This window comes from Rhinichthys klamathensis, unplaced genomic scaffold (genome assembly GCF_029890125.1).
Source record: "Rhinichthys klamathensis goyatoka isolate OS25496 unplaced genomic scaffold, OSU_Roscu_1.1 h1tg000506l_1, whole genome shotgun sequence".
Classification (NCBI taxonomy): domain Eukaryota; kingdom Metazoa; phylum Chordata; class Actinopteri; order Cypriniformes; family Leuciscidae; genus Rhinichthys; species Rhinichthys klamathensis.
In genome coordinates, this window is record NW_026606987.1 from 54,128 (window position 1) to 126,216 (window position 72,089).

At 39.9% G+C, this 72,089-nt stretch overlaps 2 protein-coding genes and 1 long non-coding RNA gene across 3 annotated transcripts; 1 reads left to right on the plus strand and 2 right to left on the minus strand.

Annotated features, from left to right (window-relative positions):
* Window positions 1–20,961: 20,961 nt before the first annotated feature.
* nr2f1a (nuclear receptor subfamily 2, group F, member 1a) lies at window positions 20,962–28,117 on the minus strand. The gene is made up of 3 exons (XM_056238071.1): window positions 26,706–28,117; window positions 24,902–25,429; window positions 20,962–22,182 (listed from the first exon to the last, which is right to left on the minus strand). Exons 1-3 carry the CDS (start codon window positions 27,136–27,138, stop codon window positions 21,908–21,910), a joined length of 1,236 nt encoding a protein of 411 aa, XP_056094046.1. The 5' UTR covers window positions 27,139–28,117; the 3' UTR covers window positions 20,962–21,907.
* A 4,070-nt stretch (window positions 28,118–32,187) lies between these two features.
* On the plus strand, window positions 32,188–37,900 carry LOC130072809 (uncharacterized). The gene is made up of 2 exons (XR_008804175.1): window positions 32,188–32,304; window positions 37,181–37,900. It is a non-coding gene; the product is annotated as an uncharacterized LOC130072809 (long non-coding RNA).
* A 9,557-nt stretch (window positions 37,901–47,457) lies between these two features.
* Window positions 47,458–48,959, minus strand: LOC130072808 (uncharacterized). The gene is made up of 2 exons (XM_056238073.1): window positions 48,269–48,959; window positions 47,458–48,174 (listed from the first exon to the last, which is right to left on the minus strand). The coding sequence occupies exons 1-2, from the start codon at window positions 48,857–48,859 to the stop codon at window positions 48,160–48,162; spliced, it is 606 nt and encodes a 201-aa protein (XP_056094048.1). The 5' UTR covers window positions 48,860–48,959; the 3' UTR covers window positions 47,458–48,159.
* Window positions 48,960–72,089: the final 23,130 nt, after the last annotated feature.

The window sequence follows — 72,089 nt, forward strand, 5'->3', positions numbered from 1 at the left end:
CTTTAATATATACATTATAAAAATAAAATAAATTTAGATAAAATAAAATAAATTTAATTAAAAAAAAATATATATATATATATAATAAAATGTGAAAAAAATTATTATTATGTTATCATAGGATATATATTAAAGCTTTTTATGTAATTAAGTAAAAGTTAATTGTATGTATTGCCATCATTTCCATGTATTGTAATTGCAGCGTAAAAGTTTTGTCATTGCTTTAATAGTCTTTTTCCCAATTGCATGTTAATGGATTTTGAATAGTAGCATGCCTTTATTTGTAAGACATGAAAGGAATTATAAGCCCTATCCATCTTACTTTTAAGAACAGAAAATCTCCCAGACGAGCTGAAATGCCTGTGAAAGAAAAAGAAGAAAACTAAAGGAAAACCAGAACAAGAGACTTTTCCTACTTCTATGCGGTAGACATTGCTCTCTTTATTGAAAGATGACATTTAATCAATGGCCATCTCTTTAAATGGCATTCATTTAATTTGTGGGCTAGCCAGGCACTCTTCCCCATTCTTTGTGTGTCTGTGCGAGCGGATGACGTAACCGTGACACGCCGCGGCACACATACACTATTGATTACACTCAACACATCTTGGCAATTAAGAGATGGCAAGGTAGAGTAATAAAGGGTCATTAGTGAGGCATGCTTGTGAACCCTCATCAAAGGTGATGTCGCCGGCAGGGGCGGAGCTCCCGCAGGGTCGCCACGGGGGCTCGTTGCATTTGCATATCTGCTCGGAGACGCACTGTGGCTGACCCCGTGGCTGGGATCAGTATGAGTCGCTCTCGTCGATCAGGGGTTCATCACAGGTTCAAGGTAACAAAAAGTGAACCCTTCGTCATTAATTGGTCCTGGAAAAGAAAAAAAAAACAAAGGAGGAGAGACAAATAAAAGGTTAGTTGGGAAAGGTGAGGGAGCCTGGAGTGGAGGGAAAGTAAAGGCTGTGTGCTCCAAATTGGGTATGAATTATAAATAAGAGCAGTGGAGGCAATGTCTTCTCCTCTAGAGTGGTGTTGTGCCAGGACCTACACCACTAAAGAGATTGTTTGGGCAGCAGGTATCGACTCGCTGATCGTCAGCTTGGTAAACTTGACCTGAGGCACTGATCATTGGCTGAGCTAGAAAGACTCAACGTTCTGATACACACACACACACACACACACCTCTTGCCCATCTCACCACAGCTATCTTCATCAATACTTCCCAGACTAGGGTCAATGTAATAAACATGGAGGTCAATATCATGGCCATCTGAGTACACTTTTTGGCATGGGCCTTAAAGTTGGTCTTTAATTGGATCCCTCCGGGCAAGTTCATGCACCAGTTGCAATGTGGAGGGAAAAGAATGAAAAATCATGATTGAGGGGGGAAAAGCACATCAGTTTGATCCTCTTTGTTCCACACAAACTGACGCAGACGTACATCAAGGCAGTCGAAATCTTAAAGCTACGTACATTGCGAATTGTTCAAAATGGAATTAATCTAGCCGAAGTTCTATTCATGCTTTCTCACAAATAGCACAATAAATAAACAGACTAAATGTACTTCTTTCGCCCCGCCAGACGCTATACCTGTCTGAAAGTGCTGCATTATGAGGACTGTGAAAGGCTCTTGCGGGACTTTGAAAGGTCTGATGAGGACTTAAGGTGTTCATGTCACTTCACCTGGATCCAATGACCCAAACATGGGAATTCTTTAACCCGCTGCCACTGAGGGAAAACTGAGCCGTTTTGTGGATTAACTGATAGGTGTATCGAACTCAAGAGAGAGAAAATGTAATCTTCCATGGATAGTAGCCATTCCATCCATTGTCCTTAAGTGCACAGTATCTTAATAGATGGAAAACGTTGTGTCGGAACACATAGCACACGACACCGAGTCCAAAGATTTTGCTTGGCAACAGACGTACTAAACTATTTAGAGTATGAACGGTCCTCACATATCACTCTCATAATCTAAGTGCCCTAGAGACCTCAGTAGGAAGTGTTAAAGGTTTACTTCGGCCAAAAATTCTGTCATCAATTACTCACCCCTATGTCGTTCCAAACCTTATGCAGAACATAGAAGATATTTCGAAAATGTCTTATTGTCCATACACTATCAGGAAAAGGTGTACACAAATTACACCTTTAGGGGTACAACAGCTTGTCACTGAGGCAGACCTTTAAAATCACAACTTTTTGACCCCCTAAAAGGTTCACAGTAGTAAGGGTACTAATATGCTCATTTTAGGGGTACAAAGTTGTCCCTCGAGGTTACTGCCCCAAGTTGTACAATTTTTGCACATTTGTTTCTGACAGTGTACAAAGAAGGGTTAGGGTTAGATTTCAGAATATTTTCTTTTATGTGAATATCTTCACTGTGATTATAAACACTGTTATCTCTGTATGTTTTTTCACATCCACCCTGTGGTTCTGTGTTTTGTAGGTACCGAGAAGCACGAGTTAACATCATGGAAGAGCTTCCAGTCCATCTTCAAGTTCTTCAGCAATGCTCTCAAGGACCAAGAGGATGATTCCTCCTCCAGCCCGGTCACCACACGCAGCTCCCACCGTATAAAACACGACGACTTATAGAGGGCTCACAGATCCCAGAGCCCAGCTTTGTCAACCTCTTAGTTGCTTTTCTCCTCTGTTCTTTTTATGAAAGATATTCCTCCTTGAAGTCCTCCTCCCAGTGTATTGTAACTCTGAGGAGCGCAGGGTCAGCCTGTATACATCAGAATAGCGTTTTGCATTACTTCTGGATGAGTGCAACTGTCAAAGCAATATGGCTTCACTGCTTGTGCCTCCTGTGGGCCGCTGTGTGGATTTGGTGGTGGCCCATCGGTGGCCAGATTAAGGCTGACAGGCGGCGCCGCACACCGCCTCTTGATGCACCTCTAATTATCCTGACATTGTCCTGAACTGAGCTAATGCCTGGGAAGCACCTGCACACACACACGTCTGGCAGGTCCTAGTGCCTGCCTGCGAAGTCTTTGTATCTCTCTTTGATTTCCCCCCACGTTGTTTCTTTTTGACCGGGGTCTTTCTCGCTTTTAAAATACTGGAGCGCTTAGGAATTTTGTATATCAGATGCTAAAGGCTCTTACGGGTTGTTTGTTCCATACATATAACTTTAACTGGGAAAAAGCAACTTGCAGACTCACGCATCCATTCGATGGCTATCTTGAGACTAGATTAAGAATGAACACAATGAAGTAAGCCATTGACAGCATGACAGATTTAAAGAATCCTCCTCTGTTTTTAAATCCCTTAAAACCTAATGCGAGCATGAGTTTTAGGAATATCTCCCATTAACGGAGCCGATATGTCATGGGAATATCTTATGCGCCAGGATCAGGGAGATTTAATGTTTTCCAAAGTACAAAAGCCATTCCTTGAGGTGTTTGCCAATTTAACCTGCCCTTTTTTTGCAGAGACAATGACTATTCGGACTGTTTTAACACCTCATTGTCATCCTCTGCTAAATACGTGATGTTACTGTCTCAGCCAAGACAAGAAACATTGTCTCCTGGACAATGTGGTATTAGCAGAGGCTTAAAGATAATGTCGCTCAGGCATGTCAACAGATCACTCTGTTTTAGCTTGAAAATGAATCTCTCAGTAAGGCCTCTGGTCTCATCATTTTTAGAAATAGAATTTGTAATTGGTTATTATAGATTGCTCAAGGTATAAGCATTGTAAATAGTGCTTTATGCATATTTCATATATTATTTTTTATCCAAAATAGAGATGTAACTACAATGGAAGAAATGCAAGACCCCAGATGCTTTCATGGTTTGAAACTATTTTTACAATGAATTCAACTTTTAATATACCTGCAAATATTCATTAGATGCCACTGATCAACTGCAAGTTGCTTACTGTTTCGTTAAAATTGCTTTACTCCGATCCCAATATTGTTGCCTTAGGAAAACACACATAAAGTTTATCTTTTATTCTATTTTATTTTGCAAGCGTAGACTGACAAGCCATATGTGAATGTCACTCGCGCTAAGTGCAGCCTTAAACCAAATCGAAAACCTAATTGGTTTGCAAATTAGGACTCATTTTAAACAATAATATTTTAGTCGACGAGATTCTAAGTTTTTTTTTAAACATTTTAGTCACTCTGAAGAGTTGTGTTGTTTGCTCCACAAGTGTAATTGTTTGAAATTGTATAAATACGTTTTATTAACTTTCGATGGGAATGCATTCAATGAAAACATGATGTTACAATACTTTAACTTCACTTTTCATAAATCGTTCAAATATGTTAGTCTTTCGTCTTTGAATTGATGGCAGTTTTGTGCCCTGATTACTCGTTCACTTCATTTCCATATAATTTGAGTGTACTAAATGATCTTCATACTTGCTGTAATTAAATAAATTTCTTTATAAAAATTATGCGTAACGATCTTTGATTTTAATTGTTGCAATAATTGTCTTGGTTTTTATCTATTTATTTGTACTTCATAAAACAAGCATGTAAAATAACATGCACCTTTGCGAGCAGCTTGATCATGATAGACATATCTCACCTTGCACTTAAAGACACCGATGCACAGGGTACTCTTATTTACAACGTAATGATCGTAAAGGCATCACTTTCAACCCAAGAAGTTGTCGGGTTAAAGTTCAACCTGACGGGGGAAAGATCCTTCGAGCCCGATAAAGCCTGTTGCTCCAGCGGCTCTCCTCTCAGCTCTGTTCCCAGGGAAGGTGAGCCTGCTCGGAGAATGACTCGCTCTTCTCACGTATCAGCTGCGGAACTCTATCACGAAAGCTGATATCTGTGTCTAGATCGAGCCGAGGCCTTTACAATGAGACCAATGTTAACCAAAATAAGTGTCAGTCAAAGACAGAGAAGTATCGGATGAAGCCATGTCTATAGCACCTAGTTTTTTGTGTTTTAACTGCTTCTTTTTTTTTAGACCTTAACTCATGAAACCCGCGGAAATTAAATCACAGATTAACGAAAAATAAGGATGATAATGAGGAGAAGTCATTAGAAATTAAATTCGCGGTTCGTTTCAAAGAAATGAGATATATAAAAACACTTTATACATTTTGCTGTATAGAAAAAATATTTAAAGACTATTACAAGTGAAGTAACTAAATAACTTTATGTACTTTTTACAAATGTAAAAAATACGTGATTTTTTAAAAATATATATATAATGGCTTTTGTCCACTTTGTTTTATATTTTTCTTAACAAAATGTCTTATTGCATGTTTTGTTGCGCCACATTGACTTTGGGTAAAAAGTTTTCACATCATAATAGATTAAAAACAAAATTTAAAGTTTTTTATAAGGAATAATAAAGTTAACATTTATTTTGTAACTAGCTTTTTGGTGAGGCAATTTTATTACAATTAGGACAGTTGTACCAAATAAACTTCTCCCCACAAAAAATTAATAAAAAAGTGTTGTAATTCAGAAATAAAAACACTGAAGTGTATTCAATACACAGAAGTGTTTTCAAGTCATATGTTATATGAATTTATTTTTTAAGTAGCATATTTGAGTAATTTAAGCGCCGCGTCATTTTTGGATATACAATAGTTACAGTAATAATAAATAGAAACAAAAAAAGTCATGTTAACTTCTGAATAAGCAGATGCTGTGCTCATAGCTGAAGTGATAAATTCAAGCCATGTAGATAGAATTTCTATAACATAACACAATAACATACAAATAGAATTAGCAAAAAAATCCACATGTAGCCTAACTGTTCTCTTACTTTTTTTTCCAAACTAATTTTGTGATGTTTCCTAATTGTTTTAACACCGTTGAAATTTGTAAAGCCTAAAGTGTGTCAGCTGTCGGTGGGATTTGTGCAAACGAATGAGCTATGACTCTAAAACTTATATCTCACCTTAGAATTGTCATACTTTGAACACTATGTAATGTGTTCATTTCATTCTCAACACTTTGTCATCACACTCCCTTCCACAAGAGTGACACTTGACTGCAAAAATAACGTTGTGTGTTTGAAGTCTATGACGTCCTTGATTGATATTTCAATTTCATCCGCGTTTTGTCACACACGCTCTCGTCTCCTCCCATTCTCTCATGCGCCGCCAAATATGAACTATTGTCAAAAAGCCGAGCACTTGCTGAAGCTGGACTGTCACTCCTCCGGGCCCTTGTCTTCGGGAGTACTTCACCAGATCGCTGTCAGATCTCTATTTGCATAATTATATGCTCGGTTCTGAAGGGAAATCTAGCCCCCAAATTTTACGGGTCAGCAAACTGCAACAATCGATGCTGGATTGTGTCCTGGAGAAACAAAAAAGACAGCGTTGAGAAACCTCAAATAATACAACTCGCTCTAAAATTCTCACTCTTTTTACCACTTCAAAATAATCTATCTATCTATCTATCTATCTATCTATCTATCTATCTATCTATCTATCTATCTATCTATCTATCTATCTATCTATCTATCTATCTATCTATCTATCTATAATATGTCTACCTCCCTCACTGTCCATTTTTGATTGATTGTTATTAGTTCATATAACACATACCCCACACACCCTTTCTCACCCACCCACACGCGCGCGCGCACCTTGGCGCTCGCTAGAGCTCCGGTAATGTGTCATGAGAGTGGGAGATGGTTTGGGGTGATCACGCCACACAGAACTGGACAGCTGCTGCTGGCAGAGGCTTGGCTTTTAATGATTTCTTTCAGGTTTCTGTCCCCCCCTTTCTGTCTTGGATTCTGATATTTTTAGACAAAGTGTGTGTGAAATTGAGTGGAGCACGTTGCACAAAATGGATCACACGCCTCTTTCTGAACGGGAAAAGGGAAGGCAACTTTCATTAAGTTATGTGAGGATGTCATAGTATGCAAGAGCAGACAAAAAACACAGAGATTGAATTTGTCCTGTGTTGCTATGCAGTGTTTTTGGAAACACTTGCTCGAATTATTGCGTTTTGAGAGTAATTGTTGTAGTCTCACACCCTGGGTTCTCAGGTGCTTCATTTAACACGCCGACAGATCCGTTGGGAAAATAATAATAAATACAATAAAAGAGGGATATTTTTCTGGATAAATATTGCACTGCTCTTTCTTGGACAATGATAAACGGACTTTGGAATTCAACAATATGAGCAGGCGCCCGCATAAACTGATTTCAGCGCAGGTCAGAGAATATAATGTTCTGAATTCAGTTTATGTGATGAAAGGGAATGGCGATAAGGCATCAAAACAATTATTAGCTCTGAATCAACTTTTATGTAAAGATAAATTCCCGTCAAATATATTATGTGTCATAAAACAGGACAACGAATGAAAGAACACGGTCCATCTAAATCAAAAAAAAAAAAAAAAAAAACTTGTTTTTTTCCCTGTAGGGCAACGCCTGTTGGCATAAAGCTAATATTTCACAAAATTGTAGGATTTAATATATTATACTAACGTCAGCATAAAACTGTTACAAAACAGGACAAATTAAAAATTAAAAATAAACATGATACGAAAACAGTTTTTAAAATATATTTATTCTCAGATGTCAGTTAGCCTATAACGCAATGTCTTTGTCAAATTAATTTAATCGTTGTTGTATTATTATTATTATTTTATCGTCGTTTATAAATGCAAAACAGATGTTTTGACCTGATCTTTAATGGGTTTGTGTATATAGTTGACAAATAATTGTAAATTAGTCTAATAGTATTTGTAGCCTATTATAATAGTAATATATTAGTATTAATATTGGTATTAGCATTTATAATGCCCATTTTGCCCATTTAACAGTTGCTGGCTGCAGCAGGTTTGAAACATAAGAGGGTTAGTTAACTGCAGTGAGGCCTATATACTTTGTACGCATCTCTATAAGTCTTGTATAGTCCCACACTTGTCTAAAAACATTTCTCGCCACTCAGTTCTTAATGGGGGGCTTTAAGAGCAAGGGCCAGAAGACCTGGACTTAAATCACTTGGTTAAGGTCACATAAGTAACCGGAGCGCTCGGAGCGTTACAACCTGTCATTTTACAGCTAGAGATGGAATTCCCACATAGGGTGCCAAGCGGGTCACCGTGATATCCAGCGACCCAGGGTTAGGACACGATAAAACCTGATCCTCTCTAAACAACAAGAGGCCTTTTCAATGAAACCAGACAACAGTGCCTTAAAACTCTTATTATGCGCCACTCTCCACTTGATTCTGTGTGATGTGAGGTTGGAGGAACGGCTGAAGGCCTCTTCAGTCAGGGCTTGAGAGTCCGTTGCGCGCGGTTTTGTCTCGTCAGAAGCTTATAGGTATTCAATCACGCGTTATAGATGAGTCTCATCAAGCTTAACGGGTTCCTTGGAGGCTAAACACATTGGTGCACGGTGCTGGTTGCTCCCACCTGAATAACCGGCGCGTTATTGCACAGCGCATCCTCATTAAGAAACGCCCCAAAAGATGAGGCTCTAAATTAAGTTATTGCCATCCAATGAACCCAAATTAGCGAGGCCACAGAGGTGCCCGTCTGACGGACTGCCGTTAAAAACAGCCTGACAGGCTACAAGGTAGACAGAGGAGAGTGTATGAGTGTGAAGGTGTGATATATATATATCGCACATATATGGGGTGATAAAATGGATGAATGGGTTTCCATTAATTGGCTGCAGATTCGTGGCTGCACACTCACGTTTAGGCCGTCTCTACCTCTCCTAAAGTCTGTGCCGTCTCTCACGCTTTTAGAGTGTGCTTTTCATACAAAATAGACTGCCCCTCTCTCTCTCTCTCTCTCTCTCTCTCTCTCTCTCTCTCTCTCTCTCTCTCTCTCTCTCTCTCTCTCTCTCTCTCTCTCTCTCTCTCTCTCTCTCTCTCTCTCTCTCTCTCTCTCTCTCTCTCTCTCTCTCTCTCTCTCTCTCTATCTCTATCTCCCTGACAACCGTCACTGCTTCAAACCACTGTGTCCTTCCATTCGACTACCTGTTCTTTTATGTCTCTGTCGGAATCAGCATGAAAAACGCCACCCATATTCAAGGATTTCTGATAGCATAACTTTTGATGGGAATGATGTGTACGTTGACGAGGTCTGTTATACCTGGGCGAAGTGAAGGCGGGTAAAATGTGTGCCCAGATAGTCTTTTAAGTCAGCTCGAGAACAATAGGTCTTTATTATTGTTTTAGGCGACTCCCTTAAAGCGAATCTGTCAGGGAATGAGAAACTGACGAGGTTTCCAGTGTGCAAGTACAAACAGAGCTTCCTTTTCTCTTTATCTTAGACGTCAAAATGTGAGACAGTGAAGGAAAGTAACATTCCAAAAAGATAAAATAAGAACGAGAGTTAAAAATACGTTCAAATGGATCATCTTTAGTGTTCTGGAGTGGACCTGAAAGTCGGAATGAGAGGCAAGGAAGCCTAAACTGAACTAAAATAAACTGAATAAATAAGAAAACGGATGTTGTAAATGACCAGATCGTTATAGTTATTATTATTATTATTATTATTTAGCTTGAAATTAATTTTAGGTCCATGCTATGATTAAAACAAATGCTAAAAGCATAAGCTTAGTTAATTGCTATTCATAGCAACAATTTTAACAATATTAATTTTAAGAGAATTAGAAATACAGACACCAAAGCACCAAAGTATCCCTTTAGAAGAAAAAAATGCATTATATATCATACAAAAATATGAATTAAATTCACAAAGTACATAAACGAATTGTGAATTTTTTAATTCATGCATTGATTTGGTTTGCTATTTGGTTATTTTGTTTTTTTTCCTAAAGGCTTATAGAATAACTTCATAAATCAACGAAACAAATGTTTTGTTTTTTTCTCGATGTTCAAACAACCTTGCATATGCGCTGTCACAAATTGTTTATACACTTTTTTATTGTTCGTTTTATTTTATTTTACGTGTAAAACACTAATATATTTCATAATAAAAAATAAAACAAGCATAGTTAAGAGAACCTTTTGATATACTTGTATTAAAATCTAGCATATTGTCACAATTCATACCGTCGATTTTTTTTAGGTAAAAAAAAGAAAAGAAACTTGCTCGTTTGGTCATGCGCGTTATTCGTAACGATATTCAGATGAGCATCACCTGTTATCTAGTGTGTTATCTCACCCTTTCTTCCCCGTCCATTAGCGGTCATGATCGCTCCATCACCGTGACAGAGGTGTGTATTTGCGCTTGGAGCACTGACTGTCAGGGTGGCTTGTTAAAGGTTGTAAACCAGTGGCAGTCTCTTGATAGAGGCGATGGCATCGATTTGAAACTTGTCCTGTCTAATTTGATAAGAGCACCCAGGCACCTCTGAATAGGACCATGGACAGCGCTCGCTGTTGACCCTGAACTCGCCCCTGCCTTTTCCGTAGGGGGGACGTTCACTTCCAGTTGTGCAAGTGATGTAGGTGAGTGTGTGTGTGTATGTGTGGATGAGGTAGAAGCTGAAGTTGAAACCTGCAACTGCGTTTTATCATAGCTCCTTTTGGCTGTGCATAAGATAAAGAAACCTCTAAACGTGTCATATTCTCCTCACTACCTCTTCAGATACACACACATTCACTCACTCATCTCACCGTCCATGCGAACACAAACCTAAAGTCAAACATAGGAACTACGCTGCGATGTAATCTGACATTCGATAAGCAAGCGAATTCATACAGGAACAAAGCTGAATGGGGAGTCACGGAGAACTCTCAAGTAACGCCAAAGAGGCTGCGAGACTGTTCAGACGGAAGGGGGGGGGGGGGGGTTTGCTAGTGGGGAGAGACTGTTTGATGGATCTCTACAGCTTTGAGACAGCTTGTTAATTAAAACCCCAAGAGATGAGCCTCTGGAGCCACCGTCCATATTAGAACATTGCTAACTATCCTGACAGCGAGTAATGTCACAAGCATGAGGAAGACTTTGTACCCGTTTCTCAGTCAGATTTCGCTTTTATCTCGTGCCGGTGGAGCTATAGAATTATGGTTCAAATCTCTTTTATTTACCATGGAACAATTGCTTTTAAGAATGTTACGTTCCCCTATAAACAGCAGTAACATTAAGCCTATAATTATACTACCTCTTGATTAGCCTGCTTTTTAAAAGACGTTAATGAGTAGTAATATAGGCTAGTTGGGTCTTTTTAATGCAGATAAGACTTAAGATAATTATCTAAAAAAAATTCAAATGTTTCTATTTATTTATTTATTTTTAACATTTTTTTTTAGAAGATTAATTGATGCCAGTTTTCATGTTGTTGTTTTTTAAATACAACAAATTATCTAATTTTTTATTTTAACTTTAAACAACTTAATGTGGTCTACAATGTATTTTAAGAAGTTCAATTTCAGCAACAAACAAAAACACAACATAAACATACAGGCTACAGTAATATGTTTTGATCATATTTTTTTTTCATAAACGCTCTAATTCTGTGAGGTTTGAGTGGCCCAGGAGGGACTCAGCATACAGGAAAACTGTGGTGAGATAGGCTACCACACTGGTTTTTATTACAGTTAATAGACACAAGCTATGTCACCTCCATTACTGGATAAAATATAGCATAAACATAAAAATACAATATACGGATATAATGCAAATATAAAATTCTACCAACGTAAAATGAACAGTGTGGCTTATCATAAAATGTCAAATAAATAAATAAACTGATTACCAAAGTGAATAACATGTAAGCAAACATATTAATAACATAAATGATGTCCTAAACAGCGGCATTTACACGTGATATAAAACAAAACAGAAAACTGAACCAATATATTTCTATTATATTATCCTTGTCATGTGAAATATAAAGAGGGGTAAAATAATCTCTTTTTTATTTTGATATTGTATGTGTAATTTTGGTGAATCCTGTCGGACTGGTGCTTCTCATCGTCCGCTGAGCAATCTGGCATAACATTTAAACGACATCTTTAAATGTTCTTCAAATCGTGGGCACATTCATCAACGTCAAATATGGACAATCCACTATTTAGAGAAAGTGTAAGTGCTGCAATATATCTTCTTAACAGAAGGGGTTTTGCGTGAAAATATGAATAAATCCACTTATATCTGTCTGTTAAAATGTAATAATATAAAATTATAGGTGCGTTTTTTTGTGTGAAGAAAATCTACCGAGACTTAAAGGGTTTAAAACACATTTTAGAACCCTATTCGAAATGATATCATCTTGTTTTAAATTTATTGACTCTGCAGTCCATTGAAATATTGCTGAGTGAGTTGGATACAACTTAAAATGTATTGAAATCATAGATGCGTAGATTATTCAAAAAAGGGATAGCTAAAAAATAATGAATTTGTGGTGCGCTTTTTATGAATTACAGAAACAGACATTTTGATAAATGTATTTATTAAAATGTTTTAATAATTCTATAAAGATTTTCATAGTCTATAGCAATTAAATGGTCAAATCCCAAAGCAGCATAATTTACCATATGTGATATAACATCATAAAATACAGTAAAACCACAAAATACTCGAAAACAGCCTGCACAACTCTAATTGCATTTACAAATTAACCGCATATAATCATAGAATATATTTATAATTATCATTTTAGTGCACATTCAAATATATGTTTTCCGAATACAAAGTGTGAAGGACAAGAAGAGGAAAAGGAGCTTTAAAACTGAGTATGGATGAACAATGGAAAACGGGGAAAGAATAAACTGAGGACCGTTTGTTCCTCTAACTGAGGGTCCCAGAACACAGAGCGCCATCTAGCAAATAAAGGGAGAAACAAACAGCTCTGACAGAACCCTTTGCAAGGCATGAGAACGCCAGAGCACCAACAAAGCCGCCATCCTCAGACCTCACAGGAATCCGAATACACACCAGAGAGAAATATAAAAACGATATCAAACAATCCTTGGTCGAACTATTGTCCAGGTATCTTCTTGCAATAATAAAGCTAATTATTGGTTATAATGTTCATTTTGGAACAGAAAAAGCTGTGTATTATGTTCAGTTATTACCATAAGAACAGGATTTGATTCGCTTTAGAATATGGTGACTTTGAACCCTGCATTATATTTTAAAAGTTGATCTAACAAGCGAACTCTGATATCCTTCATGGTGAACCTGTCTGAATGAACGAAAGCACTGAGGATTATTGTGCCGTAGTGGAGGCTTGTATTCTGATCCCAACGTGTTGCCATTCTGTGCATCTTTACATTAAGTGGAAGTTTCACAAAGTTAGCTGCAAGGAGAAAAGGTTAAGTAAGAGTTATCCAAAAGTAGCCTATAACCTGGAAAGTTCACGTCTCTTTTGGAATGGGAACTTAAACACTCAGTGTTCAAAGCGAATACTTCAGGACTGCCAATAAATAAATAAATATCTACAGAGACTACCATCTGAAGCTCACCTGCAAGGTTTTCAGGTCATGCTTTGAAAACGTTTTCATTATTAAGATTCTAGTCATTCATTTCCCTATCAGTGATATAAGACTTTTTATTTCCTTGGTTACTAATACTCTGGCTACATCGACAATTTTTTTCTCTGCACAATTGCATGGTTTCCCATGCAACCATCAATTTATAATTTGCCTCTTTTTATATAGGGTATATATTTCATGTAAATATGAAGCAAATATTATATAGGCCTATATAAAAGGGAACATTTATGCAAAATGTTCTTTATGAATTTAAGACATGCGGGCCTCGTCATCCAGCTTGAAATGATTGAAAGGTCCACATGCGGATTGGCCGTAGCTCGTCCAATGAGCCGTTTGACAACAGGCCTCATACAACATTTCCACATTTAGCCACGCACAATCTCTCTTGCCATATGCTATTTGTTTAATAGGTAATAGTTGAGTTTCCCGTTTTATAATCAAATATAGGACGAATCTGCGTAACCAGAGGCACAAAATGCACAGCTGCGCTGAAATAAAAACATAAATGGAGATACACTGTCGAATTGTTTGCAAATGTCATTTGTAGATTTTAGTAGGCCTTTGTCTTTAAAGTGTGGGATTTTGGTAGTGATCATTTCAACTCCCCGTGCATGATTACGGTGGTAAAAACTAAAGCAAACTTGGAAGAATTACCCTCTTAAAGGCTATAGCTTCCTCTCCTCCGATTTTGCCGTTGAGAGGTATAAGACAGAAGACGTGATGGGGTGTATTTGAAGTATGACGAGCTTTGTGGTTGACTCCTTTTCATTGCCTGGCTACAAACACGCCTGCTCTCAAATAAGCCTCTCCAGACCCCTCCACCTCCCTCCACCGAGCACTGAATGGTCAGCTGACCTCAGGGTCTTCGTCCTCTCTGTCCAGTTTTGACCGAATAAGCCACCTTCCCCCAGCCCTGCCACAACCAAATAGGATCCCTGCTATTCTTTATTGATATCATCAACGAATGCAAATGAATTTGGACGGGGGCAGGGGTTTGAATTTCAGGGATAAATACCGCACAGAGATAGCTCTACAGCGGATGGGATATTTGGGAGTGCCGTTGGTAACGGTTCAGACCTTCTTGCGTTCTGATTAAACATAAGAAAAGGAAAGAAAAGCTTGGGCAACACATTTCGCCTCCAATAGACGGAACACCACCTCACATTCAGATTAATACCATAAATTGGTTGATTGTGGAGCCAGGTCTTTCTAAAAGAACGGACGAGCCCACCTTCTCTCTCTCTCTCCCTTCCTCGAATCCTCAGACGACCCCCACCTTTAGACATACACAGACAATCACACGTGAGCGCGCGCACACATATTTGAGCGCACGAAAAAACTGCCTTTGTGGCTTAGCCTATGGATGTTGAGAGATTTTCTTATCCATAAAGAAAACGAATCCTTACATCAGGCCTTAAAATAAGTATCTTCACTACAAATAAAGGCCTTTTAAATATTTACGTCTTGTAAAATGTCAAAAACCTCAAAAACATATTGGCCTAACTGTTTTTTCTATTATATATATATAGGCTATATGCTATATACATATATATAGGCTATATGCTATATATATATAACATCAGTGGTTACCCCCACTTTAGCCCCCCCCCCCCCCCCCCCCATATATATATATATATATATATATATATATATATATATATATATATATATATATATATATATATATACACACACACTCTTAAAATACCCTTCTGTGTGTTCACGTTACTTTTGAAGCAGTTTAGCCACTACAGAAACGTTTTCGCGTCTTGTTGGAAGTGGGGGAATGCGTATGTATTTATCAAACGCACAAATTGCGACAACTATAGGCAAGACAGGCAGCATAAAGGAGGAAAGGCGTGGGATCAGAGAGCCGTGGCAGGGACCAACACTGGAGCAAGAGAGATAATGCCTCTGTCAAGACCCGGTCTATATAACTGGGATGAAAAATATCCCTCGACAAAACGCTTCAGTCATTTATTATGAAAGAAAATAGAACTCATGCTGAGAAATTAGGCAAATAAAAACGAAATTAGGGCAATATTAACCACAACATAATTCACCAAGCCTGTCAGGCCGCCTGCTATGAATTAGTGACTAAAATGCTTGTTTATTTGTTTTATGTTGTGTTTATAAAAAATTAAATGTATAGATAGGCTAGATAGCTAGATAGCTAGATAGATAGATAGATAGATAGATAGATAGATAGATAGATAGATAGACATTTAAGCCACAAGACGTGCATGGTGTCTTGTTTTAGCTGTTTCTGAGGATAACTTAGATAATTTAGATATATGTATACGAGATATTTTGCATATTTGTTCATGATCTCAATAATTACATATTTTTTGTGTATGTGTATATATGGACATGTGAATATTATGTATGCTATATCGAATAGTTGAAGCTGTCTGTATATGAAAAGTGGGTCATTGTTAATTTAGTCCAAGTATTAAACGCAACTGCAACAAAATGCTGCTGAGTAAAATTGGGAGTGTCGCTGGCTGCGGTAGCACAGGCGCAAACCATCTGTTGTGTATTATAAAAACGGGCAGTAAATAATATTGCTGAAAAGCCAGGGCGTTATCAGGTATGTAGCAACGACATTTCTTTACTGCCCATGTGGTAAGGATCAGAAAATGTGCTTGTGTATGTCTATGGAAACATATTTGCATCCCTGAATAAATGCACTAATTACATGCGCTTTGTCTTGAAGATCTCACGATAATCTGACGTCAGCATGTTTACAGTTCCTGAAGGGAAAACTGAATGAAGAAAACTGTCCACTGTCTATCTATGAAAGGGGTATTTTTTATATCTCGGTAACAAAAGCATGCTTTTAATTTCTTCCCTATGGAGTAGCCGCTATCGGAGATTGTAAGAATATTTATAAACGTCTCTTAATCGTAGGCTATCCGAGACTCTAAGTTTGACATGAATTGCTGCCGAATATCGTAGCTAATCACTCAGCGTCAACCCGCTTGTTAAAAATAAGACCGAAAGTGTATTTAATATGTCGCAGTTAAAACTACGTCTGCGTCGCCTCCACTAGATTACCTCTTGTTTCACGTTTCCCTTTCAAAGCAAACTTTCCGTTTCCCAAAGCTCCCTTTTCCGGGCAATGATTTATTTCTTCAGCACACAGACAAACACGGAAAGCTGGCACTTTCGAGTTTAAATGCCACGTGTTGATTGATTTGTTGTTAATGACAGTCGGAGTCATACATACACGCACGTCGAGACATCCTCTAGTCTCTTGCTTTCCCACAGAGCTCCCTCCCTCCAACTCCGCTCTCTCTCTCCATCTCTATTAAGCTATTCTAGCACAACGCGCGTTCACGCACACTCTTCCACAGGCGCGCGCATCCGGGAGCCCCAACACACACACACGCGCGCGTTTAAGGGGGACGAAATGAAAACAAATTTTCTTACTTTTTAGAGGACATCTGCACAATTCTTCAAAATCTTGCTGTCGCTGTCTCCACTCTTCGTCAAGACGTGTTGATAAAGTCGCTCTTCGGTGACTTGTCGTTTAATTTATTCTTTTTTTCTAGAGTCTGTCCCCTGTACCCAAATGCTTTGAGTGAACCGAAGTGCAGATTGAGACATATTGAGCCCCCTTTAAGGGGGATCATTTCATGTGGGAGGTTGGACGCAAAGTTTGGACCCGTGACTAGCATTCCGGAGAGACATGCATATTTTAAAACAACAAAGAAAGATAAAGACGGGACGATGGGTGGGAGTGAGAAAAAAAAAAAAACGTTTGGAGAAAACTAAACTAAATGATAAAAAGCTGACATTGTTGGACAAGGTTTGATCGCGTTTTTTTTTTGGTGGTTTTACTTGCAACAATTCCCTTGTGGAAAAGTTTCCAGTGTTAAGAACTGTAAATAGATATTTTTGCATGCGTATCCTTTGAAAAAATGGCTACTTTGCTTGTCAGTGTAAAACATTTTTTAAAACAATTAGCTTGTCTTATAAAAAAATTGCTCCATCTAAAAACTTCATTTTATTTGAAAAGGGTGGTATATGAACACTCAGAAATCTCGAATCAAGTGTTTTCACACATTATTTGCATTCATTATATAATAAATATTTAAAACGATGTGGTTTTATTTTCTTTATCCTCATTGCTGTCACTGACAAGCCAAGTGAACTTTATTATCCAATGCAAAGTATGCAGAGCAGGAGATGTATGGCGTTGAGCTAGATATCTCTTTTACTTGTCAGTGGTCGGTCATGGCTATGGAATGCTAATAAGAGACCCCCCTCTTTTTCTGTCCCTGTGCCGTCTCATTCCCTTTCTTTCTGTACGCCGAAGGGATCGATAGCTGACCCGATGGTTTGGCCAAAGCTTTATTTATCTGGCGAGGCAATGATATTATCAGCCTTGAACGTTATATACAGCAAACGTCTACCTAAATCAACACAAAGGGATCGCTTACACAGCGATCTGTGCTTTCTCGCCTCCCTTTACCTCACACCAGGCCCGACCACACACACACACACACACACACACACACACACACACACACACACACACACACACACACACACACACACACACACACACACACACACACACACACACACACACACACACACACACACACACACACACACACACACTCGAAGTAGAACACACATACGACACAACTCTACGGTTCAACTAAGTCACGCACGCACGCACACACATGCAAGCACAGGCGTCGCCTTATGTTACGTTCACAACTGGGGATATTTTATATCCTGTTGTGTTGGATTTGATCCACGGCTTAAGCTTGCTGGGAGCTCTGTGGACGTAGAATTATGCAGTGATCATTGAGAATGTTAACAGAAATGTAGCGTCATAGCCTGCATATGGCCCCTGTGGCACAATGTAAACAGGCAATTTGTGTAATTAAAGTGCAAAATGCACGAATTTCAAACAACATTTTTCAAACAAAAACTTCTCCCACATTACCTTCCACGTGAATGTAACACTATTTATCTACACATAACGTGCGTATTGCTGAATAGAGGGAAGACTGCATGCAAATAAGATAGATAGATAGATAGATAGATAGATAGATAGATAGATAGATAGATAGATAGATAGATAGATAGATAGATAATCTTATGAAGTCACATTAACAAGCTTAAGCAAAGAAATAACCCTATTTTGTCCCATTCGCATATATGTTAATAAATGAAACGAAACGACACGCATTTAGCTTGGTTTAGATACCAGTGTGATGACCAAAGGCCCAGATCGAAGTAACACAACTGTCTAACTCCTTTTTTAGGTGTCTGTTCTTCCCTTGCACACAGACAAAATAAAAAACCATAAATTATGTCCGAATATCCTAAATGTGTCAGATAAACACTCGTACCTCAGTCAAGCGTGACTAAGCTAACAGCAGTTACATTCCATGCCCGCAGTGACTATTTATTTTCTGTAGGAAAACTGTATGTGTCTCAGTCATTTGGTAGTCTTTTTAGTGAGGTAAAACTGCCATGCTAACCTCCTAACCCACTTTAGATCTAAGTGAAGAAATTGACTGAAACCACTGACTGACAATTATGAGAACATGTGCATTTAAAATGTACGCAGTAGAGAACAAGTAACGAAAGTTAGTACACAACATAGGCTGACATGCACCTCATACATAGACTATAATAGCCCCTTTCTTGGTTGTATATGATTCATGTTATTTTATGGATAATTTTTGCTTTGTTAATTAGGAACACATGGCACGAATTCGGTCCTTAGCAACTATTGCTTTATATAGCCTCAAGTCCAACAAATGTAAATCTCAATAGAATGTGTTCCTCTCATTCTGCTATTTCCCGTGAAATAGAGGGAAAAATCTTCAGGGATTTTGATCTCATTACTGCTGAACATGAAAGTGTTTTAAATTGCAGCTCAATGCGATGGTCAACACTTTAGTCGAAGCATTATATAAAAAACAAGAGCACACTTGCCTTTGTTGCCATATTTGGGTAATTTAAGTCCTACTGACTTTGATTTAAAAAATTGACAACATATTGACTATATCGGTACAAATTTATTCCTATTGTGAAACATGTTTGGTTTCCAGCAACAAAGTCTCTACTTGTCCTCAATAGAATTCCCTCGTGTATTGCATCTTTTTTCCCCCTAATAGCTTAACTTGACCATATTTAATTTAGAGAAACCCATGCGCAATTACACTCCAAAGTCACAAATATATATGATCACGCTTGCGTTTGACTTTTTTTTTTTTTGATGGAAATTCTTTTTACAGCGCTAATGTATTGGCCTGGTAAGGCTATACCCAAAAGAAAGCATAGCCTACACATGATCGTTAACTTCATCACCAACAAGCTAACAGTCCCTCCAAAGATTGTATTCTACAGATTATTTCATGAAATTAACGCTGATCTTCCCCATCGAACATATATATTTCGAATATAAATAATGCTGAATATTTTGCAAATGTGGTTTCTTGCAGTCGCTTTGAATGCTGAACGACAAATAGCTTATAAAGGCGATAAGCTAAAATATTATTTAAATGAAACATAGGCTATGTTAACGCCAGTATTACCTGGTAGGTTTACTGAAAAACAGTATGGATCACGAACAATTAAAGCATAGGAAAACCTGCATATTATTTCTGTGATTCGGTCATTCTCTCTTTATGTGAAACAATAACGAACTTGAATTCAAAGAGCAGTGCTCAGTAAAATTTTCAGTGACATTGTGGTCAGCGAAAGTTCTTGTCATTGTACATTGTAACATCATACGTAAAATGTATTTACGTGCATATGAAGGACAATCATGCATGAGTATCAAGTGATTTCCTTTCATGGTTTCAACCAATCATACGAGGCTGCACATGAATTTCTCTCTATCTCGGTACAATAGATCACATTTAGTGCTCATATCGACCGGCTTACATGCGGCATTATACATATCTTAGATTGATCACACATATAACTGCTGCTGCGTTCCTTGAGAAAACATCTGTCCTTACACAGATCCGTTCGCAATCATATCAAAGTAATAATAGTCTGCGAGTTTAGATGGATTTGTTTTCTCTTTCTCTCCACTTCGTTTCTCAAAACTGTGGTGATAGAAGAATAAACCCTTGTTGCCTTATTAGAGGGACGGCATTTCTGTATATCTTCCCTTTGACTATGAGCAAGCATTTCAGTTCAGCCTGGGAAAAAAATTAAACATTAATGCGCTGAAACAGGCATAGATCTTTGAACCAGTCTGTAGCAACGTCACAGAAATTTTATTCTGCTCACGATGCTGACTCCAGATCATAGGCTATAAAACGCACGTGCTCCCCAAAACCCGCACAGAGAATAAATATGCCACCAAAAGTATTCGAATGCTTGCATTTGTGACATATGTGGTATTCTATAGAGGTTTTACAGTATTTCAAAACTCTTCTTGACGGGGTTGAAATTTTGCGTCAACATACTGGTCAGCGTATTAAAACGTTTAGATGAAACAAACCTGTGCTTTTTGGCCTTCCTTACCAAACAAAAATATGCATGCATGTAAAAGCACACCCCAAAAAGCTCATTAATAGCATGAAGGACATTGAATTTGCTGAGAGCGAGACAAGTGTTGCCTATTTCCTTTTTAATAGTATAGTCACCATCACACAACTTCACGCGACCCTTCTGCACAGGCATATCATGGATTGAGCAAAAAATGAAAGGCAACATCCAATAAAAAAGAAATAGCGGAAATATCAAGACGAAACAAACAAAATGTATTTGAAAACGATATATTAAAAGTGCTTTTGACTTTTCATGTCTTTTATCTCTGACTGATGATTGACTCAACACACACACTCGCACACACATACGACCAAGAAAAAGTTTCACCGGTGTCCTCTCCTTCAAAATGTCCATGAGGTCAGATTTTGCCGAAGTTGCATGTCCATAGCATCAAGTGGGGGGGGGAAGGTTCAACCATCAGTGAAATTGTCATTGCGATTAGACTGTGTCTTATTTGTCTAATGTTTTTCTTTATTTTTAAATTCTCACTTCAATTTTAATTCTTGGAGAACATATCTTCAACAACATATATCGCACTCATTATAAGAAGCAAAAGGTTATATAAAAAATCATTAGTATAGAATCACAGAAAAAAACTGGTTTAGAACCAGAAAAAATACAAAACAGAGATACATAGACACAGGACATTTCTTATAATTGCTTGGAAATTTCTTTCCCGCTAAGTCTTGCTCATTTACTGCGCATATGATGTTCTTCATTTTAATTGTACGTATTTTGTTCTTTACAAAACAAAAACAAAAACAAAAGAAAATGAAAATAAAGACTATTTTACAAAATGGAGAGTGTTCTTGATGACGGCGATGGATTTGCACGGGAGTACGTCCAGTTCTTTAATCTTTGTACATTACATATTCCATTTCGGTCCCAGAAGACAAAAAAGAGTGTCTTCCTAAGTGGTCAGAAATTAGGTCCTATATATATAGTCTTCTTGAAAGGGCTTGCAGAATTTTGGTCCTTTAGTCTTTTTGTCTCACTCGCTCATTCGGATCATTGAATGGACATGTAGGGCCAGTTGAAGCTGCTCCCGGATAATAACATATCCCTGATGAGGGTTTCAATGGGAGTTTTACCTACCAAGCGAACGAAGAACAGCTGTTCAATTACTGACGAAGAGACAGTGCGGAGAGAAGGCAGTCGCAGCAAAAGCTTGCCAAAGCGACTGGGCTGGTTCGGGTACTGGCTCCTCACGTACTCCTCCAGGGCGCACTGAGACTTCTCTTGCAGGCTCTCGATGTGTGCAGCATCTGACAGGCCGCAAGCGTCTGAGTAGACAAAACACAGCACAGAAAATAGGCCCAGGTTATCATTCAGCATCAGCATTACGTGTTGTTGACAAAGTGAGATGAACAAACACGAGCCCAACATCATGCATCACGCAGCGTATGAGGCTGCCTGTAATATAAATAAACAATACGACTGCGCAATCCCTCAAGAGTAACAGAACGTATTCCCTGCGTTGTAGGGGACATACCACATGCGCGCTCACAAATCAGACTAAACAAAGTGTTCGTAAGGACGAGGGTGCATAGTAAGCTTGACTGAAGAGGACGGAGAAGGCGTCAAACATGGAAATATCCAGCTACATATTTGAAAGAGAATTTGGCATGGTAATAACCGAATTATAACCTAATTGCTTTCCAGATGCTACCGAGTCATTTCTCGTGCGAATCCCTGTACCAGCAGTTGCCTCTGCTGTGAGTTTGAATGAGGAGGCAAGGCCGCTGGAAGCAATCACATTTATTACCGTGGACTTGCCTGAGGACACAATCGCCTAAATTTACGAAAAGGACATGTATTTTACAGAAAACTGCTCTGGGTCAATAGTGTATGTCAATTAATGACATTACGTCAAACATGTTTGCAATAAACGCCAATGAAGTAGCCTAAACACATAGCTCAAACACTGGGACTGCTAGAATCAGTTCAGCCAAACGTCCTTTCTCTTGAACACTATCGCCAGGCCAATACGCATTTTGTCAGCATTCTAACATGGCGGCTCTGTTGAAGATAGGCCTATTCAAAAGAAGAGTTTACGTCTTGTTGAATTTACGACTTAAAGTGTAACGGCGTTGTGTGGAACGTGCCTCGGCGACTGATCTTAATTGGACTGGACGAAAACACACTGCGGTCAAATAATAACCTTCTGAACTTCTGAACTGTGCTAAGTCCTTGCTAAAATCTCTCAGTAATGTGACCTCATGGGCCACTTTCCGCTACAGCCAACATGTGCAGAAAGCACTGCTATAAAAACAGAGACAATTCAGCAAAATAGCCTACAATATTGTGTTTCGTATGTGTAGGGATGCTTTTGTTAATAGTTTACTTAACGATTTACACTTAATAAGAAAGAACTCGAGAAGATACAAAACCAAGGGGCGCATTATGAATTGTTAATCCATCACGTAAAACATATGACTATATGTTCAAAATGTTATGCAGCACTTCGGTCTGGTAACAAATCAGAAGATATAGCCTACTAATTATTATCGAAACATAGGCCTATTGCTTTCAAGTCTTCCGAATAAGGAAAACCTGATTTACCGAAGTGTCTAGAAGTTGTTTTGAAACGTTACATAGTCCAGACCCAAATATCTGAGTGCTTTGTAATTCATTGTTAAGAATGGCAAGGAACGTTCTGTGTGAGACTGACGTCATTGAGAAACAAATAGCCTATAACGTTACATTTCGGTGGCAAAGATTAGATGTTCAAAACATCAACAAATGTTTTTAAATTTTTGGCATGCTTTACATATGCTAATCAACCCTAACGCATATTTCTGAAAATTAAGGCAATACACAAAGTGTAAACCGAACCGTGGCCTACTTTAACTTGAACGCCTCATCTTATTTTCACCTTAGGGGAAACAGACTACACATTTCATGGCTACACTACAGAACATTTCAGTAAGCTATAGTCTCGTTTTAGACACGTTTTGTTCATATATATATGTGTGTGTGTGTATGTATGTGTGTATATATATATATATGTGTGTGTGTGTAAGCCTGCCCTGCACCTTTGCTCAACAATCAAAGACGTTTAAAGGTATAGAGTAGTTGTATTGACTTATATTGTATTTCCAACTGCTAAAAAAATATTAAAGTTGATATTATTCATAACATTTCATTTATATTTTAGCATACGAAGATCAAATCACCTTAATTAAGACATAAAATATGCACATAATACAATTACGTTGTTATAATATCAGAAACAACAGTGCGCGGAAACCTGAAGAGTGTTATTATCGTTTGTTGCTCAGAAAAAAAAAAAACTAATATATTATAAACATATTTAATTTTACGATGCTAGAGGTGTGAGGGCAAGTTGGTGTCGATCAATGGTTTAGTAAAATTGTTATAGTTTTTTTTTTTTTTTTTTTTTACTATTTGGCAAATTAACCGATCATTAAATTGACTAACACCAGTCTGACGGATATTTCTGCGAAGCCTATAATAAATATATTTTTTAAATATTAGGCAACCCTAGCTTAAAAGCAATTGTTAATAATAGCAACCTTTTCTCAACAGAGAGGGCCCCAGATGTATATTTGTGTATGTACACTGTGGCATCCTGTACAACTGTGAACAGTGGTTGAGCATATTTAAGAGAGATATTCTGAATGAGATTTACACTTGATTGAACAAATATTGGCCTAAATATTTTCCAAAAACATAGAATTAATGTGAAATGCATATTCAATCTCATAAATTGAATTTATGCTTTATTGTCAGCCTCCACTAATATTACAAAATAATATTATCGGTGGACTACAATAATAGGCCTATATTACACTTTGTATTACATTAAATATTAAATATTGTGAATACATTTTAAATATGTCTAGCACTTGTGCGCTAAATAGATTTTACAGCACAAAGCCAGCTTGAGGCCCACTAGTGAAGCTTCGATGCCGAAGCTTAGCCACCCCGTATTGCATTGCCCCCTTATGTCTGTAAGTAGGCCTCGTCTCACACACTCACCTGATGTGAAGAGCACTATTGCCTTAATGCAGCTGTATTCTGCAGAATCGACGTGCAGTGCTTTGAGCTTCTCGACTTGTTCCTGGAAGATACGAATGTGATCCATGAAGGCCACGACGCGATCCGCCGACATAGGCGAGGCGTGCAGGCCGGCAGCGGCAAGCAGTGGGGCCACATGTAGGGGCATGGAGCACTGAGCCGCGTTTAGCACAAATAACTCGCTCCATGTCAGTCTGAGCAGGGACACCTGGTCGGTGATCTGCAGGTCTGGAAAGAAAGGGATGTTCCTCGCCCATTCCACAGCACTGAAGAGCAGACGAGCCGCAAGCTCACAGATGTTCTCGATCCCCATAATATTATTGGGCTGCATGCACTGGCTGCCATAGCGAGACGTAGGATAAGGCTCTGCCCGAAGTAGTAACGAGATGTATCCGGAGAGATAGCAATGACCATTCAGAGGATCCCCGTTCGTTAGCGCGTACTGGCCCGGGTTCGGTTGGGTTGGAGGCATTCTTCCTCGCTGAACCGCTGACAAAAAGAAAGAAAGGGAGAGGAAATGTACATCTAAAACTGTGAAACATCATGTGGAAGCTTTACTTCGAGTGCATGAGTAGTCTGGACTGCTGTTTAACATCTACGAAAATACAACTAAATTACAAACTATTTGGCACTGCGTTTCGGGGGAAAAAAAATAATTTCAAATGGTCCTTGAATTCATATGCTAACCTATGGCGGCGATGTTTAGCTTTGTTTATGGACTTCTATGAAGACATACAAACACTCTCTAGCTTTTTCTCGTTTTTTTTGTCTTCACACACACGTACACACGAACACAATTGTTTATGTGTTTGTTTGATTTGCATGTTGTAAACAGTGTGGACGAGGATCGAGCTTAAATCTCGACTACTCAGAACTAGTTCAATTCCAGCAGCCTCTTTCTTGTTACCAATATACACTCCAATATTAGGCCTACTTTGCCTGTAATATACATAGATTTGTGTGTAGTAATAAGTTTACAGGCAATTTAATGTTTAAGATATACTAACTTTCAATCAGATTTATTTTTTTATCCACAACCGAGCACGAAGACTTTGTTTTTATTATTGATAACAACAAAAAGCATATATATATATATATAGGCCTATATATAGGCATTATCTTACGTTGAACTATTTCTTATTTTAAGACAATTTAGAGGTCCTTAATAGCAGTTTCGTTCTGCTCAGTTATTAAGAGTAGACTTGCATAGGCCATTGTTCGCATACAGCTTAGGCTGAGAGGGGACAGACAGGCCTCTAAACGCTTACTCAAAGCTACGGCGTAAAAACAGATGCACATCTTATTTTCAAAGATAAAACTATAGCCCCTTATTTCATTTAGGTGTACAATAAGTGGTTAGTGCGTGTAGTAGTCTTTTCGGTAGGCTTGTACAGTCTTTCAGCACGCACGCGCGCGCACAAACACACACACACACACACACACACACACACACTTTATCCTTCTCTTTCTCTCTTTTACACACATACAGTGCTCATAGGTGACTTTAATATATCATGTAATTGGCTGAGTTGAAAGGGTGCATATGATGCTTACCTATCCATGTGAACAATATCACTTAGATGCATGCTGCTCTTGCCTATGCGAGCGGATTTACTACTGCTTGTACGCGCCCTCTGACACTCTTTAGTAAGCAATCAAAGCGAATTTATTTCGCGCTTGTATATGTGCGAGCTTTACGTAACTGGCTCTGAACAAAAAACATGTGTGTAGCAATAGAGTGTTGCGTTTAGAAAAATATATTCACCTTCCCGCCGCATGCCCACTTTTAAACATTTCTTCAGCCGACAATATTGGCACTGATTACGATGGTGCTGGTCAATAGGACAGTTCCTGTTGGCACGACATGTATATGTTAAGTTCCTTCGGACACTCCTCTTGAAGAAACTTTTGCATCCTTCGCAGGTGAATTGACCATAGTGCTTGCCGCTCGATTTGTCCCCGCAAACAACACATTCTATATGCTGCTGACTCTGTCCAGAATTCTGGCTGCCCTTGTCGCCAGCCGTCCCCGGTGTGGACGGGGGTCCTGGCTGACTGGGAGTCTGCGGAGTGTGTGGTGCCGCTGACGCCGCCTGCTGTTGCTCCCTTGCCGGCTGAGCTGCTGGATTGGGGCCGCTCGGAGGTCCTCCGGCCACGTCTTCCTGCGGATCTCGCCATACGCTAACTACCATTGCCATATCTCGGGCCCGAAAAGTGCTTTCAAGCGAACTGGTCGCTCGGATATCGGAGCAGGGAAAAGGGAAATCTTGAACGAACGGCAGCGCGAATTCAAATCGGAGCACTCAATCTCATAGGGAAAAAAGTAGAAGCAGAAAATGATCAATACATTCAAAATACCGCAGTCGATAGAAAGGCACCCGATCAGGATATGCAATTGTCGGGAGGCCAGTTCCAAGGTAAATTGCAGACAGCCATTCGGGAACCCAATCGTGTATAGAGAAAGCGATCCCAGACGCAATAAAAAAGAAAATCAGTTTTCTTAAAAAATACCGCAATAAAAATTCTTCACGTTGAAGCAAAAATAATAGCTTTCTGGTGGACCGGAGATCCAAAGTGCTGTGCAAAATAAATTCCCCTCTTTTTTCTTCCTTGCTCCTCTCTCCGTCTTCGCGGTTGAAGAGGAGGAAACACTGAAGAACGGATTTCTCTATCTATGTTCATGAATAAAGCTCATCTGGTCCGACGAAAGAAAAAAAAAAACAACGTCGCCCGAGTGCCTATGTAGTTTCACCTCTCCAGTAGGAACAGAGCAACGATAAAAAGAAGAAGAAAAAAAACCCAACTAATGGAATATGTAAGGAGCAGAGACTCAAAAAAAGAATGCGTTTTAACGGGAGTACCAGCGGAGCAATGTTTCCGAAACGGAGATCTGCGCGAATGTCTGTATATAGTGAACTTTGACACTACTATTGAAACTGACACGTTTCTATGGAGATCGCTGCGCCTTATATGGTGCTCGTGTCAAGGAGCCAAGAGAGGGGCTGCTGGCAACTGATAATCAAAGGCGACTGACTGGTCAGAACCCTGCATCGGGGGGGAGAGAGAAAATGGGAGGCTAAGGTTAGCCAAGCCTCCTTCACTCCATTGGTTAGAGTCCTCGCTCCTCGCTACCTACGACTGAGGGCTCTGACAAGCACAATTTACATTGCGCTCGCCCCTGCGCGGCTATTTACTTTGAAACCCGATTAGAATGGACCGTCTATTGTCACAAAAAGAGGAAGAAACCCCAGAAAGAAGCGGCTAAAAGCGGGATGAAAGCAATAAGCGAACTATACGCGCACGTGAAATATAAACAAATGCATGTGAGGCAGAGAGAACTGGTGCGAGCCTCACAAAGTTGAAAGTATTGTCTTCAAAGCTGTAGTCTTAATTACAAAAATACCCATCGCAACGTCCAGATTTGAACTATGAAGGTCCCATTGACATTTTACGTAATTTGACAGAACAATACTGATTGGAAACTGCGTATCAATGCATAAAGCAGATTTTCACGCGTCACTTAAGCATATCTCAGTAAAACGATCAAATAAATAAATGAAAAAAACGTATTGGGACTCGTGATGACTATAGTTTGACTAGAAAGATATCAGTATAATGGAATGCTTTAGCAGTGATAGGAAACAGATCAAGCCAGCCAGGGCACAAAAGAGGAATCAGACTATTATGATATTCGAAAGTATAAAAATCCATCGTTCAGTGTGTTTTAACAGATTATCAACGATGGAAGTTTTTTGTAGACTATAATGCGCATGGAAACCGGCTTTTTGTGCATGAATGCCGAAGGCTGCGCTGTACAGGCTTATAATGTCTGGATCGGGCTGCCATCTAGCGTACAGTAGACAATTACAGCGACATAAAAATGAGTAATTTATTGTCTTTTTTTTTTGCATGTTCCTAAATGTAGTTCAGAGACAAATTACGCCGTGGGATGAACTTATCAGATTTTAATTTTATTGATGTATTTATGACACTTAGGCTATATGATTATTTCAAAGTCTTACTTTGATCATGAATCTTCATGACCTAGTGGAACTTGATAATCATTAAGCCTGTTTTATTTAGCAATGCCTGTACTTAGAAATAATTAGTTTTACGGAGAAACAAGTTTTGGTCATTGCCAGTTGACATAACTGAGATCTTTAAAAGCAAATTAAGCAGGCAGGCTATTAGTTAATTAAACCTCTTAGTAACTTTTATCATGACAAACTATTTCACCAGAACTCTGCTATATATTAACTCTGCATCAAGTCCAAAACTGTGCGAAAGAAGTTAAGAGGAGGCAAACACCGACATCCGTCCGTTTACGAAACCCTTACAAATAGGTAGCCTATTTTCAACTCGACCGCGGAGCTTCCTCCGTCTCTCCTCACACCGATCCGCAGAAACGCATGCTGCTGTCCTCTGTTCTTTGCAAAGGTGAAACGAATAAGATTAAAAGGAACAAAGAGAAACTTCTTTAAGTGTACCATCAAGGTTTTACTCCACAGACAGGGAAGAGAGCGAGAGGGGAGAGAGGGAGAGGGACAGCGAATGGGAACACAAGGCACGCATGAAAACAGTATTGAAGAAATGGTAAAGTGGACACTTGGACATTCAAAGTGCGAGCGCCCCAGCGACTGGTGGGTATCATACTTTGGGATCGGCGGTTTCTCAGTTTGGTCCATATTTGAAAGGCAAGTACTTTTTATCAATTTATGCAATCCCAGATTTTTTTTGGTGAAATTCATTTAAATATCTCGCAATGTATACGCAAACTTGTATCAAACTAAAACCTCAAATACTCATGAAATTAAGAACGTGAGACTGTCAGGTGAAAGCAATGCGGATACAGACCACGGGAGATCGGTGGACAGAATTCTATCGATCACTTGCACTAGCCTACCTACTCTTAAAAACAAAACAAAAAAACTCTAACGTTGTAGTAACGCTGAACATGACTGAACGTTTGACTTTAAGAAACGCCTTTTCACCTGTGTTATTCGTCTTGTATGATCTCGTAATGGGAAGATCGATAGCAGTCTGTTTGTCTAAGTGATAATGTCAACGGATTAAAAGGACGATTATAAGATAGACATGTTCAGAATAAAGTAGGGCTGACGCGTGTTCATAAAAAATTAAACCATTTTGATAAGAAGCAAAAAAACTAATGAAAGAAGTATAAATGTAGCCTATATATCTGCCTTAAAGGATTGTTTTTTTTTCTCTCATTAAATGAAAAATGAGTTATCAACATACTTAAAGGCAATTATGGCACAATTAAAGACAGAGAGCACATTTCACTATATAAATCTTACATCTTTTTTTGGGGATCATTATATATATATATATATATATATATGTGTGTGTGTGTGTGTGTGTGTGTGTGTGTGTGTGTGTGTGTGTGTGTGTGATCCCATATATATATATATATATATATATATATATATATATATAAATATGTGTGTGTGTGTGTGTGTGTGCCTATTTATATAGAAATATAGCGTTAGGCCGTGTACTCATCAAAAAGCTCTTGTTAGTCATGAGTTTGTAATGCACGTTTTATCGATAGAAAGTAAGTAAAATAAAGTGCAAAACAATGTTCAAGAAGTTAGTTACAATGTTTCAAATGGCAATATAAAGGATAATTATCATTATAAAATAATAAAATAAAATTAGATAATCATAATCATATGACTAAGTTATGTTATCTATTGAAATCAACGATGGTCGAAGAGATGCGTCTTTATGCTGCAATGTTTTGATGTGTGATGATGATGATGACAATATTAATAATAATAATAATGATGATGATAATTAATCGTTTTACAGCACCTCATACAATTTGTAATATAGCGTTATATTTCTTAATGACCGTGCAAACTCGTTCAAAATAGCAATAAACAACATATAGGCTACCGTTTAGTCTAATCTAATGCATGAACCCTAAGAGCTGCTCGAGTAATAAAATCCCACGAATGGCGGACCTCCTACCAAGGGAGCACGAATGTAAATACGCTCGGGTTAGATGCTATAAACTCTAAAGACAGCGCACGGATACAACTTTCCTTATTTTATCAGACACCTATGATGTTACTTTTATCCAAAGTCCCATTGAAAACAGAATAAATTGTATAATTTTTGTTTACTTACATTTACAGTTTTTACAGTAAACATCTGAACTTAAAACACACTAAAGAGTTAGGTTTGTAGTTTTTACCTCTCCGTATACAGATCAAATAAAGCTTCCCTTGAAACTGAATTGCTTGTGTATCACAATGACTGAATCATTTGTACTAAAGACATATCTGAATCGTCTGTTGCTTGATACCAGGCCTGTCATGAGCAGTTTTATAATGTCAGTAATCATTACATACAAAAGTATAATATGTAGGTTTAAATATATAGGCATATATAGCCTACTAGAAAAAAAATGCATGACAGAAATATAAACTTGAACAAATACAGATAAAAAAAAAATTAATCAACAAAGCAATTTATCAAAACTTTCATCAAAGTAGAGGATCTCTGCATTGCAAGTTACACAACGCGTTTCAGTTAAAATTGCGGATAATTTAAATGTGATAACCATTATGGGAAGCATTTGCTTATGGTATAGTTTTAAAGTTATCTACGTTGTGAGTGTTGCATTGAAGAAAACGTGTGTTAAGAGAGACATTTTGTTCTAGTTGGTTATATTTTGCTCTCTGTAATCTCAGTTTTTAAACACGTTGCGCGCCTCTCTAATGCGATGGTGGGTTTTTGTCACTTTGAGTAGTAGTGAGTTGAAAGGGAAGAGGAGGGGGCTTTTGTTCAATTTGATCCCTAACTATTTGGGGGCTCAGATTGGTGTGAAAGGGACGAGAAGGTCACTTGAAATCGCCTTTTATCCACTGCCATTTTCTCTATGGATCAGCAACTTTCAATGGACATCATCTAATCGCTCTTAATGGAAAGGGTAGTGGGGAGAGTTGTGGAAAATATCTTAAACTACGCCACTTAATATTACTGCATGGGCTATTTAAAAGACGTACTCATTAATGTTTCGCACAAAATCACTTCAGCATTCCCCCCACCCGTTTGTGTTTCATGCTTGAAGATTTAGCTGAATATTGCCTATAAAGGCGTCATAAACAGCATGGCAGTCACTTTACATCTTGGGTCAGCTGACCAACTAAAGCTATGTAGATAAAAAAAAAAAAATCAGATTATATATATATATATATATATATATATATAGGCCTACTTTAACATCTCTTTATTTACAACGCACATAAACAGGCGAATCATCTTACTGCCAGTGTGGGGCTCTGTTGATAGCCTATAGGATGATTACGGTGGCCGTCACGGGGGATGAAGAAAAACAGGTAGGAAAATAGGCCTATTATTTTTTACAGCTTATAGATTTTTAAGTGGCCCACAAAACTAAATGCATTGTCAAATTCCGAATTAATTATAAAATCGAGTTGACTGTAATTGTCCACAATGGGGGAATTTTTTTCTTTCTAAGCTTGTGGTAGGAGTTTAGTTAGAGAGACTGTCAGTTTATGCTGGAGGTAATGGCTTTATTGCTCACAAACCATCATCTATTTAGAGCTTATGTACTAATTGCCTTGGATGGCCTCATAGACCAAGATCATAAATCCGTTAGCAGTTAAAACGAGCCAAGACCCATAATTAGGCTAACTTGCGCTTCTGACATTCCCTCAAAAGGCATGCAAACCACAACAATGATACTAAAGTACACGTATCGTATGTTGTCAGCAAATCCTTAAGGAGCTCCATCTCATACATTAGACATGGGAAGAAACTTAACAGCACAGACAGAATTCATAAAAGTCTTAAAATAATTAATTAAAAATAAATATTTGTAATGATAGTAAACCTGTAGGCGTCGACTTGTCTAGGTGTTAGGCTACTTAAATTAGTTTTTAGCAAACACAATATAAGGGCTGGATTTCCCGAAGCAAAAGCAGAAGGAAGCAGAGGTAAAACGTCAGGTGCACGTAAGTAGGCTACTTTAATCTCTCGGGCATGTTTTCTCAAAAGCATCGCTACATAAATAGAACTTAAGCGTTTTAAAGAAAGTCTCAATAACAACCACTCAGCTTCTTTACGTGAATTTAAAATGATCTTTTTTATTATATATTTTTAAACTTTTATCTTGTTTTTAGGTCGTCAGAGCCAATGGGACATTTAATAAACAATATTACAACTTTTGATAATTTTCAAATTCATTGTAGCTATAGGCTACCATACACCCTGGAAAAAAGTGTGTAAAAATCGCATTGAAAGCGGCACTTAACTGTGTGCGCATGTCACGTGATAGGTCTGGATTTAGGCTACTTGCAGACTACACGGTATAACTTTATGCAGGGATTATGTTTTATGCAGAATATTGATGTCAGAAGACAACATGTGCTCCTAAAATATTTTTAATAAACAAAATAAATGAATAAATATTTTATTATTTTCATTAACATCTACAGTATGAAGTTAGCATCGATATTAAAATATTATCTTACCAAAGCCATAATCCTTTATTTGACTAAATTCTGTAATTATTAATAACTTCAACACCTGCACAAGATGACGCGCAATTTCCACTTTAGGCAGTTTCACACTCTTCGTTTTGGAGAGGCCAACTCTTCGACATATTGGAGAAAGTCAATGCCTTACTTAAGCACGTTTGCACCTGACTGCTCCTGTAAACGTTGCACTAAAGTTCTGAGGTGTATATGTGCTTGCAGCTTGTTTGTCTGTAAAAGTAGGCTACGGACGTTAGTTAGGCTACTAACGATAAGAGCGTATACCGGCCTGCAACCAGCCCAGTCGTGTATTGCGTTGTGGTATATGATTGAAAATAGTCGTATAGGCCTAGCCTATACTGTAACATAAAAAGCAAGCCATTTTTCTAAAATAGGCCTATATAAATCCAGATCTATTATCCTATTTAACGTTGTTAGTGCAAGGTGTTTTAGGAAACAAGGGGTTAAGTTAGTTAGGAATTCAACACAAAAAGTATCCTACACCCCAATGTAATTTATAACCATAGAGATTGCCGAGAAACCAGATGTCCACCCTACTTTTATCTGCTTAAACCTTTTGTCATCGGATTTTGTTATGGTTTCACAATGAATGTCCGAACAAGAGCAAATCCTAAATAAGCACACGAGCGGAAGTCTTCTTAGCAGAGAAGAGCAACGATAAGCGACTGTATTTGAGGGGGAGAGCTTTTGTTGTGTGAGGTAGAGTCACCTCGCATATTTATAATGGTCTGTTTAAACCGACCCGCAGAGGGAATTTAATTGGAATTTCGTCTGTCTTAGGCACATCCACGCTGGAAGACAGACGAGATTAATTGCTTTAAAAAGGGTGATAATGTACACGTGCAGGACGACTACAGATAAAGACACCTAATGTCTGACTTTTCAAATATAATTTTCAGTTTCACTCAAACTAAATGCTTTGCCGTTGTCTAATGGTAAATATGATTAAGATTGGCTAGAAATATTAGGCTATATGCCCCCCCCCCCCCCCCCCCACACACACACACACCTCAGGCATTTTGAGTTGTCAGAGGTTCAGTGATAGAAGGAGATGTGAGAAAAGATCATAAGCAATAGCTCAAACATGCAGGTTTACTAAATTAGATTAACATTAACCCTTAAAAAAATCTTGTCAAAAAATAAAATTTGCTTTATCAATAATTTCTTGGATTGAGTACATCTCCAAATGTCCCCAAGCTATAAGTTAACATTCTCTAAAGTAAACTTTAAAATACGAAAAAGTAATCTCCCTTATACCGTCAAACATGCAGCTTGAAGTATCAACATGTAGCTATATTTTACAGTATCAGTTAGAAATAAAGAAAACAGCCGACCTGCTTCTCCTTATAGTGAAAGCAACAGTTCTATGGAGCAATGTTGACTCATAAGGTAAAATAAATTGGGTTTGTGAGTAATTTTCACTTTGCTGAGTAGTTAGTCACATTAGGGTTTTAAGGCAAATACTAGCAGGTTGTTTGAGGCTATCTAGAGCTAAAAACGGGCAGCTAAATTGATGACTCACTGGGTTCAGAAATCTTTCCCCCCATCAGTGTCCAGAACAGCTGTGTATAGTCAGGAGACTTTCTGAGTGAATTATGTGTCTTTATTTAAGAGCAAAGTTGCTTAAATAGCTAATAAACGATGGCACCTGATGACTTCCTGCGAGAAAACAGAACTAAGAGAGAGAAAAAAATGATGATCAAAATCAGAAAGAGCTTCTGTCTTTGAATATGCACCGACACATAAAAGGTATGTTCTTGTTTACAGGAGCTTAGAGCACTTACATATTATACAAGGTACATTACAAGAAAAATAAAATCTAAACGTATTATACAAGGTACATTACAAGAAAAATCAAATCTAAACAGAGTAAACAGAACACGTGTGTATAGGTGTGTGCACAAACTAGCTATTGTAACATTATGGTTCTTTTCCAAGTTATGGTATGGTAACACTTTTATTATGCTAACACTAAAATAAGGTTTCATTTGTTACCATTAGTTAATGTATTAACTAACATGAACTAACAACGAGCAATACATTTGTTTTATTTATCTTTGTTAATGTTAGTTAATAAAAATACAGTTGTTTATTGTTTGTTCATGTTAGTTCACAGTGCATTGACTAATGGTAACAAATACAACTTTTGGTTTTAATAATGCATTAGCAAATGTTGAAATTAAGATGAACTAAGATTAATAAATGCTGTAGAAGTATTGTTCGTTTGTAACTGAAGTAGTTAACTAATGCTAACTAATGAAACCTTATTGTAAAGTGTTACCATTATTATTAACTATTTTTGACTCATAGTACTGTCAGTGTATCATTATCATGTGCACCATTTCATTATTATTTTAATGTACATTATTTATAGGTTTCTGCCAATCTGCCAATTTGTTTGTATAGTTTGAGGAACAGAACCCATCTAAGTATGATCTTACTTCCTGTCTGCCAAGAGCAACTTTAGTTCCCTACAAAGCCAAACCAAGTAGATATCATTTTTGTCACCAATGTCCAATATTGTCTCTTACACAATGATCGATCATGTGACAGATAGGTTTCTGCTCAGATTCATAGAAAACAAAGTGTGACAAACAAATATATCAACCAATAATAGCTTCCTTATCACATCATTTGCATAATATAATGAAACAACAGAACAGAAGTCACTTACATTTTCTCCCTTCAGTCATCAGACACTATAGATTTGCTGAAGATGTATTTTGTTTTGTCAGAATTCATAATATCCATAATCCTCCAACTAATTGTATAGGGCGTGGTGTAGTGTATCTATGTAAACAATGCATATCATACTGGTAATCTGTTTAGTCTCACTCCTAGTAGCCCTCAGTCATATGTTCAACAATGTCAAGCATCCTCAGTCACAGTTTTCAGCTCAGGCCTATGGATTTAAACAACGAAACCTGAATCAGGAATCAGAGCAACACTCATGATTTACCTACATGTCTTTCCTGTCACTAAGCAAAAAGTTCCCTCATCGTTTCTATCATATTGTTTTTGATCAATTAACTGACTAAATATTAGGTTTTGAACACTGCTACTGTCATGTCCACTTTCAATTCACATTTATTTGAATAGCGCTTTTCACAATAGTTTCAAAGCAGCTTTTAAAAAAAGTGTGCGTCTACATTACAATTTAGAGTGATCTATCAGAGGTGACTGTGTCCAAGTAGTGTATTTTTTAGAAATGTACATATACATTTAATACATTAATACATGATGTTAGATAGCTAACACAGCATGTATTAATTTAAGGCAGAAACAATTAGCTCATTACAAGTTGTGAACGTAATGATTACAATATATAGAAAATTAGCATTGGTGCATGTTGATTCAGTGTCAAAGGCATTCAAATAGGCAGTTTGGTCACCAAAAACAACTCGTCCCTGTATTTTCCTTTGCCTCGGTTTGTCACTCTTTTTGTCCCTCTTCATCAGAATATGTCAATAAGCTAGCAATAGATAGTTGCAGATGTCAATGAAGAATATACTCCTCTATACATTTCCTAGAAATCGCTACATGAAGGCAATAGACATTAGACATAACCTTAGAATCTGACTGTGTCTCTCTCTCTGCTTCTCTTTTAAGAAAGTGCTCAGTGAACTTTCAGCTAAACGGGACAGTTGCACACTCTCAATAAGCATTGTCTTTTTTTTCTGTTTTTCTTTTTCAGATTCTCAAAGACGGGCAGCTATGAGATATCTGCATGCTTTAGGTGGAAAAACACATGATCAGGGTTGGAATATACTTGAACATACACACACTTACACAATAGAATGTAAAAACAGCACCTGCATCTCTGTTTACACGTATTACTCTTGCAGTGTCCTTCTATCAGTTCTATCTGTCAGCAAAGGAAAAGAATGCAGCCATGATGCCATGAACACACATTCCTCAAAGCAATCTCTTTACCTCATAAAACATCATCTTTGGATAAATATAGTCAGGTTACCAGAGCTCTTATTTAAAAATCTGTGAAAAAAAGCATGTTTTTGAAAGTGAAAGAGGACCGATTACAGACAGCTGTGGCACTCCAAATGTGCCTCTCCACCCCATGGTTAGGACAGCAGTTAGTGAGGGACTTCCTGCATGGAAAGCTGTGTATGTTTTCCTTCAGTGAATTGAACATCCTGCAGATCTTAAATTCCAGTCAGCAATAAACTCCCTGACCTCTGAGCACAAAATTAGGCGCATCATATAAGCAAGAGACACAAGCGAAAGGAGGGACTGCAAAACAAAACCGAAAGATAGAGATAAACGAAAATGACAAAGAAAGAATGAGAGAATGCAAACTCACACATTTCTGTGCGAGTTTTCTTAATTATTCATTGTATGAAAAGGATTACGAAAAAGGAAACTAGTTTACATGATTAATTATTAGCAGTTACATTTTCAATAGCAGGATTTTTTTTGTAAGTTAGTCACAGTTTCAATTTTTGAAAAATATAAACAACTAAAAATATAAATTTCTGTCTCCCTTACCTGACCTATTTTTTAGATGTAACCATAATGTCATCAGTTTAATCTAGTCAAATGAATATATTTTTGTTACCAATTGATTTATGTTACCAAATGAAACAAATTTGTTAGGTTACATGATGACAAACTTATTTATTTGGCTGTATAGCTAATTAGAGGAACACTTGGGACAATGAACAAAGGAATCCATATACATAGATCTAGTCATCGTATTGTAATGCTCATAAACTTCCAGACTCTTTTTACATATATGTGAGATGATCCATTCATTAATTATGACACCTGCATGCAATATTAGGGATCATCTCATACTGTATTAATTATTTCATCCAATGTCTGAAAACACAATGATGTTTTTTGCCATGAAAGTGTCAGATTTTATTTTTTCTTACAAGGACAGGGTTGTCAGTTGCAACATATGCGGTGAACCCTATCTGCCAATATGTTTATTGAGGTATTATCAATTGACTGATGAAACAAACTACAAACAAGTCAACATATGTTCCTAATTTGCTGGATTTATTTGATTTTAAACCACATGTTTTCTGCTTTAAATGATTATGAATGTTTGCAACAGAGCATTCTCTGCAGATCACAAACAATATGTTTTTACATGGAAACATGGAAATAATATGTAACTTCTGCCGCCTCATGCCACAATCACAAAATATATTGATTGGCTATATATTCAGTGTTTTTGACCTCCTTCCTCTTGTCCTGAAATATCCCCATATTGCTAGTCATCTATAAGAAAAAGCTTAAAGGTAAGTGGAATTCCATCATTACCTTGAAGAGCTGGTTCTGCCTTATTTATGTGCACCACTCCCTGGGGTTTACATGTGTAGCAGCACCAAAAGTGCAAAACAACTAATAAAGTATGCCATACTATATTGTAAATATTACATTTAGAGCAGTAATCCTCTATGTATTTATTTAATGTGCAGAATATATATGATCTCTGACCAGTGTTGAAGTTTGACATATCTGAATGCCTCCAAATAAATTATTTTGCATATGTGCATATTAACACCTTTTCTTCTGTTTCTCATTTCCTGTGTTTCTCTTTGTCTGAAATCACATGCTTTATCTGGAGTATTATTGTGTACAGCTCTCAAAGGACAGAGATGTTTCCCAGAGCAGATCACATGACCCTATCATGTGCTATCATTGACGTTGTTCTCTTATTGGTCGGTTACTCCACAATGCCACATTTGCACATACTGTATCATAGTATTTTTGTTTTTAAATATATTTTTGTGTTAATTTAGAGATTGGGTGCTGGAAGATGAGATTATATATAATGTTAATCTTTAAATGTGGTTATAATGGTGTTTCCCCCCCTATCGTTTTCCTTATTTTGTTGATGATGACACTTGCTCTGCTTCAGGAAGCAGGTCTCCAAGGAAATGCACTGCTGCATCACAGTGCCTGATCACTGGAACAATGTGAGTGAATGTTTAGCTTTCTGAACAAAGCGACACCACATGATGTGGTGGGTGGAAAAGAAATCTCAATGCCCCTCTGTCGTATTCTTTCTCTACTTTTTGGCTCTCCTTCATCTACCATGTCTGTCAGTGCCTTCTTTACTGGCGTTTAGGTGGTGTCGCCGACAATCAAGACAGTAAACACCACAGACAGTCGACTATGACGCGACCTTGGAACATGTTCCGTGCAATGACCATTATAAAATGCTACGTCTTTCATCTCTTTCCCTTTAGACATTGGGCTGCGGGATTGCAGCTGTGTGGCGGGTGCCACCAGACTGTTCATGTCTTGCCTTGTGTGTATGTGTGTGCGAGCGAGCGAGCGATCCCTTGGGGCTCTCTCCCTCAGCCCTGGCTCCCTGATTCGGTGTGTAAAAGCACCCCTGAATGATGGATTACTGTGTCAGTGCGGCCTGCGAAGGATTAATTTGTTTCATTGATTTCTCTTTAGGCAGAATGCCAGCGTTTGCTGCTTCCCACCTCCTTCCCGGAGACTCCCGGCCATAATAGACGGTAATGGCCTAAGACAAATCAACCCGTTTCTTGTAAAAATAGCAGCAAATAACCCCTGACTTTGCCTCACGAGCGTAAACCAGAGAGAAGCTCGATTCTGACAGCCGCATTCACAGCGGGCATTAACCCCAGGAGAAAGCTCGCGCTCCACTTGAACAAAGCCATAAGTCTTGAATACTTACGTCCCCCACTCACAGCTCAGAATGGATTGGTAATGACCGACTGTCTGGCTGTGCAGGTTATGTGCGCTTTGCCTCGGCCAATCACAGGAACGAGTGACCTCCGAGATGTTTACAACACCATCCTACCAAGCAACAGTTTCTGTGCATTAGTGGAACATATGGGTATCATATTTAAGCACCACAGTGAGAACCCTAACAAATGTAGCCTATAAACACTCACCCCTGACTGTGTTTGCTAGCACTGGGGCTGTCGTTGTGATGTTGCACGGCTGGGCAGAAGATGAGAGAGTGTGTGGAGCTCTGGCCAGGACTCTCTGTGTGGACTCTAAAGGGCCCAGAACACATAACATGCACAAACACACACAAACAAAATCAATCTGATGTGCATCCTCAGTAAAGTGGTGGTTCCAAATCTTTAGTTTAGAAACGTTCTGAGTGCAATACTTCTAATTTCCAGTAGGGAATTATACACCTTGAAATGGTCACTTCAGGTTTGGGTCACATGAGCTTAAGTGCTGTAATTCACCTCATAAAAACAAGTAACCGATATTACATCACCCCACCTAAAATGGCCTGTGTTTGAATATTTTCAAGTGAAAATGCATTGCTTTGTTACATTTATATGTATGCATTTGGCAGACATTGCCTTCAAGGTACACATTAACATTTTTATCAGTTCTTGCTTTCCCAAACCCATGACCTTAGCATTGCGGGCTACAGAAAAAGCCTGTAATATTACACACTAGTTTCTCGAGTTAAAGACTCTCTCTCGCTCGCTCTCTCTCTCTTTCTTCTTTATACCATGGTAAGGACATTTAAGAACAAAGTAAAGATATTTCAACATTATATTTGCAGTCCAGTAATTTATGCTTACAAGACAATAAAGTCTTACTTTTAAAATAAAATTACGGTGGTTCTTCTCCCATCAAGTCTTGAATGACCAGTTCAACACCTTGCATGCATACACAATTTGAACGTGTCTAAATGAAAAAGAGAAAAAAAACCCCTGAAATTACATTTCAGTTATACCAGGGTTGATTTCATAAAAGTTTGATATGAATACACGCATCCAATACCATTTGCCATTTTTTAAAAGATGTACTCATTCGGGTTTGAGGTCTCCATCTCTGTTTGTTTGAGCAGAATTACTTACTGTCCTTCCACTGAAGGCACTGCAGTGTAAACACTCAGCAGACCCCCCCCCCCCCCCCCCCACACAGACCAAATCAATCCTAATGCCCTTTCAGCTCTGTCTAGAAACAAAGTCCTTCAACACTGATGCTGTGGGTGAAATAAGGTAATCTCAGCTATGATACTAACTCATTGCTAGCCTCTTCCCAGGCTCCTTGCTGTCAAGAGCTGTGTTCCTCTTGAAAAAACAACAGTTCTCAGGGGTCCTTACATCCTTAAGTGGCTCCAGAAAAGGTTAGTTGTCAGGTAATTGTCCAGCTGCGGTTGGGCTTATCTTAATCACAGTGCTTCAGCATAAGCCTGGGTCTGTGTTATGAAGAGGCTAACGGTGCTAAAGGGGAGGGTGGCTAGCTGAGGGATTTCGTTGTTCTTTTTCTCTTTTTTTGCCTGCCTGGTGTGCTGAGATAGCCAGACCAAAGTATAGAAAGTTAGCGTCAAGCTACTACACATAATGTGGACAGTGTCGGAGTACTGTAATACACACAACAATATTTCATACAGAAGAAAAACAAAAAGAACAAATGGAATGGGAACGCAGTGACACCTTTAAGCCGTCTAGAACCAAACAAGCAAGTCAAGGCACAATCCTTTTGTCATGGTTTGTTATGTATATCTGTAAAGTGCAGAAACTTGAGGGTTTGTGAAGCCTTTGATGTTGCCAGTGAGTCACTGTTTAAGGGGAATGGTTGGAGGAAAACTGCATTCAGGATCCATAATACTATACAGGCTCTTTTGGTAACATTGAACAAAATAACAACAACTAAGACGGCCTCTTACAAGGGTCAGCGAATGCAACCAAACATCTATTAACTCAGTACTTCGAAGCCAAATTAAAATATACCAAAAGAGCACAGATCTCTGATCATAGAAACGTTAAAACTGTAAACAGGGTTCATTCAACCGTTGCAGCCATTTATTCTGATGTAGTAGTTTGCAGTGGTGACACATAGTCTGCTGTCATTTTGCTCCACCGACGTCAAAGGTCGAACACAAACTATAAAATATTTGTCGGGGGTCCATCAATAATGCTGACATGCCGACCCATACAGTACAAAGCTAGAGGCAGAATGAAGTGTCTCGACAAAAGCATCTGGTGCACATGTTGACCCAGAGGCCAAAAGGTTAGCAGCCAGACTCCTCTACCCATCCCCACTATGCTTTCATATGTTCATTTGATGGTCGCTGTGGCAATTATAAAGGTATACTTCAGCCAGGTCTAATGGACTAGGGGCAAAGAGCAAAGCCTTTACAGTGGGGACCCAAGTCAAAGGTTAGCATGGCCATAAGACTAATTATGGAGCATTCGATGAAATGGAAAGACGCGGGAAGCGCATATCCTCAACTGCTCATCTTTATGCATATCTTACCTATGAACATGTCTTATGGAAAACACATTAATGATTTTAGTTGTCGTGCAGTAGATGCTGTTTTTGTTGCCTAGATTGCCACCGGCTTTTAATAACTATTAAATATGAATGGTCAAGGTCATGAGGGTCACAGTCTGCATTTAGAGTGTATGACCAGTGCCACATGTAAAGGTTAAAATGGAATTGCTTGTGCCAAGTTTATGAAGAGCCCCATTTATGCAGGCCAGCAGGGGTGATTTATGACCGGAGATAAGAGGAAGGATGGGTGGAAAACTCTTTCTTTTTCAAATGCAATCAGCTTCTGTAAATACGCAGCTTACTTATATCCATCACGCTGTCACAGGGAATCGCCGTTCCTTTGCTTAGATGAAATAACAGCTTTTGTCTGGGTACCGACAACTGTGCTTTTGAAGAACAGTTGTTTTATCATTTTGTGTGTGTATGAAGCTCACTTTCCAGGTTCCCTGATATTAGCCCATGCAATTACATCATTCTAAGCATACCATATCACAACATATTTAAAAGTAATCACTAATTTAATTATCTGTGTAATCCATTGTAACAGCAGTCCTATGTAAGCAGACGGCATAGTTAAAAGGGAGGATAGTCTCCTAAAGGAGGCTCTGTTCATTCAATTGGTCATATAAAAGGAAAACTGTATTTTTCTTGGCATCTGATTCAGAAGCGACTGCATGTCTCATCATTTCTACCTGCCCCCATAACTAGGTAAAGTTATTGCATACTTGGTCTGGTTTAATTAGATTTAAAACAATTAATCTTGATCGAAACAACCTGCATTTTTGGCATTCCATAATGTGTCCAAAAGGTAAATTTGATCTGCTATCAGAACAGCCACATATTCACAGCTAAAACTGCGATGTTTTGTCACTGAATACCACGGCCAAGAACATTTGTGGGTCTTTGGCCCTTAAATCTGAAAACCACTCAGTGGTATGATCTTTGTGAAACTGCACCCCAGTGGCTCAGGGTCTGGCTGAAATGGAAAAAAAGAACGAGAGATGTGCTTTGAACTCTTTGCCAAAACGGAAACACGGTCTAGTGCTGCTCATTTTAACGAGTCGTAAGAACTATTTTTGTTCCCTCATATAGCAATAAATTTGATCTTTCCTTTTTATGTAAGCTTAATGTTTTTCTAGGTGTGGATCAAAGGGCGATAATTCAGAAAACCATATGCATCAATAGATTTTAGCTCATGCCTCTCAATGTCACACACAAATCTTGTTTCATTTTTACTATATGTTGCACTTGGACTTCAGCAACCAACTGCAGCGGTGAAAGAATGAAAATATATGGAGCACCGTGGGAAAAGTCAAACACAAAAGTTAATACAACAAACCAAAATATTGGTTTGATGACTGACATTTGAAATAGGGCATAGGATGGATGTAATTTAAGCCTAAGTACACTCTTCCCTCTTTTCACACACCCCTCTGGGTGACAGTTATTAATGCCATTTCCTCTTGTCATATTATGTCATACGGGACATTTAAAGAACGTCATCTTCTGTAAGGGCCCTGCATTCTGCCTGTAGTCAGAGTACAAATTATCATCAGACCAGATCGAGTTATCATCACTGTCCTCCTATGTGTTATAAAGTGCTGTTCATCTCTATTCTCTATTCTAGTTCTTTGAAACGTCTTCTTTTTTTGCCTGCAACATTTCATATCAGAATATGGTTTAAAAAAAAGGCTAAATGATTTATGATTTGTGTGGATTTTGTGTATGAGCATGTGTGATGTATTGTCTCTTATTGGGACACAGATCAACCACTCCTGGCTGTTTGTGTGTTCAGGGAGCAGAGCTTTGCATTAAAATATGATTTTATCAATAGTGTGATCAATAGTGTCAGCCTGCCATTGTGTAATTATTCTGGCCTCCTGTATCAATAAAGCTGCAATAAAGCTGTCATGCTTGATCTCTTGCTCGTGAACATGCTGTAAACAGTCAAAAAACAGGGGGGACAAACAGCACTTTTAGCTTAATATCACATCCTTATCTTTATCAATACAGATTCCTAACATCATTCAAGTATGGCCATAAATGCCCAGGCAATAAACCTGCACATTAGATTTTGTCTAATGGAAGATAGCATCAAGATATTCAACATTTCAATGGCATCAAAAGTAATCAATGATAAGAAACCACGCTACATCTTAAGCTATATCATATCACACGAGTAATGTTCAGAAAAAGCACCATAATTGCGAGTCTGATATTGTTTTATACGAAATTTTAATAAACAAGAATCGATATTGAGTTACTTACATTTCGGACACAGTATTGGCAGTTAGTTCGTTTGTGTTGCTCTGTCAAAGAAAATAGTTTAAAGAGTTGAAGTGTCGCGGTCGGGTCTCTCCTAGCAACACAAGCTTCTAGCAATGAATCAGTAATTTCGAAAGAATCGGTTGAGTGAACAAAGACTCGAAGACTCGTCCCTCATTTCCTCCCCGAATGAATCAATCATTTTGAACGAATCGTTGACTGATTGATTCACTAAAATATACAGTCACCTGTCGCCTCCTATTGGTGTAAAGACGTAAACATGTAGAAAGAATCACTGAACAATCAACACGACTATTTCAATCGTTTCTTGTTTTTTAGCCTTTAGCGCCATGGGACTTAGCAGTGCTTGCACGACGCGAGTTGAAGTCCCGTCTCGAGGTCAGTTTCTGTTTCATATTTGTCCTTTCAAAATAAAGGAATAGCCTAAAGATGCTGTGCTGTTGTGCATCAGCACTTTTGGAGTAGCGTACTGCTTAGCCAATCAAATTGGAGGACTGAAAATAATTATTTAATAATAATGTTGCACATTAAATTAACCATGTTTTTTTTATTGATTTCCAATTTTGTTACCACAGTTTTACTACAAATACCATGGGGTTAACCTGGTTAGTGTAGCAAAACCATGGTTAATTTGTGGTTACCATGGTTTAACTATAATAACCATGTTTTTTGTTTTGTTTTATTTAGTTATTTATTTTTGGTGTAGTAAAACCATGGTTAAGGGTTCATAAGGGTTCTTCGAATTGATGGATGGATGCATGGATGGATAAGTTTATGGTTTGCACAATGATGTCACTACAGTCTTTCTACAAAATTCACTCTCAAACAAATACAACTACCATAACACATTGCAGTGGCAGGAGCGTCAGAGCCAATGAGGCAGTATATTTCAGTGGATTGTGTTTCACAGTCTAGCTCTCCTGGGAAAAAGTGGCCTCAGCCAATAACACTTAAGACCCCGGTACAGAAAAACGCAAGATCTTTTATTGCCACTCATCATTCATGTAATATCTGGCAGCATTTGTGATTACAGAACAAGTGATTGACTAACTAGACACTCGGGTAGTGAGTTACGACCAGGCTTACCTTCTAGTTCGATGTGGGACATCTGCGTCGACAATAACTCTTCCTTCCCACTTCAACAGTAAATCACAGAAAACGCCAAAGACGGAACAGTTAAATAATAACCTCAGATTTATTGTAAATCTGTCACAAAATTAGCATTATGGTGAGGCCACTTCACGATGGAGAGAAAGAGGATGGAGAGGTGATCGATAGGAAAGTAGATGAGAGTATTGATATAGTGCAAGAGAGAGAGAATCCGAGAGCACAGGTAGGTTGATCGACCACTTGCACTGGAATCAATAAACTCCGATGGAGTGGAGAGAGTCAGAACTTCCATCCATGGGTGACTAGAACTTTATCAGGAATAATATGTGACTTCACGTAAGGTGTCAACGTCTCCACAAGAGAGAACTTACAACAACAAAAAGGTTTGATAAGGTTTTGGCTTTAGATTTTTTGCACTGATCAGACACTTTTAGCTAAAGTATAACATCAAACTAACATTACTTCATGCTCTGCCAGTTGAGCTACTGAAGTTAACATATGAAAACACAGTATCACATTAGCATTCACTGATTACCACTCACAGAATATCATAATTCTGTCATCATTAGCCTACTATCATTTATGTACAGTATGCATGTGGCAGACACCAAAGCAACTTACAGTGCATTCACATGTATTGGTAGGCTATATTTTGACAGTGTGTGCATTTGAATGGTAATTGAAACCATAAAGATGGCTGTTCAGAAGAGATTTAGCTCCTATTTAATAGTCATAGTGATCTAAATGTGTCTGATTCAAACCACTTACAAGCGAGTTTGAGGCTGTTCCATGAAGGTTTTTGATTGACTTCATACACTGTAAAAAAAACAAAAAACAAAACAAAAAAAAACCTTGCTGCCTTAATTTTTTTAAGTTCAATCAACTTAGATGTTTAAGATATTTCAACTTAAATTAAATCAAACTGACTTGAATCTTGTAGAACTTATTAAAAAAGTTGAAAATTGTCTTAAAGCAATGTAAAAACATATGTTGTCAACTTATTGATCATATATTTTTTTACAGTGTAAAAGCTTTGTTTGTGAATTTAACAAATGATTGTGGAAAATAAACAAAACACCAAACGTTAAGGGAGCATTCCATTTAATAATTTTGCAAACATCATAGGAATCTTTCAGAATGTACAGAGAACATTCAAAAGTAACAAGTATAAAATAAAAAAAATAAAAAAATAGATAAACATTTCAAGAAAAAAATACTTTCCATGAATAAAGTATAAATAATGTTTTTGTGCTAATGTTTTGAGAACATTATTAAAAACCAGATAACTTTGAAAGAACGTTCTGTTAACATTACTGGAAGAAGCTTTGTTCACAAATTTAAGAAAACCTTGCCAGAACATTTCCTGTTAGCTGGGATGCCCACCAACTTGATACTAGTGTTGTGGGTGGATAAAACCGTATACATCAAACCAAAATAAAACATTAAAAGACATCAAGGAGCTGTTTTTATATCTGTATTGTTGTGCAAATCCATTCACAGTAGTCTATATGACAAATCCATTTTTCACACATATTTATTAAAGCACAGACCCTGGAGTGATTTTCCAAACTTGGAAATGTCTCACCACGAAACATCCCAGAGCTGCAGCTGTGCACATCCACTGCAAACATTTGGAAGTTTCTGTTCCATGGTAGAAAACAAAGGAGGTGGTCAGAAGCTCTTGTAGCAGCAAGTAAAATACTGCAAGTTCTTAAAAATGTGTTTTTAACTTGTATGGACCTTTTAAGATCCCTTCATTCAAAGCTGTGGATTACCCCCGGTTATGTGGTGGTCCTGGCAGAGCAGTTCACTGGGGGTGGTTTTTAGACGTCTGCAAGACAGAATTGGACCAGCTGACGTGGACACATCTCTTTAGTCTGAGCCAGAGGAATACACTGCCAGTTTCACGTAGCTCTAGGCAAGTTTCCTTGAGAGTCTTGGAAACTGAGCCAAGATGGAGGTTGTTGTGGACAGTTTGAGAGGATTTGCTGTGTATAGGCTGGGACAGAGGGCTTTTATGACTCAGGGATACTTCGACTGTAATGAGAAATACAGCAGCATAACCATTAGTATCTCCCAACAGACAGACACAACAATGCATAACATGTGCTTTCCCTCTTCTATTGCTCACCTGTCCATTTCCATCTCCCGTCTCCTCCCGAAGGCACAGAAGAGCGTCTACCCCTATACATCTGTGTATCGTATACACACAGGAGACACGTCGTTCGAGTCTGGGTCTACATTCTGCAGCCAGTGTAGACAGTTGCCTGACTGCTCGCTTCTTCCCTCGGTTCCCCCTGGGATCTCCTCTCCTGCCATGCCTCTCTCGGAAGGTGATTGATGAGAAGCCATTTCCGTACTTCTCCCTCTCAGACAGCACCAGGCTCTTCTCCACTGATGTACCATGTGAAGACTCCTCTCGGAGGGATGGGTTTCTCTTTAAGTCATCAAATGAAGCATCCATGCGCTGGAGGTTGTGCCGGGCCGGCTGCAGACACTGCAGTGGACCAGACCAAAGCCGGTGATGGTGGTGTGGGTGAGTGAACACTGGTCTAGATAACCAGTGTGAGGATGGGAAAAGAGAAAAGGAAAGGAAAAGCTGTGTGCTATAAGCATTAGGCTGTCTCCAGTGCTCCACAAGACAAGGTTTGTCTAGTGTGGATGCATTGTGGTCACGCAGAATGAGAGACAGGTATGTAGGCAATGACTCAGGGAAACCCATTGGAAAGAAAAAAAATGTACAAATGAAATCTCTTTAATGTCTAATTTTTCCTCAGCAATGAGTTATAGCCTACTGCTTGTCAGATGTTGCTCATGAGAAAGACCCCAGTAATTTCACATGTGTCTTCTCTAGTCTCGAAGAGATCTGAAAAAAAATGCATCAAAATGTATTCAGATATCAGTCTGCAAGCCTGCACTCAAACATTTCTCAACAAACTACTCCAAAAGTGAATTATCTGAGCCTCCTTTATCTTATGAACATTACAGCTCTCTACTCTTAAAGTATGTCAATAACTGTCTCATTTGTTTTTCATGTATATTTAGGAGAAACATCTGAGATGAAGTTGACACTTAAAGAGATATTCATGCAAAAATAATTATTCTAGTCACTCCCATGCTGTTCTAAGCTGTATAACTTTCCTTCTCCTGCAGAACACAAAAAATAACTTGTTTACAGTTTTTAAAATTGCTTGCACACTAAAAGTGGTTCTTCAGGCATAATATTTGAAACCATTATGTACTCAATCTTCAGACCCAGTCTGCAAGACAGCAAGCACATCATCTGCTTCACTCTCAGTTTGAAATTGTAAAACCAACTTTTTGCAAAACACCAAACACAGTTACATTTCTGAATACGGTAAATATACCAAGTATATATACTTAGAAACCAAAGCAAAATAAATAATCTCCTCTGCATTTCTGTATTTAATTTTAAATATAATCCGAACATGCATACATACTGTACACTCACCTAAAGGATTATTAGGAACACCATACTAATACTGTGTTTGACCCCCTTTCACCTTCAGAAAAGCCTTAATTCTACATGGCATTGATTCAACAAGGTGCTGAAAGCATTCTTTAGAAATGTTGGCCCATATTGATAGGATAGCATCTTGCAGTTGATGGAGATTTGTGGGATGCACATCCAGGGCACGAAGCTCCCGTTCCACCACATCCCAAATATGCTCTATTGGGTTGAGATCTGGTGACTGTGGGGGCCATTTTAGTACAGTGAACTTATTGTCATGTTCAAGAAACCAATTTGAAATGATTCAAGCTTTGTGACATGGTGTATTATCCTGCTGGAAGTAGCTATCAGAGGATGGGTACATGGTGGCCATAAAGGGATGGACATAGTCAGAAACAATGCTCAGGTAGGCCGTGGCATTTAAACGATGCCCAATTGGCACTAAGGGGCCTAAAGTGTGCCAAGAAAACATCCCCCACACCATTACACCACCACCACCAGCCTGCACAGTGGTAACAAGGCATGATGGATCCATGTTCTCATTCTGTTTATGCCAAATTCTGACTCTACCATCTGAATGTCTAAACAGAAATCGAGACTCATCAGACCAGGCAACATTTTTCCAGTCTTCAACTGTCCAATTTTGGTGAGCTCTTGCAAATTGTAGCCTCTTTATCCTATTTGTAGTGGAGATGAGTGGTACCCGGTGGGGTCTACTGCTATTGTAGCCCATCCGCCTCAAGGTTGTGCGTGTTGTGGCTTCACAAATGCTTTGCTGCATACCTCGGTTGTAACGAGTGGTTATTTCAGTTAAAGTTGCTCTTCTATCAGCTTGAATCAGCGCCCATTCTCCTCTGACCTCTAGCATCAACAAGGCATTTTCGCCCACAGGACTGCCGTATACTATGTGTGTAGAGTTATGATGCATGTGTTGAATGTGATTTAATGTGATTTCTTTTGCATGTTGTGTAAGTGTTTTGGAGTTTTGAGTGTAGAGTTTAGAGAAAATGAGCCATAGTTTCAGAAATGGTGTCTATGCGATTGTCAAAAACTGTAAAATATTTCAACTGTTTTTGTTCATACAATGAAAGTTAATGGGGTCCAAATTAAAACAACAATATCTTTTTCTGTGTTCCACAGAAAGAAAAAAAGTCATACAGGTTTGGAACAACATGGGAGTAGGTAAATGCTTTTTGGGTGAACTATCCCTTTTAAAACGAGAACACCATTAAGTTTCATGAGCAACATCTGAGAAACGTCTTGGTTACGGATGTAACCCTCGTTCCCTGAGTAGGGAACGGAGACGTTCCGTCGGATGACGACGAATGGGGTTTCGCTTAGAAAGCCAATCGACTTCGAGTACTACAAAACGAGCCAATGGCAAAGAAATGCCATGGGTCTGCGGAATTTGCATAGCGTAACTCCGCCTCACCTCGTGGGTATTTAAGGAGAACGCTGGCAGCAAATAGGCATGTTTTCTTCGCTGAGGAGCCAAGACTGAGCTCAGGCGATCCCCGCGGTACAGCGGAAGTGGCAGGCAGACGGAACGTCTCCGTTCCCTACTCAGGGAACGAGGGTTACATCCGTAACCGAGACGTTCCCTTTCGTTGTCACTCCGAGTTCCGTCGGATGCCGACGAATGGGGATACCAGTCTAATCACGCCACCTTCTCAGCTGTCTACCAGTGCCCTGCGTAAATCTGAGATCCCTGTCGTGAACTAGCACGGACGAAGGACTCCTATTTAGCACAGGAATACCAAGGTACACTGGGGAGCATATCCCAGATTTTAGGGAAGTATGCAATTACTGCCAACCCAGAGGGGGGGACTTAAGAATACACATATGACCCGAGGGATGCATATGGGGAATCACTGGGGTGTCCAGCCGCAGGTGGAATATTTCAACCCCGGGGGTGGCAAGGTGGCTTGCCAAGGGAAAGACACATGCTCAGAGAGGCTTACAGTGGAAATACACATGTGGGGGTAGCTCAAGGAGGTACCATGCACACGGAAGGCACCTAGCCGACGCGCAGGCAATAGACACTGGCGCCAGCGTCAGCAGTGCTGGAGGAGCTCAGGGCTTTCGGGAAAGCTCACCTGAGGAGAATATCGCACGTATCCAGTCCGTGGAGTGGAATGGCGAGCAAGCGAAGACACCTAACGGGTCCCATGTTAGCTTGAAAAAGACAGTACATGGGAGGAGACTGGCTCCACTCGGAGATTGTAAAATCTGGCGAATGTGTTAGGTGTCGCCCAGCCTGCAGCTCTGCAGATGTCTGTTAGCGAGGCGCCATGCGCAAGAGCCCAAGAGGACGCCACACTCCGGGTGGAGTGTGCGGTCACACCAAGGGGGCACGGTCGACCTTGCTGCTGGTATGCCAAAGCAATGGCGTCCACTATCCAGTGAGACGACCTTTGCTTGGAGAGAGCCTTTCCCTTCAGCTTCCCACCATGACAGACAAAGAGCTGGTCTGAGGTCCTGAAACACTGCGTTCTGTCTACATAGATGCGGAGAGCACGTACTGGACAGAGCAGTGCCAAGGCTGGGTCTGCCTCCTCCGGGGGCAGCGCTTGCAGGTTCACCACCTGGTCCCGGAAGGGAGTGGTTGGAACCTTGGGCACATATCCAGGCCGGGGTCTCAGGATCACGTGAGAGTAACCCGGCCCGAATTCCAAGCACGCTTCGTCAACGGAGAATGCGTGCAGGTCCCCCACCCTCTTGATGGAGGCCAATGCAGTCAGAAGCGCTGTCTTCATTGACAGGAAGTTAAGCTCGACCGACTGCAAAGGCTCAAAGGGAGCGCTGCGCAGGGCAGTTAAGACCACTGCGAGGTCCCAAGAGGGTACGAGAGGAGGGCGAGGAGGATTCAGTCTCCTCGCTCCTCTCAGGAACCTGATGACCAGGTCATGCTTCCCCACAGACTTACCTTCTATTGGGTCATGATGTGCGGCAATAGCGGCGACATAGACCTTGAGGGTGGAGGGAGACAGCCTTCGCTCCAACCCTTCTTGAAGAAAGGAAAGCACGACACTGATCGAACATCTCCGGGGGTCTTCTCGGTGAGAAGAGCACCAGTTGACGAAGAGGTTCCACTTCAACGCATAGACGTGTCTCGTGGACGACGCTCTAGCGGAAGTGATGGTAGCCACCACCGCTGGTGGTAGGGTACTCAAACCTGCCTCGTCCCGTCCAGGAGCCACACGTGGAGGTTCCAAAGAACGGGACGAGGGTGCCATAGGGTGCCCCGTCCCTGCGAAAGGAGGTCCTTCCTCAGGGGAATCGGCCAAGGAGGTGCTGTCGCGAGGAGAATGAGTTCGGAGAACCAGGTCCGGGTGGGCCAGTACGGCGCGACCAGAGTGACCTGCTCCTCGTCCTCCCTGACCTTGCGCAGGAATTGCGCAAGAAGGCTCACTGGGGGAAACGCATATTTGCGACCCCGCAGCCAGCTGTGCGCCAGTGCATCCGTGCCGAGCGTGCCCTCGGTCAGGGAATAATACAGGGCGCAATGGGTCGAGTCGTGAGAGGCAAACAGATCTATCTGTGCGTCCCCGAACTGGTCCCAAATCAGCTGAACCGACTGGGGATGGAGACGCCAATCTCCCGGGAGGGGCTGAAGCCGTGAAAGCTCGTCGGCTGCACAGTTCAGGGCTCCGGGGATATAAATGGCACGAAGCGACCTCAGATGCTTCTGACTCCATAAGAGGAGGTGGCGGGCGAGTTGCGACATACGGCGGGAGCGCAGACCACCTTGACGGTTGATGTACGCTACGGTCGCGGTATTGTCTGAACGGACTAGTACATGCTGGCCCCTGAGCACGGCTCGGAAGCGGCGCAAGGCGAGCTGTACAGCCAGCAACTCGAGGCAATTGACGTGCCATAGGCGGTGGGGTCCTGTCCAGGAGCCCGCGGCAGCACGTCCATTGCACATGGCACCCCAGCCCGTGGTAGAGGCATCTGTCGTTACAACAATATGCCGGGAAACTCGTTCCAGGGGCACTCTGGCCCGTAGAAAACTGAGGTTCGACCACGGGGTGAAGGTCTGACGGCAGGTCGGAGTAACTGGTACTCGGAGAGTGCCGTGTTGCCATGCCCACCTCGGGACTCGGTCGCGAAGCCAAAGCTGAAGCGGTCTCATATGAAGTAACCCGAGCGGTGTTGCCACGGCTGCGGATGCCATATGCCCCAGGAGCCTCTGAAAAAGTTTCAGTGGAACCGCACTCTTGCCCTCGAACTGTCTCAGGCAAGTCAGCAGTGACTGCGCGCGCTCGCTCGTAAGCTGCGCGGACATGGCGACCGAGTCGATCTCCATACCGAGAAAAGAGATCCTCTGCACGGGGCAAAGTTTGCTCTTCTCCCAGTTGACCCGAAGGCCCAGACGGGCTACATGGCGGAGCACCAAGTCCCTGTGTTCGCAAAGCTGATCTCGAGAGTGAGCTAGAATTAGCCAGTCGTCGAGGTAATTCAGAATGCGAACCCCGTGTTCCCGGAGGGGAACAAGGGCTGCCTCGACGACCTTCGTGAAGACGCGAGGAGACAGGGCTAGCCCGAATGGGAGAACTGCGTACTGATATGCCTGCCCCTCGAAAGCAAACCGCAGGAACGGTCTGTGTCGAGGGAGAATGGAGACATGAAAGTAGGCGTCCTTCAGGTCAATCGCTGCAAACCAATCCTGGTGCCGCACACATTCGAAAACGCGTTTGGCGGTGAGCATCTTGAACGGCAGCCTGTGAAGGGAGCGGTTCAGAACGCGCAGGTCCAGGATTGGCCGTAACCCACCGGTTTTCTTCGGGACAATGAAGTACGGGCTGTAGAAGCCGGTCCTCATTTCGGCTGGAGGGACAGTCTCGATCGCACCCTTCGCCAGCAGGGTGGCAACCTCCGCTCTTATGATAGGGGCATTGCCACCGACCATAGTGGAGCGGACTCCCCTGAAGCGGGGAGGAGACCGCGCGAACTGAATCGCGTAGCCGAGCCTGATCGTTCGTGCGACCCAGCGGGACAGGTTGGGAAGCTCTAGCCAAGCTCCCAAGGACTGTACCAGCGGAGTCATGCGAACCACAGACTTCCCGTCGGTGGGGCAGCGAGGCGGTATGGCTTACCCAGACGTGGACGGCATAGCGGCCCGGTGTGGGGGTACAGCCATCGACCGCGTCCTGACAGAGGAGACCAGGGAAGGACGAACGTTCCATGGGGGTCTGCTCTGCCAGGGGTCTGGCGACAGAGGAGGATGAGAGCGGCACGGTCCGGGAACGGCGCACACTGTCATCCGACTCTGGGACAGAGGAGGACGAGGGGTGCACGGCCCGGGGGCGGCGCACCGTGTCGTCCAAGAACTCTGTGTGCTCAGGGATGAACGTGTCACTTCTTTCTTTAACCACATAAGGGTGCTGCCCACCCGAGGGTGAGCAGCGGGGAGTGGAGAACAAAAGATTCTCCCGGGGGAAGGAGTGGTCCTGCTACCACCTCCTGAGAAGTGCACGTCATCCCTGAGCAGCCCGTCTCAGGAGCGCCGCTTGGCCTGGCGTTTAGCGGGGGGCGGGGCTGGAGAGGGCTGGGGCGCCTTCTTACGGCTTCCTCCGCGACCGGGCCCAGGTGAAGGCTGCTGCTTGAGCCGGGCGGGAGGGGCGGGAGCCGTAGGAGGGCGCCCTCGGCGGCGAACAGACTGAGTATTCTGCCCGGTCGGCTGGGTGGAGGCAGCAGCGGGTCGTCGGGGCAGAATATGCTTAATAGCCTCAGTCTGTTTCTGAGCAGTCGAGAACTGTTGGGCAAAATCCTCGACTGCACCGCCGAAAAGGCCGTCTTGTGATATGGGGGTGTCGAGCAGCCGGGACCGCTCGGCATCCTTCATATCAGCAAGGTTCAGCCAGAGGTGTCTCTCCTGGACCACAGCTGTGAACATCACCAAACCCAGCGAGCGTGCGGTCACCTTCGTCGCTCGGAGAGCAAGGTCGGTGGCGGCGCGCAGCTCATTGAAGAGCCCTGGGTCTGTCCTACCCTCGTGCATGTCCCTGAGCATCTGGGCCTGGTAGACCTGCAGAATGGCCATGGCATGCAAAGAGGTGGCTGCCTGTCCCGCGGCTCTGTAAGACTTCGCCACTAATGTAGACGAGTACCTACAGGCTTTGGATGGGTGCTTAGGCTCACCACGAGAAGAAGCGCTCTGAGGACACAGTTGCATCGCAACAGAGCGTTCAACCGGGGGGAGCCCAGTGTACCCACGGGCAGCGGCCTCATCGAGGGGAGGAAAGGTGGATGAAATCAACGAGCGGTCACGGGAAGACATGGGGGTCTTCCAGGACTTCGAGATCTCATCATGCACGTCCGGGAAGAAAGGTATCGGGGCCTGACGCGGACGGGGGTCCGCAGCCTGACCCAAATACTAATCATCCAGCCGCGAGCGCTCGGGGCAGGGCGGAGGGGTCCACTCTAACCCGATGCTCGCGGCGGCTCGAGACAGCATGGCCGTCATCTCCGGATCAGACTCTAACACAACTGTGCTCACACCCGAAGGTGGCAGCTGTGATGAGTCTTCACTTCCAGAAGACTCAGACCCACCTTGTGATGCCGCGATAGACATCGCGTCCTCCTCTGGAGCGCCAAAGGAAACCCGCGGGACACCCGAAGATGATCCCGCAGGAATCCCCTGAGCACTCACGGGTTGCAACACTGAAGAGGGTGCGGCTGGCCACGGACTGACAGGCGGCGCTTTGTTCCAAACCGTCACCCTCAGATCACCCTGGCCACCAGCCGAAGTACTAGCTCTATTTCTAGAGTCAGTAGATCGGGGTGTGGATGAGGGGGCTCTCACTCTTGCGAGATCACTGAGTCTTGATCGTAATGCTGCAATGGTCATGTTCCCGCAGAGGGAACATGAGTCATCCACGAGCGCTGCTCTAGCGTGATCAATGCCCAAACACACTATGCAACGCTCGTGCCCATCAGAGTCGGCAACGAGTCTACCGCAACCAGAAGTGCACGGGCGAGGCATCTTTAAAAAGACGTGCCGCGTGCAAGCTCTTTTGTGAGAGGAAAGACGCTCTGACTGTGTTGAAGCGCCCGGGGAGAACTCGCTGTCAAACCACAGACAGATAAGCAGGAAGTGCGCGCTCGCCGGAGATCGCCGTCACACCAACACCAGAGAATCTCGCTCGTCTTGAAGAACTGACAGTACAGGAATGGCTTGTGGAACGAAGGATCAACTTGGCTCCGAAGCGAAAACATGCCTATTTGCTGCCAGCGTTCTCCTTAAATACCCACGAGGTGAGGCGGAGTTACGCTATGCAAATTCCGCAGACCCATGGCATTTCTTTGCCATTGGCTCGTTTTGTAGTACTCGAAGTCGATTGGCTTTCTAAGCGAAACCCCATTCGTCGTCATCCGACGGAACTCGGAGTGACAACGAAAGGGAACAGTTGTTTCCTCTTGCGATTAGAGGAACACAGTACTAAAGACTTAAGGAAAATACATGGAATGAACAAATAAAACAAACTATTTAGACAACACAATATAAAGCAAGACAAACAAAGACAGAGCAACGAAGAGCAGCACAGCGCTACAATATAATAAATAAAGTCTCTCAAAGTAGTTTACTCACATATCAAAGTGATGTAACACATATTACCATGGCAGGATTTCCCCTTGCTCATCACATCAGTTACTCTGCACTAATAATAGACTTCAATGAAGTATATTGTTTTAGCCCATGCTAGGAGGCTAACAAGTCCTTCGGTATTAAAGTAGCCTACTAGAATTTTATGTACATTAAAAGCTAATGAACTACAGTGATACAATATACTTCACTTGTTTTCTTTTCATTAACCCCCCCCCCCCCTTTTTTGTCCTGACTTGGCACAGTGGGCCGTGCCCATCAAAGGCAATCGCAATTGATGTGCGCTCAGCATCTGATGCGATGCCCCTGCACTGGGTAAAAGAACAGCCTGTGTGATGCTGCACAACAACATTTGACCCCATTTAAAGACTTGATACCAATTAAGTAGGATTTTACCCATAAATAATTTAGCAGGTTCTATCTCTCTCTCTCTCTTTCTCTCCCTCAATCTCGCACTGCACTCTTACAGTGGAAAGAGACTGGCTAATGAAGCTCTCAATTGGGTGAAAGTGGAGCAGACAGGCTGACTATGGCCCATTTTTATCAGCTTCTCTAAGTGATTCATTTCTAAACTTGATATTTATATTGTGGCGAATTATTCTATATACTTTGGCCCATCATCTTCTAACCGATTGGTTTTCAGCTCACAATTCTCGCAGAATGGTGGAAGACCAATGAGCAAAGTGAGAAAGAAAGACAGTGATAGAGAAAGTGTGAGACTCGGGACAGCATTTCCAGGACATCCTGATGTTCAGGTCTCCCTTTTAAGAGGAAGGACCAGATCATGACCGGGTTGACACGATACCTGACTTTCATGGTCACTACCAGTGCCAGTGAAATTTAGTCATTTTTTTAAATCAATTTCGATAACACTGGAAAAAATGTCACTAAACTACAATCTATTTCAATAATAAATTACACAAACAATTACAAAGAAATGGCAAGTAACACATTGAATTAAACGTGACATTTAAACTGAAATTGTATTTTCTTGTAAAATGTACTCCAATAATAGTTGTTTTATTTACTTAGAAATTTACTTTTTAAGAAGTGCTTTTGACTGTTAATGTTCACAGTTGCATTACTACACAAATAAGTTTACAAGTTAGACAACCCACAGGTACTGTGCTGGTACTCAATACAACTGATGCTGAGGAAAGATTGCTATGGTTACATCATTTTTATTTACTGAAGTACTGTAGCTTCTAAAATATCCATATCAAGAATAAAAAGACAACATTATTGATAATAAATGACCAATTGACAATGAGAGAAAGAAGCATGAGGTAGGGATAAAGAATGGGTGCAGAAGCTGGGAATGTTATTAATGAGAGTGGGACTTTTTGTTGTGCAGGACTGAAGAGAAACCTAACTTGTGTTTGAGTGCTTAAGTCTTAAGCATGAGCATATGCACTTGTGTTAATGTGTGTATGCGTGTTTGTCTGAGTTACATACTTGGTTGCTGTTTTCTTTTGCTTGTGCTCTATCAGTGGGGGATAGTTGCTGTCTTCTTTGAAGCGAGCTCCAGTTTCTGTGAAATCAGATTCTCTATTCCCCTTGCTCCTCTCTGCAATGCCAGTGAAAACACATACAGGCACACCCCCATCTATAAGGCTTGGCTTATACAAACACTGAAGAGCATGTCTGTCTACATCTTGTCTTTTTCATCCTGCTTATTTTATTTCACTCCTTAAGACACTTCTCATTATTTAGTATCATGATTACATATTTATTCATTAGCCTACGTAATACAATAGTGGCATTTTTATAAACTAGGCTACTATATTTGATAATCAAATACATTACGAACAAAGTGAACGAGGACTTTATTAGCAGTGTTTCCACTGTCGGACCAAAAGCAAGCATGCTAGTGTGTCCCAGGGCCAGTGGCGTGTCCACTATAACTTCCGGGGCTTGATCGGGCCTCATCGGGGCTTCCTCTGTGCCAACGGCTATAGGGTTTTTGGCCCGCTGAATGAGTTTGGTCCAAAGCCGGCCAACTGGGGCTTGAGGAGTGAACAAAGGCGGAGTTTACCTGCAGAAGATGGTTAACACCGCTACTCATTTCCCATGTTGTTTTATCAGTCTACCAGCTAACTTCAACATTTACAACATTACATCATGACTTTGCGTAAACATACACGCCACTTTCAATTCAAGTGGCGTGTTATCTATACGCATTTTGAGCTATCCGCGTGTATGTCCACGCCGAAATCTTTTGCGTGTATGTCTACGCCATTAAATGTCCGAGTGATTCCGCGTGTATGTGTACGCCGTTAAATGTCCGAGCGAAACGAAGCAAAATCTATATCTACATCTGGGGAGCGATATTTCTTTTCCTAGGATGGTAGGAGAAGACTCATAAATGGTATTAACCCCAGTGACGGGTAGGTTTAGGGACGGGGTTGGGGTAGGTCATATATTTATATATACATAATACAGTAATATAACGTTAAGTCAAAGGCGTTGATAAACACGCTGAAAAGCGATTATGCGTGTTGATAGCACGCCAAAAATGAAAATACGAATTGGCGTGTCATACATACACGTGATCAGTCTGACATTTAAGACATTTAAAAAAAAATTCAGCTCAAAACTCACTTTCAGACACCAGCGAGTGTTTAAAATAACTTCCTTGCGATCCGGTGGGTATTCTGATCACTATATTATGCGGCAGAAATATATTAAAGGCTACTTATGCTAACCATTGCGATAACAAATACACATATGTTTATGGAAAGACTGCATGAAGAATGTAGGCAAATCATATATGATTACAATCATGTATTTATTTGGTTTCATGTTTTATCTGTCTCTTCCCTTTGCCTTTGTTGATACCACATCCACATGTCATAAAAAAACATGCACTTCGCTAAACTCGTATAACTCATAACGGTAACACTTTATTTGAAGGTGCTTGTAATAAGCACTAATTAACAGTTAATAAGACACTTATAAGACCTTATAAGATGCATATAAGCATTAACTAATGATAATAAATAAATTAAATAATAAATTTCTCAAGTATCAATACATTGCACTTTTAGAACAGCCGAACAAACATAAATGGTAACACAAACTCCCAGTCCCTTAAAATTTGACCTTCCCAAGAGGGAGTAGTTTCCCTGATCTCTTCAGGGCCTGGACCTTTAATTAACCCTTATATGAAGTAGTTAATGCTTATATGCATCTTATATGCATCTTATAAGGTCTTATAAGTGTCTTATTAACTGTTAATTACTGCTTATTACAAGCACCTTCAAATAAAGTGTTACCCTCATAACTCCTGTTTTCTGTCCATGAGCTTCCTCTGTTGCTCTGGTTGAAAGGATAACAGTATAGTGAGACGGGAGAGATCGCTCAAATATTTTATCAATATATTTCGAATTGTGTAAGCCATTGGACTTAAAAGCCTTAATGGAGTTGTTTTGTACATTCCTGTAAGCGCAAATAAATGGAAGCAAGTGCAACCGAATATATGTTCTCTTTTTTATGTGAAATGGTAAAAACCAGTTAGATTCAGCATGATTCATGTGCACTCCTGACACAAATTGTTAAATTACTGCCACTGTAACATTTTTTAAAACATTGGTCAAATATCGATGCTGGAATCTTAAATCTTTAAGTAAAGACAAAACATTCGCTTCTGTCATGCTCATTTTGCGATCTAGCTAGATCTCAGTCAACTCAGCTGGTAAAATGGTGGGGTTGTGTGACATTGTTCTATGGAGGCATGTTAAGGGCGGGTTTTAGGGCAGCGCTGCGGGGCAGTGGCCCGACAGTGGAAAAGCAGCTATTGTCATTGCTGTTGTTTTTGGCAGGTTGGCATGCTCAAACAAACAAATCAATGCTTTGAAAGCACAACACTTTAGGTGGAGTCAATCTATTCTGGCTTACTTGTAGTTGTCACTGCATTTTAACACAGAAGAACAAAGAAAAATATCTCACACTTAACTTATAAAGGTTAGTTCACTAATAAAATAGAAATTCTGTCTACATTTTCTCACCCTCATGTCTTTCCAAACCTACACTTACTGCCCACTTTGTTAGGTACTCCTTAGTACTGGGTTGGACCCTGCCTTAATTCTTCGTGGCATAGATTCAACAAGCTGCGGGAAATATTCCTCAGAAATGTTTGTTTGTATTGACATTATAGCATCACGCAGTTGCTGCAGATTTGTTGGCTGCACATCCATGATGAGAAATCTCCTGTTTCATCACAGGCCATTTGAGTATAGTGAACTCATTGTCATGTTAAAGAAACCAGTTTGAGATAATTTGAAATTTGCGACATGGTGCGTTTTTCTGCTTGATGTATCCATCAGAAGATGGGTCCACTGTGGTCATGGACGTGGTCAGCAACATAACTCAGGCAGGCTGTGGCGGTAATGATGCTCAATTGGTACTAAGAGGCCCAAAGTGTGCCAAGAAAATATTGCTCACACCATTACACCACCAGCAGAAGCCTGAACTATTGACATAAGGCAGGATGGATCCATGTTTTCATGTTGTTATGTCAAATTCTGACCCTAACATCTGGATGTCGCAGCAGAAATCAAGACTGATCAGACCAGGCAACGGTTTTCCAATCTGCTATTGTCTAATTTTGGTGACTCGTGGAAATTGTAGTCTCAGTTTCCTGTTCTTATCTGACAGGAGTGGCACCCGGTGTGTTCTTCTGCTGCTGTAGCCCATCTGCTTCAAGGTTTGATGCGTTGTCTGTTCAGAGATGCTCTTCTGCAGACCTCAGAGACTTAATGAGTGTTTTTTTTTGAGTTACTGTTGCCTTTCTAGAGCTCGAACCAGTCTGGCCATTCTCCTCTGACCTCTGGCATCAACAAGGTGTTTTCGCCTACAGAACTGCCCCTCACTGGATATTATTTCTTTTTTGGACCATTCTCTGTAAACCCAAGAGATGGTTTTGAGTGAAAATCCCAGTAGTTCAGCAGTTTCTGAAATACTCAGACTAGCCCGTCTGGCACAAACAACCATGCCACGTTTAAAGTAACTTAAATCACCTTTCTTCCCCATTCTGATGCTCAATTTGGCCTTCAGCAGATTGTCTTGACCATGTCTGCATGCATTGAATTGCTGCCATGTGATTGGCTGATTAGATATTTGCCTTTACAAGCAGTTGAACATGTTGTACCTAATTAAGTGGCCGGTGAGAGTATATAACTTTCTTTTTTTATATGTGGGCTCTCAATGGGGTCAAAATGGTTTGGAATGACATAATGGTGAGTAAAGGAAGAAGGAATGTTAATTTTAGGGTAAACACTGATTTTAATTTTTGAAATTGTAACCCTCCTCCAATTCAAAGTAGGCCGAAAAGCCTGAGCACAATAATTCTCCATAATTCTCTCAGAACCAGGGGTTTAATGTAGTCTTCAACCCACACTTGACCTGCTTTATGCAGCTATACAGTAGCTGTGCCCTTCCCCCCTTTTCTCACTTTTCCACCCTCCCTCTCCTCCAGCGCGAGGTAGGGCAGGGCGGAGGGCATGCCAAGCTGGTCGACACTTTTAAGCAAAGATTAAAGCTTTTCCTTTTAATCAGTCATTTGGCAATGTGCTAAGCCTCTCCTATCCTGCCACTGCTGTAGATCAATTTTTAATGCAACTGTGCACAGCGCAGCCGTCTGACAGGCAAGAAAGGCAGTATTTACAAAGGGTCTATTTACAAATATGGAGCGCAGAAAATCTTCGCGGGCCACAATTGATCACTTTTAAGGAATTTTAAATGAAACTTCTGTCGTGCACTGCGACCTCCAAGAGTCTCAATGTGTGAGTATGTGGCAGCTGTGTAATGTCATTTTATATGTCTGAGTGTATACATATATTCGGATTTTCTATTTATATATTTATTTTTAAAATGTGCAACAGTTACTTAGAGGCACAAACTGTAAAACACCTAGCCTAAATTCGGTGTGTTGTGAAGATTTTTTTTTCTTAACAGCTCTCTGAATTTAGACTTTAAAAAACAGTGTATGTATGCCCTGTAATGATAAATTAATGAAGGAGTGCCATACTTTAAGTTATGCATGTTTTTTGGAATCTTCATATCTGAACTGGAGTGCTGAACATTTTGATTCAAAACTAGGCTAAAGAGGAGTTTTTGATTCACTGCCGTAGCCTGTTTTAGTTCACCTCATAAGATTCATAAGATGCCAGGATATTAGTTAAAAATAACCTTATAACTATGCGCACCTATGCATTTTTATAGGCTTGCCTCAGATTTAGCTCAAAATTACCTCAATCGGCTTTCGCTCTGTCATTCAGCCACCAGCACTGCATTGATCTCCAGGAAAATTGACCTGGTTTCCTTCAGATCAATGCTCCATTACATGCCATCATTCTGAGGTGAGTCACAGCGGTGAATAGTTCAGCTTGTTGTTGTTTAACCTCTGTCCTCTTTGTGCAAGCAGTCTGAGGAAGATGCTGAATTACAAAGGAAATAACAAGGCCAGAAAAAAATGACTGTATGGAAGCTTATATATAAACCAAATAAGGATGCATGGAACACAGGCCCATTAAATAAGCACTGTAATTTACTCGCATTGTGGATGATTAGCAAGGCTACAGATGCTCAAAAATACTTCCCACCCTTTGGATACCACATATAAAAGGTTATGTATTTGGAATAATGGAATCATTCGAACATGCTTTTGAAAGAAAACGTGTTGAATGTTGATGTGTGAAATGTTGAATGAAAATAAATAATCTTGACCTCAAAAGGGTAACATCAGGCTGAATATAATCAGAACTCTGTTTTATAAGGGTACATGTTTATATTTAAATAATTTACAATTTCATGTTGTAAATAGGATGCTTATCAAAATATGTATTTCTGTAATAGAAGGCAGGTAATAATGAAAATAACTTTCTTTTTTATATTTGGTGTTATATCTGTAAAAACTCATTTTAACACACCACTGTTTAAAAGTTAGGGGTCAGTATGAGTTTTATTTTATTTTATCTATTTACTTTTAAGTATCTTTTGCTCACCAAGGCTGCATTTATTTAGTCGAAAATACACTAAAATGTAATATTGTGCTAAAGCAGCTGTTTCCTATTTGAATATATATTTTGTCCCAAAAAGCATTTCATATTATGATCAATGTTGAAAACAGTTGTGCTGCTTGATATATTTGAGGAAAACATGACATGTTTTTTTTTATTCAGGGTTATTTAATAAACAACGTTCTAAAGAACGTTGTTTTTTTTTGTATCAATATAACAATCTTTGGTTAATTTAATGCATCCTTGCTAATAAAAGTATTAATTTCTTTAAAAAATTAAACACACTTTTCAGAAATGTGATTGTTTTCCTATATAGTAACATTGTAACAAACACACTGCAGAAAAACAAACTGACAGGAGTGCGTCTCTACAGTCCAAGTCAAAAAATCTCTTCATATGATATTCATTGCATTTAATCAAACTTTCTATTTGTGGATATATTTACGTTTATAGCAAACTGATTCTAGCTTTGTGACCAAGCTAATTGTTCTTAATTTCGCTGTGTCTTCATCGAGCGTCGATTTCTCTTACTCCACCTGTTTCTTAGTGGGAAATCAGTTAACCAAGCCAGTGTTGTGTGGTTTTGACAGTGTTCAAGGCTTTTGGCTAGGCCACACACAACAAGGCTTTCAGTGTGAGTGTGCCTGTGTGTGTGTGTGCGCATTAGCCACCTTTCACCTCTCTCCTGACATTAGTAATAAAAATGAACACAGCCCAAACTGCTTTCAGTCAACTCCGTAGACGTTTATGTGTGAGTGTGTGTATGTGTGTGTTGGTGCTGTCACCAATTTGTAGCGAGTTTTGGCCAGGCGAGGTGACGGAATGGCTCCTTTATAAACAGAGAAGCGGTGCTTCGATTTTCCATCCAGAGGCATTTGGAAACACATGGGTCTCTGAGCCAGCGAGCAGGACGGGGGAGCCTGGTGCTTACCAATAGAGTAATGCCTGCACAAAACATTACTGACCACCCTACAACTCCCTAGTCTGACAAAACAGAAAGAGAGAGAGATAAACGAGGGAGAGCTTGACATCCTTTCTAAATACACAGATACACTCAACTTAAATACCAAAAGGCTCAAAGTATCTTTTTAACTCTGTAACTAAAATTGAATATGTTTGTGTTGTAATTTAAGAAAGTGTTTTTCTAATAGGTATAGGAGACTTTGGTCTAATCAAGCTCAGTGTTATGTGTGGGTGTTGTATCAAGAAAGCGCAAGACAAGGGAGTAGTCAAACGAAACAGTCTTTTAATAATCAAGGGGAACGCAGGAGAATTAGAGTAACAAACACTTGGCACAGACAATATTAGACAAATGAACTAGGGAAAGTCAGGGCTTATATGCTCAGAGAAAGTAATGGAGAAACGGAACATGTGCACGAATTCAGGAACAATAGAAACTAATTACTAAACAGGGAAGCTAACTAGGAACTAAGCAGTACCGGAACAGAGCAAACAGAGTGAAAACGAAACTAAAACATAACATACAGGTTATTACACTCAGGCACTTAAACTTTATTAATTATAGCTTAATTAGTTAAAAATATTAAAATGATAGACATTAACTGGTTGGAAACAAAACGCATAGCCACCTAACATTATGGTGTCAACTCGAAAGTCTTTTTTTTTTTTTTTTTAATCCTTAGAACTATTTATAATATTATTACACCAATTTATGTAATTTCATCTATCAGGATGGAATGTTTTCAATTGGAATTCATCAGATCCATTGCTAATACATAGCCTATGGTTTGAACTGTTGACAGAAATTATGTCATCTTCCGAAGGATGATTTTGCTAAAGACATTCGACTTGTTTGTTAAATGGATTTCACTAAAAGAATAAAATGACAGAAAGTGAAATTGAGGACTAGTTGAGGAAAAGTCTATGAAATAATTAACAATGCAAGCAATTTTACCAGGATAACATGTTTTGTTTAATACATTTTGATTAAAGTAAGTGCAAAACAACAACAATCAGTTTTTCATATAGTGCATAACACCTTCTTCCAATGAAATAAAAGTATTACAAATATTTTTAAGCAATCCTTATGTTGATTAATTGATTGTCATAATGTGAAAAAATTAAGTAATATAATAAAACAAACTAATATGATTTCCATTTTTAATGACCCAGATGACTAAATTACTCATACGTGTGATGAAGCAGATGATACAGCACACATACAACTCTCAGCCCCACACTCCACACACTCACTCAACAAACACAGCTAAAGAGTAATGTGCGTCGTCACGCCTCTCAGCCACTATCAGCACTTTAAAGTCCTCCAACCGCACAGGGGTGTCAAAACTAGAGGTGGGGTGCTGAACTCTCCCTCTCTCTGATGAGAGTTAAGGAGATCAGGTTGCCAAGTCTGTACTTTTAAAGCTTTCTCTTCCCTCTGCACTTATCAGCCGGAAAAACAACTCTCTCGGCTAAGCACCAGTGATCAAACGCCACAGTCTCCCGATGCGTGCCATCAGGACAGTTAGGCTAATAGGATTGGGAGCCCCCAGGTGAGCCGAGGGTGCTCTTTGAGAGCTACCGATTAGCCAACAGTTAACGTGCACGCTGACATACAGAGACCCATGGAGGAAATCTGAAGTTGTAAGCCAGACAGGTAACTTTTCCCAGCTTCATGTTATTATTCAAGTATTAATTTAACAGTCATTTAGAGACGCATCATACCCAGGAAGACACGGCGCTAGAGTGTTGAGGATGGTTACTAAGGTATACTGAGTGGTTGGTAACATGTTGCTATGCAGTTGCTAGGGTGTTACTAAGTGGTTGCTTATAGGCCCAGGTCAGCACTCCCCACTTCAATATAATTCAATGGGACTGTCCAAAGTACAGATTTTTTTTTTTTTTTATACAAAAAAAGTTAGTATAATCATTATATATTTTTTGCCTCGAAAAATAACACACACACACACACACACACACACACACACACACAATAACAACACGTATTATATAACATATTATGTATAACAACATTCATATATATCATTACGTTTTATGGAGTTGCCATGATGAACTAATCTTGCCTTGTCATACATGGTTAAATGATCATTGAATTTCTGATATTTTTTATGCTTCTGCGTATTGCATCACATGACTTTGATTTGATGGACAACTTTTTAAATATGAAACTATTAAACTAACAAGCAGTGAATCAGTTTTATGAAAGTGTTATTACAATGTAATAAGGGTTTCATTTCAATAATTTTATTCTTCATTATATAGTACTGCATCACCCCGAAAAGAAAATAAATTGGAGAGAAAGATTATAAAAAATAAGAGATTCTCAATACAGGCTGCATTCACTGGAATAACCCAAGCAGCCTTTGTGAGTGCACAGCTTGGTTTAAATAGGTGCGTTTTATGAGGTTTGTTCCAGGAGATGCATAAAGAACTGACCCCAAAAGGCTCCCTCTCATTACATAAGCGGGGTCTACCGGTGCCAGGCCTGACCTCAGTTCCTGCTTGGGCCAAAACAACAGGATCGTCTGCAGCCAAGCAGCTTCAAAAGAGCAGGTCTTGCAAAAGACCTACAGCAGACTGGCAGAGTCACTGTAGAGGCTGATGTTTTGCTGAGAGAATTATAAAATGGTTGGCTCAGGGCAGGCTGTTCACATTTCACCTCTCACACTTTCTCAAAAATTGGTGTTGATCTATTCCAGAAAGAAAATTACTTATTTCGTTTTTGTACACATAGAATAGTAGAAACGTGTCTTGAAAAAGAATTTGATGGCAGGAAAGATCATTGCAACCTCTTCACTGTCAATGCTTACGTCCAGTCGGTCCACTAAAAGCAGTTTTTTTTCTTCTAATGTTTTCATAAACGTACACACACACACACACACACTGAGAGTGAGGCAAATTTAATGCATGACAAAGCTCAATAGTTAGATACACAGTAATTACATTGTGTGCTTTGCACGGTGACTGAGTTTGCCTTAGTCAGTGACAGCCTGGCTCAGCGTTAATTGTTTTCAAATTGTTTTGGGAATGATATATGGCTAATAGCTTGTGTTTGACAGAGAGAGTGTGTGTGTGTTAGTGTGTATGAAACCCACCTGTGCCTCCAGTGATAACTGCAGCATGACAAGTTTCATGGGCCACAGCGCACACAAGTCCTCTCCCTGTAGCGGAGCCCATACACTGCAGGAATGTGGACCATCTCCAAAGCCTCTTCTACAAAACAATAATTGTTCTGGAAACATATGCATTCAGACACTTGTTCTCAGAGGTTCAAGAGTCTGTGACAAGTATTTTCCTGGAAAGCTTGAATAAGACAGGGACCTGACATTTCTTTGAGCATCTCTCTGTTTTTTTTTACTTTTCTTTCACACATACACAAAGCAGATGGGAAAAGATTTTGGACATGCTCAGGAAAACTCAGCACAGCTCTTTAAGAATGTTTCCCAGATGACAGAGCTGGAGAGAGTGTCTTTGTTTAAAGATCTAGAGACTTTTTCTGGTTTAATCTACAGCAATTAGAAGGTCACAAGATGTAATATGACATGTCAGCTATTCAGATTTTCAGTTATATTTCAGATGCGTTCATTCATTTTGGGCTTGTATATATTATGTATCATTCCAGCTACATTATATACGTATATATACACTCAAATGTTGCATTTATATTTTTGATGATTTGAAAAAACGTGAATTTTTAAAAAAAAAATTGTATAGGAAGACTTATGGATGTATGTGAATGCACATGTATGGTTTATTATATATGTAATGTGAGGTATATGTACTTTTATATCATTTTTTTGAGAATACTTTATTGGATGAAATATGGTAAAATAATATAAATATAATCTCTAGAGTCTGTTACGACACTGATAATGATATAAATCGAAAATTTGTCCACACACAAAACAGTTACACATAATAATATGGGCAAATTGTGTTGAATACCTGCTATACTCTCACCTCAGCACCTATAACAGCAAGCGCTGACACTAAAGACCACATCCTGGCTTTCAGGTTTGCAGTTCACAACTCTTTCTCTGAGCGTGCACAACAGTAACCTGCTTAAGTAATAGCACCGGGGCTGTACAGTCAACACTCCTTTAGAATGAAAGAGTGACAGCCCACCGTTTGAAACGTAATCCATACCAGATTACACCCTCACTCAGATCTCTTTATTGATGCTTTCCTGTGGAATTAGTCTGAGACACACTGAACTCTGATTAAAACCGTTTACCCGGAACTGTCAATTACAGTGTCAAAGTAGGCCTAATGTAGACCAGACATCCCTCAAAGCGGAGACATCTCTGCTTTCAGAGCCAGCCAAGAAAGCAACATGCTCCAGTCAAAGCTCTTATTAGACCCCTGTCTCACAGGGGTCCGCCCGTTTAAGTGTGCCACTAATAAATTTATATTTACTGCCTTTGCATTGAGGTATGGTTAAATTATGGCACAATAAACCTGGCATGCGCTTCTGAAAAGCTCTTTTCAGCGATGATGTTAAACACTGTATCATAAGCAATTTTCCAAAGTGGATTACAGATTTCTCATGCAGGTTTTATTGCACATTATGATAACTTAACCACATCTAAATGTTCAACGTAAAGGGGAAATATGTGGGACTTAATATGCAGTATTTTATGTTTTAAGATGCATTTTTACAAACCTGCAAAGTCGCAGGAGTTGCAGCGCAGATGCAGCATGAGTCAATAATGTTTATGAGGTTGATTTTAATTATCACAAGATAACGGAGCGGACCCTTCAGTGCCGAGGCCACATCAATCCACACACACACACACACACACACACACACACACACACACACACACACACACACACACACACACACACACACACACACACACACACACACACACACACACACACACACACACACACACACACACACACACACACACACACACACACACACACACACACACACACACACACACACACACACACACACACACACACACACACACACACACACACACACACACAATAAATGCACAGGCACTTGCATGCAGAATCACATTGATATGCACACAGATATGCCAGACTTTGATTAATGCATAAAGCCTCATGACCAGGATTGAGATATGCCTGGTAAATAATGACAAAGGGGAAATTAAAAAGCTGCGTGGTCTGGTGAAATCACTCTATTTGCACGTGCTCCAGTTGCCACTAAACATAAATGATGGGCTCTTAAAGGACATCTTACATAAGAATGACCATAAAAAAAAAGTATTTTCAGAACAAGCAGGAATCTGCATGGTTGAAATATCAATGGACATCATATTTTATTGTAATAACATATTCTGACACCATACTGCACTGTTTAATGGCAGGTTACATTGTGACAACTTACCCCTTATAGTGTGTCTATATTTATAATGTATCTCCTAGGCCAATTATTATATTCCCGATTCCGATACCAATATTTGTCACCTGCTCTCTTATTTTTTAACTTTTGTCATTAAAATAGATAGTGTTTTGATCATGTTTTAAATCAGCAAAGTAAGAAAAAAAAACATACATTAAGTTATACTAGCTAGTTTGTTGCTGCATCATCAAATAATTTCTAATGAACATGGATTGAATCCATTTAACATTCAGCAGGCCAACATAAATGCATAAATACAACAGAACAAAGGTAGGCTACATGTGAAATAAACAGGTTTAACAGTTTTCAGGTACAGAAATAAAGTAAATAAATGTAAAATAACACTGCATATTCGTCACTGTAAATTAAATACATATATTATTATTACATTAAGACGTAGCAAAATTGTACTGTACAACAGTACAACCCGATCGTACGGCAATTCGTACGTATTTTACGAGATGGCTAATTCATACGAATTCATACGACCTCACTTGTACATATTTTACGAGTTGCCCAATTCGTATGAATTCGTACGAATGACCTACCCCTGACCCTGCCCCTAAACCTACCCTTCACTGGGGTTTGGACAAATCGTACAAATTTGTAACATATTTCTGTCACAATTACTTCAAGTTAAACTGAACTTTTATTTTGACAGGTTGCCGTGAAGACCTTCGAGTTTCTTTGTGTTTATGATATGACGATAGATTTTCTCAAATGAAACGGTAAAATGCTCGCGAAGTGACTCTGGAGAGGAAGTTCATGCATTCATGTTCTCATATAGTCCTAGTGACAGGCTGAAAAACACTGCGCGTCTGCACCATTCATTCACACAGAGACACGCAGAACATGCAAGATTCATATTTTATATAGTCTTTTTTAATTTTCACTGACACTAGGCTATATCATGATTTGATTTAAGTGCTGACCTGCATTTTATTTATTCATCAAAACTTTTTTTTTGTTTATTTCCCGCAATTCTGACTTATTTTCTCGCAATTCTTACTTTGACAGAATTGTGAGATATAAACTCGCTATCGTTGTGAGAAAATTCGGACTTTGTTTCTCGTTACTATATATCTCGCAATTCTGACATTATAACTTGCAATTGCATTTATAAGTCTGACATTATGTAAAGTCGCAATTATCTTTTACATTTTTTTTTATTCCGGAGCGGAAACAAGCTTCCATACTAATCCTATAATGTTTATCAGAGATATTTGACAACATAGGCAAAAAGGGCAAGAAGTATGTTGTTTTTTCATTTTTTTATCTTGAACAGCCATCATGGAAAGGTCAAATCAATCTAGTGATAAGCATGCCTCATAAGCAATCCATAAAGAGCCTTGTTTTAAATAATAATGTTTTATAGATCACCTAAACACATTACTGCAGCACCATGAAAAGATCTGATGTCCAGAGAATTGAAATGTGCAAATCCAATATGTGAGTGTGTTTGAGGTAATAAAGTACTGACATTTTGTA

Excerpts from the sequence above, each read along its gene's own strand:
- nr2f1a (XM_056238071.1), bottom strand. The coding sequence starts at position 27,138 with ATGGCAATGGTAGTTAGCGTATGGCGAGATCCGCAGGAAGACGTGGCC. Across the intron at positions 25,430-26,705 it reads AGTGGGCATGCGGCGGGAAG|CGGTTCAGCGAGGAAGAATG; the intron begins GTGAATATATTT and ends TCTTTTTGTCAG. Across the intron at positions 22,183-24,901 it reads AATAGTGCTCTTCACATCAG|ACGCTTGCGGCCTGTCAGAT; the intron begins GTGAGTGTGTGA and ends TTGTCTACTCAG.
- LOC130072808 (XM_056238073.1), bottom strand. The coding sequence starts at position 48,859 with ATGGGTTTCCCTGAGTCATTGCCTACATACCTGTCTCTCATTCTGCGT.